Raw genomic sequence first — 70,885 nt, 5'->3', positions numbered from 1 at the left:
GGCCGCCCCACGCGAGGGATTTGGCCTCACGGAGGTTAATTATCCTGTCAGCTGCTCGGAAAACCCACTCTTTTTCTTCCCAGCGGGAACATAGGGCTGATAAACGCGCAGCTCCTCCCGGGACCGGCAGGGGGCGATGCGTCGAGCCTCGGAGCGACCCCTCCCCGCCCCCACCCTTCCCGCCCCGCCCGTCTCCCCGCCCCCACCCCGCAGCCCCGGGTGACCTCGTCCCCGGAGGGTGTCCCGGCGGGAAGTGGACCCCACCCCCGCCCCGGGAGGCGCCGCGCCTTCTGCACGTGACCCCGCAGGTGGCCCTCATCTGACCGCCCCGCGGGCTCGGCCGCACGTGGACGTGGCAGGACGTTCGCGTCCGTAGGTGTGGCCGCAGGTGGAGCCCGCACGGGGGCCTGGACGGCGGCGGGGGCTGCTCGTGCTCCCCCGGGACCTGGGCGCGGCCTCGCACACGCGGGGGCGGGGCGTCCACACCCGCCGCGGGGACAGCAGCCTACGGGGGCCTCGGAGCGACGGCCGAGCTCTGCGCAGCCCCGCGGCTCCGAGGTGCCCCGGGAGGGGAGAGCCGGGCTTCCCCGCAGGCGCTCCACGCCCTCGACCCTGACGGCGGTCGCACCCGCTCGGGCGGCGAGCCCGCTCCTGCGCGGTCTTGCGCAGCTGTCCCTGGAGACCAGGACCGGCCCTGTTCCTATGTGGGCAGAAGAGCCAGACAAGAAGAAAGCGTTTGGAATCTTAAATGACAGGAAGCCCTTAAGCCTCCGGTATTAGTATCTGTGGCTGCAAGCTAGGAGCAGATCTGCTGAGGGGGCCTGCAGAAAATCAGGGGTCTCAGGAGCTGTATGGCCAGGCCACGCAAGATGGCTGTTCTCTTGCTGTCTGCACGTTACCCTGCCCGGCCAGGGCCTGTTTCACCTACCCCTATGCCCAGGACCCAGCTGGTGACGGCTTACCATAAGGGCGGTGAGGGGCCTGCCCCTCCACTGGTTTCCCTGGTAACTAATGAGGCTACCTGATGTAATGCCCTCTATAAAGGGCCCGCTCCCCTTCGCTTTGGGAGCGGAGGCTACCACCATGTCCTGCCTTCAGTTTGCAGGCCACCGTGGGGTGTCGCTCCAGGGCCTTGCCTCAGACGTGTAAGCTATCCATTGAACCATGAATGTCTCTGTTGCTGACTCCGGGCGCACAGGTGTGCATTCAGAGAATTCACACGTGGAAAGGAAAAACATGTCAAGGGGTTCCTTGAAGGGGACGGTGAGGGTGCAGGGAGCATGGTAGTCCTGGGTGAGCACGTACATCAGGTTGGAAGAATTGGGGGATTTTAGGTCCAAAGGGAGCAGCCGCCACTTTTGTGAATAACGATGTAAAAAGACCCTTCTGGGTTCCTGCAAAAAGAGTAAAACCCCCAGGATCCACTCTTCCCCCACAGTTGTTCAATTCCCCTTGCCTTCAGAAGAGAGGAACACTGAAAGATAGACACAGAATGATCCGGTTGCAGGAGCTAATCTTATGGAGGTTACTAGAAAACACGGTGAAGGTGATTCTCAAAAATGATTTGCTCTGCCACTTTGAATAACTTTTATTGCATATTGCCAGTGAAATTTCTGTATGTTATTACCGTCAGGTTTGAGTACATGAGCTGTGCATGAAACAAAAAATTAACATGATTTTTAAATTTTTAATAGAATATCAAATGTATGCATTTATTTTCTTTTAAGATTCTCGTAAATGAAAAACAAGAGCAGAAAACGAATTACTAAATTTTTTTCTCCGAAAAAAAAGCAAGTTGCACAAAAACTTTATTTTTTTGTGATATATTATTGCATTTAATGTCATTTTCTTGAAAACCAAAATTACCAAATTCCTTAATGTTGTATCGAACATGAACAATGCCAGTTCAAGTTAGAGGAAATGTATGCCAACACCAGCTTCTGACAACAGAAATGAGAAGTTAAAGGTTTGTCTGATTTAGGTCAGGTAATCATGGAAACAAAAGAATATTTAAAATAATTCATTTTATCATTATGCACATTGAAGGAAATCATTATAGACAGGAGAGTTGTTTCCCACCGTAAAATGATTTACACCCATTTATTAAGCTAGAAACACCAGCTTGAAAAGGTACTGATATATGCCATCTGTAATACTTTCTCTACAGCAAACAATTGTCTTACAGTTGGAACATGTTGAAGGAAATATTATCTCATAAGCCTTTTTTGTTCTTTGGGTCTCAATCACTAAGAGTTCAAGGGACTTTTGAGAGATTCCTGGTGTCCTGGGTGGCCTGATGAATGCTTTAAAGTCAAACAGTGTATCTGTATTCTGAAAATACTCTTAGCTCCATGCGAATGTTGCTTGGGTTGTGGAGCTCTTATTTCTCCGGCTGGCACCATGACATCTGAAGAACATTTGTTACGAAAGTTTCACACCAATTGTGTTTTGTTCCTTCTTGATTAGCCGCTGTGCTTCCTTTTCCGTTTTCTTCCTTTGTTGTTCTGCTGCTCTCTTTTCTCTGTCTGCTATCTTCTCCTGCCTCAGAACTTCTTTGGCTTGCCGCATCGTCTTCTTCCTATGCGTTGATATTTTCCTGCCGGGTATCCACGTCACCTAATTCAGGAGATTGGTGAATAAAAGGCATATCTTGTGTAGCTGCTAGGCTATTAGAGAAACCTGTGCTACCATCTGGGATTTAATGGTTCTCTCTTCTTAATAATGATTTTCTGAGTTTTCCTTAAAGTTGGTGTCATGTCCTTAAAATACTCAGGTTCCAGTTTCTCTAAAGCATTTTGTTGTGTTGCCACATTCCTATTCCTTCCTTTAATCTTTACACTTGTGGGTGTGTCTGCATCTCAAGAAGTCCACACTTCAACGTCTGTCTGTTTAGCAACTGATGAATAATCACCTGTAGCTGGGAAAGTTATTTAGTCTCCACTTAATTTCCGTCCTCTGCCAGATCTGCATATTAATCTCTTTAGGAATGAGAATACTGTTGCTAGGCAGGTACAAACTTTAAATAACCAAAACTGTGTGATAGCCATGGTGGGAATCGAAACCTGAAATTGACTGATGAGAAAAAAAAAAAATCATACCCACTGTACAGATGCGAAAAATGACAGGAGCGTTTTTCAGTTTACACAGTCTGATGCCATATGCACGGCGTTTGGTGAAACGCTCTCAATTGCTCCAAGTGGGTGCCTAGTGGGCTGGGATTTGGATTTTGGAAAAATCTGCCTGGGAAGGAGCAAGGCCTGCGCCTCCCCCTCTGCACAAAAACTTTAAACACACAAAGAATGTAAACACATACTATACATGTTAATGGATACATACTTAATATGTATCCATGTCGGACTGTGCATCGGAATTATACACACCAGCTCTGGGAGAGTGGTTCCCACCCAGGGAATGAGGAGGAAGAGGGGATGGAAGCAGGTTCTACTTTAAAAAAATTTTTTAATGAAAGTAGCCAAGACATTAATATTTATTAAATCTGGTTAGAAGTTCATGAGATCTAACTTTATGAAACGTGAGTTTCAGGTCAGCATTCACTCTACAGGCATAGTCCAAAATCTCCAAGTCAAGAAGTGAATGGACAATTCCCCAGTCAGTAGGACCCCCAGCATGCTGGCAGAAGTAAATTCTCTCTGAAAAAAATACATCCTCAAAACAGGCCTTCTGCGGGGCGGAAAACAAATTGGGAGATGGGGATTGACATATATACACTATTTTAAAAAATTAATTTAATTTCTGTATTTTGGGCTGGGTCTTTGTTGCTTCATGCGGGCTTTCTCCAGTTGTGGTGAGCGGGGGCTACTTTTCGTTGTGGTGCGCGGGCTCTAGGCATGTGGGCTCCAGTAGTTGTGGCACACGGGCCCAGTTGCTTCATGGCATGTGGGATCTTCCCGGACCAGAGCTCAAACCCATGTCCCCTGCATTTGCAGACGGATTTTTAACCACTGTGCCACCAGGGAAGTCCCAACATATATACACTATTGATACTATGTATAAAATAGGTAACTAATGAGAAACTACTGTATAGGGCAGGGAACTCTACTCAGTGCTCTGCAGTGACCTAAATGGGAAGGAAATCCGAAAAAGAGGGAATATATGCATCCATCTAGCTGGTTCACTGTGCTCTACAGTAGAAACTAACACAACATTGTACAGAAACTATACTCCAATTTAAAAAAAAAACCAGTCCATCTAGTTTTAGCATATAAAGTCCCAGGCAAAATGTGCTCATAATATATTTTATTTTATTTATTTATTTATTTATTTTTTGCGGTATGCGGGCCTCTCACTGTCGTGGCCTCTCCCATTGCGGAGCACAGGCTCCGGACGCGCAGGCTCAGCGGCCATGGCTCACGGGTCTCAGCCGCTCCGCGGCATGTGGGATCTTCCCGGACCGGGGCACGAACCCGCGTCCCCTGCATCGGCAGGCGGACTCTCAACCACTGCGCCACTAGGGAAGCCCTGTATTTTATTTTTTCAAACCTAGGCTTGCTTTCTTGCTTATTATTTTATTTATTTATTTTTGGCTGCGTTGGGTCTTTGTTGCTGCGCGCAGGCTTTTCTCTAGCTGTGGCGAGCGGGGGGCTACTCTTCGTTGTGGTGCGCAGGCTTCTCATTGCAGTGGCTTCTCCTGTTGCGGTGCATGGGCTCTAGGTGCGCGGGCTTCAGTAGTTGTGGCTCATGGGCTCTAGAGCGCAGGCTCAGTAGTTGTGGTGCACGGGCTTAGTTGCTCCGCGGCATGCGGGATCTTCCCAGGGCTCAAATCCGTGCCCCTGCATTGGCAGGCAGATTCTTAACCACTGCGCCACCAGGGAAGCCCTCATAGTATATTTTAAAAGAAAATAAATCAAGATAGAATACCTACATACCACATAAAGAAATGCACAGTAGAGAAAGTAAGGATTTAAAAAACGACTAGAGGGGGAAGAAAAGATTATTTAAAAAAAAAACAAAAAACTAACACTTAGACTGAAGCAGGGTTCTCAGCAGCAGCAATGGAAGCCAGGAAAAGTGCACTAAATACTTCCAAACTACTGAAAGAAGGTAACTGCCAACCTACGATTATATACTTGGGAAATTATCTTTCAAGAACAGAGATATTTTCAAGTAAATGAAACCACCAGCATCCCTCCCTGAAGGACTATGTGAAGGATGTACTTCAGGAAGAAGGAAAATGACCCAAGACAAAGGTCTGGGAGGCAAGGACTAGGACCAAAGAAAATGAAAATGGGTAGAGCTAAAAGCCGAGACCATAAAGAAGCAATAGCGGGGCTGCCCTGGTGGCGCAGTGGTTGAGAGTCGGCCTGCCGATGCAGGGGACACGGGTTCGTGCCCCGGTCTGGGAAGATCCCACGTGCCGCGGGGCGGCTGGGCCCGTGAGCCATGGCCGCTGAGCCTGCGCGTCCGGAGCCTGTGCTCCGCAACGGGAGAGGCCACAACAGTGAGAGGCCCGCGTACCGCAAAAAAAAAAAAAAAAAAGATATAAAGATTTGGGGAGATTGGTGCAAGATGGCAGAGTAGAAGGACGCGCGCTCACTCCCTCTTGTGAGAGCACCAGAATCACAACTAACTGCTGAACTATCATCGACAGGAAGACACTAGAACTCACCAGAAAAGATACCCACATCCAAAGACAAAGGAGAAGCCACAATGAGACGGTAGGAGGGGCGCAATCACAGTAAAATCAAATCCCATAACTGCTGGGTGGGTGACTCACAAACTGGAGAACACTTATACCACAGAAGTCCACCCACTGGACTGAAGGTTCTGAGCCCCACGTCAGGCTTCCCAACCTGGGGGTCTGGCAACAGGAGGAGGAATTCCTAGAGAATCAGACTTTGAAGGTTAGCGGGATTTGACTGCAGGACTTTGACAGGATTGGGGGAAACAGAGACTCCACTCTTGGAGGGCACACACAAAGTAGTGTGTGCATCAGGACCCAGGGGAAGGAGCAGTGACCCCAGGGGAGACTGAACCAGACCTACCTGCTAGTGTTGGTGGAGGGTCTCCTGCAGAGGTGGGGGGTGGCTGTGGCTCACCATGGGGACAAAGACACTGGCAGCAGAAGTTCTGGGAAGTACTCCTTGGCGTGAGCCCTCCCAGAGTCCACCATTAGTCCCACCAAAGGGCCAGGTAGACTCCAGTGCTGGGTCGCCTCAGGCCAAACAATGAACAGGGAGGGAACCCAGCCCCACCCATCAGCAGACAAGCAGATTAAAGTTTTACTGAGCTCTGCCCACCAGAACAACACCAAGCTCTACCTACCACCAGTCCCTCCCATCAGGAAGCTTGCACAAGCCTCTTAGATTGCCTCATCCACCAGAGGGCAGACAGCAGAAGCAAGAAGAACTACAATCCTGCAGCCTGTGGAACAAAAACCACATTCACAGAAAGACAGACAAGATGAAAAGGCAGAGGGCTATGTACCAGATGAAGGAACAAGATAAAACCCCAGAAAAACAACTACATGAAGTGGAGCTAGGAACCCTCCAGGAAAAGAATTCAGAATAACGATAATGAAGATGGTCCAGGACATCGGAAAAAGAATGGAGTCAAAGATCAAGAAGATGCAAGAAATGTTCAACAAAGACCTAGAAGAATTAAAGAACAAACGAACAGAGATGAACAATACAAAAACTGAAATGAAAACTACACTAGAAGGAATCAATAGCAGAATAACTGAGGCAGAAGAACAGATAAGTGACCTGGAAGACAGAATGGTGGAATTCACTGCCATGGAACAGAATAAAGAAAAAAAAAAATGAAAAGAAATGAAGACAGCTTAAGAGACCTCTGGGGCAACATTAAACACCCAACATTCACATTAGAGGGGTCCCAGAAGGAGAAGAGAGAGAGAAAGGACCCAAGAAAATATTTGAAGAGATTATAGTCAAAAACTTCCCTAATATGGGAAAGGAAATAGCCATCCAAGTCCAGGAAGTGCAGAGAGTCCCAGGCAGGATAAACCCAAGGAGAAACATGCTGAGACACATAGTAATCAAATTGACAAAAGTTAAAGACAAAGAAAAATTATTGAAAGCAACAAGGGAAAAACAGCAAATAACATACAAGGGAACTCCCATAAGGTTAACAGCTGATTTCTCAGCAGAAACTCTACAAGCCAGAGGGGAGTGGCATGATATATTGAAAGTGGTGAAAGGGAAGAACCTACAACCAAGATTACTCTACCTGACGAGGATCTCATTCAGATTTGATGCAGAAATCTAAAGCTTTACAGACAAGGAAAAGCTAAGAGAATTCAGCACCACCAAACCAGCTCTACAATAAATGCTAAGGGAACTTCTCTAAGTGAGAAACACAAGAGAAGAAAAGGACCTACAAAAATAAACCCATAGCAATTAAGAAAATGGTAATAGAAACATACATATTGATACTTACCTTAAACATGAATGGATTAAATGCTCCAACCAAAAGACACAGGCTCACTGAATGGATACAAAAACAAGACCCATATATATGCTGTCTACAAGAGACCCACTTCCGACCTAGGGACACATACAAAGTGAGAGGATGGAAAAAGATATTGCATGCAAATGGAAATCAAAAGAAAGCTGGAGTAGCAATACTCATATCAGGTAAAAGAGACTTTAAAATAAAGAATGTTACAAGAAACAAGGAAGGACACTACATAATGATCAAGGGATCAATCCAAGAAGAAGATATAACAATTATATATGCACCCAACATGGGAGCACCTCAATACATAAGGCAACTGCTAACAGCTATAAAAGAGGAAATCAACAGTAACACAATAATAATGGGGGACTTTAACACCTCACTTACACCAATGGACAGATCATCCAGACAGAAAATTAATAAGGAAACACAAGCTTTAAATGACACCACAGACCAGATAGATTTAATTGATATTTATAGGACATTCCATCCAAACAGGAGATTACACTTGCTTCTCAAGTGCACATGGAACATTCTCCAGGATAGATCACATCTTGAGCCACAAATCAAGCCTCGGTAAATTTAAGAAAATTGAAATCATATCAAGCATTTTTTCCAACCACAACACTATGAGATTAAAAATCAATTACAGGGAGAAAAATGTAAAAAACACAAACACATGGAGGCTAAACAATTCATTACTAAATAGTCAAGAGATCACTGAAGAAATCAAAAAATACCTAGAGACAAATTACAATGAAAACACGACGATCCAAAACCTATGGGATGCAGCAAAAGGAGTTCTAAGAGGGAAGTTTATAGCAATACAAGCCTAACTCAAGAAAGAAGAAACATCTCAAATAAACAATCTAGCCTTACACCTAAAGGAACTAGAGAAAGAAGAACAAACAAAACCCAAAGTTAGCAGAAGGAAAGAAATCATAAAGATCAGAGCAGAAATAAATGAAATAGAAACAAAGAAAACAATAGCAAAGATCAATGAAACTAAAAGCTGGTTCTCTGAGAAGATAAACAAACTTGATAAACATTTAGCCAGTCTCATAAAGAAAGAGAGGGAGAGGACTCAAATCAATAAAATTAGAAATGAAAAAGAAGAAGTTACAATGGATACTGCAGAAATACAAAGCATCATAAGAGACTACTACAAGCAACTCTATGCCAATAAAATGGATAACCTGGAAGAAATGGACAAATGTTTAGAAAGGTGTAACCTTCCAAGACTGAACCAGGAAGAAATAGAAAATATGAACAGACAAATCACAAGTAAGGAAATTGAAACTGTAATTAAAAATCTTCCAACAAACAAAAGTCCAGGACCAGACGGCTTCACAGGTGAATTGTATCAAACATTTAGCAAAGAGTTAACACCCATCCTTCTCAAGCTCTTCCAAAAAATTGCAGAGGAAGGAACGCTTCCAAACTCATTCTATGAGGCCACCATCACCTTGATACCAAAACAGAAAAATATACTACAAAAAAAGAAAATTACAGACCAAAATCCCTGATGAATATAGATGCAAAAATCCTCAACAAAATACTAGCAAACAGAATCCAAAAACACATTAAAGGGATCATACACCATGATCAAGTGAGATTCATCCCAGGGATGCAAGGATTCTTCAACATATGCAAATCAATCAATGTGATACACCATATTAACAAATTGAAGAATGAAAACCATATGATCATCTCAATGGATGCAGAAAAAGCTTCTGACAAAATTCAACACCCATTTATGATAAAAAATTTCTCCAGGGCTTCCCTGGTGGCGCAGTGGTTGAGAGTCCGCCTGCCGATGCAGGGGACGCGGGTTCATGCCCCGGTCCGGGAAGATCCCACATGACGCGGAGCGGCCGGGCCCGTGAGCCATGGCCGCTGGGCCTGCGCGTCCGGAGCCTGTGCTCCGCGACGGGAGAGGCCACAGCAGTGGGAGGCCCGCGTACCGCAAAAAAAAAAAAAAAAAAAGGAAGAAAAAAAAAAAAAAAAAAATTTCTCCAGAAAGTGGGCATAGAGGGAACCTACCTCAACATAATAAAGGCCATATATGACAAACCCACAGCAAACGTCATTCTCAATGGTGAAAAACTGAAAGCATTTCCTCTAAGGTCAGGAAAAAGACAAGGGTGTCCACTCTCACCACTATTATTCAACATAGTTTTGGAAGTCCTAGCCATGGTAATCGGAGAAGAAAAAGAAATAAAAGGAATACAAATTGGAAAAGAAGAAGTAAAACTGTCACTGTTTGCAGATGACATCATACTATACATAGAGAATCCTAAAGATGCCACCAGAAAACTACTAGAGCTAATCAATGAATTTGGTAAGGTTGCAGGATAGAAAATTAATGCACAGAAATCTCTTGCATTCCTATACACTAACAACGAAAGATCAGAAAGAGAAATTAAGGAAACAATCCCATTCACCACTGCAACAAAAAGAATAAAATACCTAGGAATAAACCTACTTAAGGAGGTAAAAGACCTGTACTCAGAAAACTATAAGACCCTGATGAAAGAAATCAAAGATGACACAAAGAGATGGAGAGATATACCATGTTCTTGGATTGGAAGAATCAATATTGTGAAAATGACTATACAACTGAAAGCAATCTACAGATTCAATACAATCCCTATCAAATTACCAGTGGTGTTTTTTACAGAACTAGAACAGAAAATTTTAAAATTTGTATGGAGACACAAAAGACCCTGAATAGCCAAGGCAGTCTTGAGGGAAAAAAACGGAGCTGGAGGAATCAGACTCCCTGACTTCAGACTATACTACAAACCTACAGTAATCAAGACAGTATGGTACTGGCACAAAAACAGAAATATAGATCAATGGAACAGCATAGAAAGTCCAGAGATAAACCCACACACCTATGGTCAACTAATCTATGATGGAGTAGGCAAGAATATACAGTGGAGAAAAGACAGTCTCTTCAGTAAGTGGTGCTGGGAAAACTGGACAGCTACATGTAAAAGAATGACATTAGAACCCTCCGTAACATCATACACAAAAATAAACTCAAAATGGATTTGAGACCTAAATGTAAGACCGGACACTATAAAACTCTTAGAGGAAAATATAGGAAGAACACTCTTTGACATAAATCACAGCAAGATCTTTTTTGATCCATCTCCTAGAGTAATGGAAATAAAAACAAAAATAAACAAATGAGACCTAATGAAACTTAAAAGCTTTTGCAAAGCAAAGGAAACTACAATCAAGACGAAAAGGCAGCCCTCAGAATGGGAGAAAATATTTGCAAACAAATCAATGGACAAAGGATTAATCTCCAAAGTACATAAAGAGCTCATGCAGCTCAATATTAAAAGAGTAAACAACCCAATCAAAAAATGGGCAGAAGGGCTTCCCTGGTGGCGCAGTGGTTGAGAGTCCGCCTGCCAATGCATGGGACACGGGTTCGTACCCCAGTCCGGGAAGATCCCACATGCCGTGGAGTGGCTGGGCCTGTGAGCCATGGCCACTGAGCCTGCGCGTCCAGAGCCTGTGCTCCGCAACGGGAGAGGCCCGCGTACCACAAAAAAAAAAAAAAAAAAAAGGGCAGAAGACCTAAATGGACATTTCTCCGAAGAAGACATACAGATGGCCAAGAAGCACATGAAAAGCTGCTCAACATCACTAATGATTAGAGAAATGCAAATCAAAACTACAATGAGGTATCTCCTCACACCAGTTAGAAATGGTGTCATCAGAAAATCTACAAACAACAAATGCTGGAGAGGGTGTGGAGAAGAGGGAACCCTCTTGCACTGTTGGTGGGAATGTAAATTGATACAGCCACTATGGAGAACAGTATGGAGGTTCCTTAAAAAACTAAAAATAGAACTTCCATATGACCCAGCAATCCCACTACTGGGCCTATACCCAGAGAAAACCATAATTCAAAAAGACACATGCACCCCAATGTTCATTGCAGCTCTATTTACAATAGCCAGGTCATGGAAGCAACCTAAATGCCCATAGACAGATCAATGGATAAAGAAGATATGGTACATATATACGATGGAATATTACTCAGCCATAAAAGTGAAAGAAATTGGGTCATTTGCAGAGACGTGGATGGATCTGGAGACCGTCATACAGAGTGAAGAAAGTCAGAAAGAGAAAAACAAATATCGTATATTAATGCATAAATGTGGAACCTAGAAAAATGGTACAGGTGAACCTGTTTGCAGGGCAGAAATATGGACACAGGTGTAGAGAACAAAAGTATGGACATCAAGCAGGAAAGTGGCGGGGGCGTGGTGTGGTGGTGGGATGAATTGGGAGATTGGCATTGACATGTATACACTAATATGTATAAAATAAGTAACTAATAAGAACCTGCTGTATAAAAAAATAAAATAAAATTCAAAAATTAAAGAAAAAGATATAAAGATTTGAATAATAAAATTAACAATGTTGATCAAATGGACACAGAGAGAACTCTGCATACAATAATTAGAGAGCAACGTTCTTGCGTCACATGGAACATTTTATAAAAATGTGATCCCCTTCTAGAATATAAACTAAATCTCAACAAATATCAAAGCATATGTATTACTCAGGTCACTTTCTCTGAGCCAATTACGATGAAGCTAGAAATCAGTCAGAAAAAGCTTACCAAAATTAGGATATTTGAAAACACCTCTGGGAGTTCCCGGTGGTCCAGTAGTTAGGACTCGGTACTGTCACTGCCAGTGGCCCCTGGTTCGGGGAGCTAAGATTCCACAAGCAGTGTGGCTCAGCCAGAAAAAAAAAAAAGAAAACAGTTCTAAGTTACTTCCTAGGTCAAAGACAAAAGCAAGCGTACACTTAGACAATGAAAAAAAAAAAGTATAAACATTGCAAAGGAGCAGATAAAACTACTGTCATTATTTACAGAAGATGATTTCATAACTCAAGGACCTAAAATGGCTGAAAAATTACTGAAAGCAAAAGACATCAGTTAGATGGTGAAATACGGAAGTAACGTACGGAAACTGATAGTTTTTATAAAAGACACCAACAACTAGTTAGAAGGAATAAGGTCGGAGAGGGCAAAGGTGGGAACCAAATGCTTCACATGCATTTTTATGATGTTTTGATTTTTTTTGCCACAAAGTGAACGTACTATCTCATCCAAAAAAAGTTATTCACACGGGTGGATGCTGTAGAACACAGGAAGACCTTCCCAAGGACACTTGGGTGTGGACAGTTTTTAATGACAGGGTGTTGGGCATGTGGGAAGTGCAGACAGTAAAAAGCCTCAGGGACTAAGGGACCCGGGCACCTGAGGGGCACAGCAGAGAAGACGTTTCTAGAACAAAACTTCTGACATCTGTGTCTAGGCTCTGGGATGGGAGGCCCCTGGCGGTGGCTTGTGTGGGGACAGGTGGAGCAGATGAGGGCTCCTCCGGAGGCCCCTGCGTGACCCCGTGGGTGACTTCCATATGTCATAGGTGTGACCCGTTGTCCCTGACCCCGTCCTAATGTGACATCTCTCCTGGGTCTCCCATTTGTGACGTCAACGTTTACAGCTCCCTCTGTGTCTGACCCAGTGTATGACCCTCCCATGTGATGCCTCTATGCACGGGTCACTGTGACCCTTGCCCTCTGGCTTCCAACTGAGTTTGGCTGGTGTGGAGGAAGGAACTAGAAGGTGTGAACATAAATGCAGACCAACCAAAGGGGACCAGCAGAGGCTCTTCATGCCCAGCTGTGTGTGTGTGTGTCGGGGGTGTGTGTGTGTGTGTCAGCCGCTAGCCCTGGAATCTGGCAGAGACTCCAAGGCGGGTTGAGGAGAAGGAAGGATTCACGGCGGGACAGAGGGGAGGCTCAGGGCTGCCCTGCTGGAGGCTGCTGGCCTGGGGGGGCTGGAGGCCGCCTGACCGGAAGTGGGGTGTCCTGTGTGCTTGGTCAGGGGTCATGTCTGCCTTTCTGTGGCTGGTCCTGAGTTGGAAACAGGGACAAAAATTAGGGGAGCTGTCAGTTACTGATGGCAGCTTGGACATTTTGGGTCAATTATTGCAGAAGTGATTATTTAGCTTCTTGGATTATCCCTAGAGATAGGGATCTGCCTCTCACGAGTCTGACATAGGCTGGCTTCTGGGTTGTTTATTGTAGATAAGGGGTTGGCTTTCTGGGCAGGTCGCTGTAGATTGTGGGTCCGAGTTCTATTTTTGTATATAGTCTGAGTACTGTGGCCACTGTCCACGTGTAGATTCAGGCTCTCCCAGCTTGGAGTTTCTGATTCTGCTGTGGGTTCACTCTTGGCCAAAAGAACTCTCGTCACCTGGGGTCTCCCTCTGGGTCCTGTGTGGGTTAATGGGGTGGAGTTTTTAACGGTGCTTTGAGACCGGCGAGGCTTCTCCCGTCCTCCACCCCCACTCAGCCACTCCTTCTGTGTAGTCACCTGTCTGGGGACGATCCTACCCTGGGATCTACGGCAATCAGGGCAATTCAGGTCCTGCACGAAGTTCCGAGGCAGGGAGCGTAGGTCCTTTACAGGGCTGGCGACACGTGCATTTTTGGGGGGTGGGGGGACGTGCCATGCGGCTCGTGAGACCTTAGCTCCCCGGCCAGGGATTGAACCCAGGCCCTCGGCAGTGAAAGACTGCCGAGTGCCCTGGACCGCCAGGGGACTCCCAACATCTGCCGTCCCCTTTGGTGAGGAAAACGGAGCATAGTAGTTTGGAAGTACTGTTAGCGAGTATCAATAGTTTGTCTTTGAGTATTTCCTTATAATTGGCAGTTTTCTTAAAGCCAAATGTTATGGCCAAAAATAGCCTCTCAATGTTTGTTCTGAGATCCAGAAACCTGGAAGGTGGCCTCAGGGGTTTCTGGGCTTCCTGGAACCTTCTGGAAACTAACAGGGAGAGCAGGGTAGAGGTTTCTGGCTCACCTTGGACTCTGCCTCAGCCATGAAAGCAGATTCTCAGAAGTACTTAGGAGAAACATACGCCCCAGGGCGGCTGGTTTTCCACTGAATCAACCTCTATTAAATATTTCCACTTCCAGGTCTGTGGTTAGGGATCACCATCTGTGCTGTCTCTCAGGCTGTGTGTTTTCTAGGCTTTATTGCCCAGCTAAATTGCAAAAGGCCTGTCAGCAGGTAACTACACTCGTTGCTGTCCTCTCCTGGCAAACACACAGATCCAGTTTTACCTCTCTCTCTCTTAGTTTGGAAGGTTCTTTTCTCTTTTATTATAAACGCTACTTTTTGTCATTGTTGTTTTATTTTATCTTATTATAGTTGATTTACAATGTTGTGTTAGTTTCAGCTGTACAGCACAGTGATTTAGTTATACATATATATACACACACACACTATATATATATATATATATATATATATATATATGGTGTGTGTGTGTGTGTGTGTATTCTTTTTCAGATTCTTTCCCCTTATACAAAATGTTGAGTATATGTCATTTTTTTTTTTTTTTTTTTTTTGTGGTACGGGGGCCTCTCACTGTTGCGGCCTCTCCCGTTGCGGAGCACAGGCTCTGGACGCGCAGGCTCAGCGGCCATGGCTCACGGGTCCAGTCGCTCCGCGGCGTGTGGGATCTTCCCGGAACGGGGCAGGAACCTGTGTCCCCTGCATCGGCAGGTGGACTCTCAACCACTGCGCCACCAGGGAAGCCCTATGTCATTGTTTTAACTGGACTTAATTCAGATGTGAAGGGCCGGTGAGCCTGGCTTTATTCCCCTTTGTTTATTAATCAGATAGAAAAACAGGGGGCTCTTTTCTCCCCTGGGTCCTATGCTAAACTTCCGTCTCTGTTCCTGAAAGCCAATTTCAGGACAAGCTTTAGACCTGGAGAGAAAGGTGGAATGCCATCAAATTTATCCTGATATTTATCCTGTTTTAATGATCTCCCCGTGTTTCATTAAGATACCTGTGGGCATCTTTGTCTGTAAACTTCCTAGGGTCAGCGTAGGGTGTTAGATAGGTGATGGAGAAAAGAGGTGAAGGACGGCGAAGGGAGAATTCTACAGGATCTGGTCCCCGACCTGCCCTCATCTTTTTTCCATCCAACCTTCCCCACCCACTGACCCCACGTCAGTCGTTACAAAAGATGATCCTGTACTTGTTAACTAGAGAGGCTCCCATGTTACACGTCAGTTAAAGAACATGGCTCCACTGGGGAACGAAGCAAGTGTTTGATGAGCACTGTGGTGAAGCCTGTGGATTGACTTTGTCTCATTTTCTAGGCTCAGGTACATGCCAGTTTGAAACGAAATGCGGCCCAGGACAGGACTGCTGCTTTCTCCCAGGACCCACTTCGCCCAGGTATGACACAGCTGCCCCTGGTCTTGGGACGGGCCTGTCTAGGTGTTCACAACTAGATTTGCTGTGCTGAGCTCCCACTTAAATAGGGCAATAATGTCTCAGAAACAAATGATAAGGAACACCCAATTTCAAGGTAAACAGCTGAAGCCTGTTTGCTTTTTATTTTAGTTTTAATTTTTGGCTGCGTCGGGTCTTTGTTGCTGTGTGCAGGCTTTCTCTAGTTGCAGCAAGTGGGGTCTACTCTTCGTTGCGGTGCGTGGGCATCTCATTGCGGTGGCTTCTCTTGTTGCGGAGCACGGGCTCTAGGCGCATGGGCTTCAGTAGTGTGGCGCGCGGGCTCAGTAGTTGTGGCACGCGAGCTCTAGAGCGCAGGCTCAGTAGTTGTGGCGCACGGGCTTAGTTGCTCTGCCGCCATGTGGGATCTTCCTGGACCAGGGCTCGAACCTGTGTCCCTTGCACTGGCAGGCGGATTCCCAACCACTGCGCCACCAGGGAAGCCCCAGAAGTTTGTTTGCTTTAACTGCAGACACGGACACACTGCTACAGATCATTAAAAGCTGCAGGTGATCGATTCAGTACCGATGCAAGCATTTAGGGTGTTTTCCTTACTGTTACTCTTCTGAGGCATGCTGAGACTAAATCTAGGTCTGGGTCACTATCCTGCCTGGTACTTAGCAGGCCCTCTGACGGGAAGACTCGCATCTCTCCCCAGTGCTGTGAACGGCCTTGAATCATCTCTTAGGTCATCTTTCTCCTCCACTGGCCTTATTCTCTTTCTGAGATGCTAATTCGATGACTGCTGGCCCCTTGAACATTTCCCCGAAGCCTCTTAACCTAAAGAGCTACCTTCTTTGTTACGTTACTTGGTGGGGCAGAGCCCCTGAGGACCCCAGCTGACCGCCGCGGGATCCAGTCCGTGTCTGTGGGTGAGTGGACAGCACCTGACATAGGATTTCCTTTCATCTCCATGGGAGCAACTGCTTCTTGAATTACCATTCTCCCAGCTAGTGGTGCCTACATGCATCTCCTTTTATACAGAAGAAAAACACCCTTTTAAGGCACTGAGTTCCTTTTTGTCTCCAGCAGGCCCTGGAAACCATGGAGGAATGTGGATAAGAGATGTTGAAAAAAAAGAGGTGATTCAGTCGGATCAGCAGACACGCCAGGAAGAGTGTCTTGAGGTTCATCCAAGGGCTGTGTGGAAATTGTCTGGGAGACAGCTGGTGCTGCGGTGACGGCTTCTGCTCTTTGGGGTCATTGTCATCTTGCTGGTGGGGATTTTAGTGAGAGTCTATGTCAGAATTCAGTGATGTGGCGAGACAGAGAGAGAGAGAGAGAGAGAGGGAGGGAGAGAGAGAGAGGGGGAGAGAGAGAGAGAGAGAGAGAGAGGGAGAGAGAGAGAGAGGGAGAGGGAGAGAGAGAGAGAGAGAGAGAGAGAGAGAGAGGGAGGGAGAGAGAGGGAGGGAGGGAGAGAGAGAGAGGGGGAGAGAGAGTAGGCCAAGGGATGCTTCTGACCTTACCAACAAAAATTCATTGGCCTAAAGGTGGCAGTTCGTTTTCAGTTAACGTTATTCAGCTGTGCCCATGGAGGTCAAGAACTGAGAGTTCCAAGATGTATTTTCTGATGAAGAAAAAGAAGGAAGGTAAAAAATACATTTTAGTCCAAAACAACATCTGGAAGATTACATCCACCACCATGTCAACCGAAGACCTGTGTACTGGATGCATCGATGTATGGCTTTGTATATTTCTTCTGCTTACTGTTTTTTTTTTTAGACAAACCCATATACCAAGGACTTAAGGATTCTTACTATGTGAATTTTTTTTTTTTTTTTTTTTTGCGGTACGCGGGCCTCTCACTGTTGTGGCCTCTCCCGTTGCGGAGCACAGGCTCCGGACGCGCAGGCTCAGCGGCCATGGCTCACGGGCCCAGCTGCTCCGCGGCACGTGGGATCTTCCTGGACCGGGGCACGAACCCGCGTTCCCTGCATCGGCAGGCGGACTCTCAACCACTGCGCCACCAGGGAAGCCCACTATGTGGATTATTTAAAATACATTTTACAATATATCTTCCCTTAGATTATTATTCAGCGGGAAACATTTGTTAATATTCATTTGGTACCAAGGGTAGTAGACATGCTTAAGGAACTTAAAGGGGGAGAAGACAGATTACCAAGAAGAAAGGAGTCAGGGGGCATCAACTAGCATGCTTCCTGTCAAGGGCCTGTCTTAACACGGGTTTGGATTGACATGCTGGCAGGCGCAGGGAGGGATGAAGGACCAGCGCTTTGTTTTTGAGTGGTGGGCATCCCACGGAGAGAAATACAGGCTTCGAAGAGCTAACCCAGGCAAACTGGAGGGAAAAATCAGACCCTTTCTTATTTTGATAGAAGGAAGGGTTGATAAAGTTGGAAGGCAGCAAAAATGAAGAGTGTTCTAGGAGAGGGGAGGATGGGGTCCTGGGCAGGCCCTATTCGTCTTGTTTGGGCCTGTCCTCGTCTTAAAAAAGCTGCAGGCTTTTAGTGGCAGAGACGCGGTATATCCAGAAGGTTTTTGTCCGCCGACCCCTCAAAAAGATGAGGTCTTAATGAATGCGCTCTTCTCCTTGGCCTTGGCAATTATTGGGAAAGTCTTTGGAGCTGTGAAAATCCAATCACTGCTAACTCATCTTGGCGGGTGGGAAGGCGAGTCAACAGCGGCCTTGGATTAAGGGGTCATTCTTGCATGCCGCCTTGCCGGGCTAGCTCCACGCTGTTCGCTTAGCAAGCCTTCCTACCTACTAAGTACGTTGCGTTCTGGGGTGGATACAAACTGCTAGGCGTGCCGAACAGATCATGGAAAAAATGAGAAAAGGCAGCTCCTCTGAGTGAAAAACACCCCAGGGCAGATTTCGGCGGGGGTGGGTGGGTGGAGGTACTCCCTTAAGGCATCTCCACCCTCAGCGCTTCGTTCCCCTTGGGTCAGTTAAGTGGAGGGTCACCTTCCAGGGACCAAGACGAAGGCTGCACCCAAGGTGGCCCTCGCGGTGGGGCCCCAGCAAAGCCCCAGTCCCGGCTTTTCGTTCCCTCTCCACCGGGCACGGGGGCTCGTCCTACTCGCTGCAAATTGCGGGCGGCAGGGAGCGCAACCCCCCGGGGAGTAAATTCTTTGACCCAGCCTGGGGGGAGACAATCCCCCGGAAACCAGCGAAGGCTAACTCGGCGCCCCCTGCACTGTTCCCACCTGCGCCTTCCGCGCCCCCCGACCAAGGCCGCCCCTCCCCCGAGTCCCGTGGGCCACGGAAGGCGGGGCGGGGCCTCCCCACCCCCAATCCCGCCACCGCCCGCCGCCCCGCCCACCCAGCCCCCACCCTATCAGGCTCACCGCCCCCGCCGCCTCCCGCGCATTCCCGGAGCTGGCGCGTCCGCCGCCGACCCCTCCCGCCACGGCATGGAGACCCCCCTCGCCCCTGCGCAGCCCGCCGCCGAGAGCCCCTCGTCCGCCCGCGACGGCGCCCAGTGGCCCGGGACCCCCGGCTGGCGCGAATGCCTGCGGCCTCTGCGGGGCGCGCTGCCGCCCGACGTGGGGCGCGAGACGGCGGAGCTGGCGGCGCTCGCGGGCCCAGTGGTGAGTGCGCGGCCCCGCGCCGTCCTCCCCCCGGTCCCCCGTGGTCCCTCTCCCCGCGGTCCCTCATCCCGTGGTTCCTCTCCTCGCGGTCACCCCGTCCCCCTCGGTCCGGCCGGTGGACCAGCGCCGTCCCGCGCCGTCTCGGGCGGGAGGGTCGGTGGAACGCGTTGGCCTCCGCTTTCCTCCCCCAGTTCCTCGCGCAGCTGCTGATCTTTCTCATCAGCCTCGTCAGCTCGGTATTCTGCGGACACCTGGGCAAGGTCGAGTTGGATGCGGTTACGCTTGCTGTCTCGGTAGGTTTTTACATTCTTCTTTTGCGGGGGGGGGGGGCGCTGACGACTTGGAAAAGCCTGGAATGTGAATTGTGGGATGTCTAACACCTGCACCTTCACACGGTCCGAGCTTGACCCGGGGGTTCCATTACGCTATCGTTAGATTTGGAAGGAGACTGTGTCAACTACTTAGAAAAGGTGTTCTCCGTACTCTCAAACCATGCCACTGACTCTAATTGGTCTGGGGACCAGGTATTGCAAAGAATTCGTAGCAATGAAGCGAACTCTGCTGGTAGAACTAAAAGAACTGCATTTTTTTTTCTATTATGAAGTTAAACCAGATAACATCTAGAACTAGGTTGACTGCTGTTAGTTTGAATTACACAGCTCCTTAAGGTGGTGCTGTTTCAGCCTTGTAATAAAGTGTCTCTCTGCCACCATGGATTGAAATTACACCCCCTTTGAAGTCCCTGCATTTTTGTCGGTGATGTAGTGGAAAGCTGCCTCTCTCCTGCATTTCATCCATGCTTTCAAAGAAGGTGAAAAGCTTCTGCTGGTAATGGCAGACGGTCTTTCCCAGTCTCAGAAAATGCCCCTCCTGTTCCCACCCAGGTGGGTAGAGCGCTAAGATCATGGTGGGGCCACAGAAGTTTTCCTTATGGTTGAGACCACCTTGGTATATGGAATCATACATTTTAGTTACAGGTCTATTATTGGGTGAACCCATTTGGTAGGTTGCCTTTTCATTTTGTTGATGGTTTCCTTTGCTGTGCAGAAGCTTTTCAGTTTCATGTAGTCCCATTTACTTTTGCTTTTCTTGCTTCTGATTTTGGTGTCAGATCCAAAAAATCATGCCCAAGACTTGTTAAAGGAGCTTACCGCCTAAGTCTTCTTCCAGGAGTTTTATGGTTTCAGGTCTTATGTTCAAGTCTTTCACCCATTTTGAGTTGATTTTCTGTATGGTGTGACATAGGGGTCCAGCTTCATTCTTTTGCATGCAGACTCCTTTCCCAGCACCCAGTTTTGGACAACCTATCTGGTACACCATCCTGTAGTTTTCCTTGTTGATGATCTGTATGTGGCCTCTTCTGTGTTCACTGACAACCTCAGGACCTAAGGGCTTGTCTCCTTGGGTGTGTGGGTCCACCTCCCTCCATCTCGCTGGCTTCCAGGACCACCGAATGCACATCAGCCTCCACATCCTGCACATTTCCAGCCCTCCGTGTGCACCCACAGCAGAAGCTTTAAACTTTACACTTCTGCTCACCACCCTTTATCCCTGGAGCCCTGTCAAGTCCGCACACCCTTGCTGCCTGTCCTTTGCCCTCATGGGGGTTTCCCATGCTGGGATCCCTCCGTCCTCGCTCGCTCTGCAGCCCCCGCTTGGTCCCCTCTCAGAATCCAGGGCCAGTCAGTGCCTGATTCCCTCTGCTCTTCCTTCAGCCCTGCCACCTGGATCCCCATCACTCTTCTCCCTCTCTCTTTTTTAAAAATTTATTTATTTATTTATATTTGACTGCACTGATTGGGTCTTGGTTGTTGCGCGCGGGCTTTTCTCTAGTTGCGGTGGGCGGGGGCTACTCTTTGTTGAGGTGCGCGGGCTTCTCATTATGGTGGCTTGTTGCGGAGCACCGGCTCTAGGCGCGCGGGCTCAGTAGTTGTGGCTCATGGGCTTAGCTGCTCTGCGGCATGTGGGATCTTCCCGGACCAGGGCTCGATTCAGTGCCCCCTGCATTGGCAGGCAGATTCTTAACCACTGCGCCACCAGGGAAGTCTCTCATCACTTTTTTCTTTGAGACCAGCCTTCTACCTGGGCTCAGAACCATCCTTTCTCCTCCGGCCCCTTCCCTTTCACTAGTGCTACTGAATTATGATAAAGTACCCAAGTCTCTCCTCGTGCAGCCCCCTCTCTGGCCTCTATCCACTTAACACTCTTTGCCAGAAAGTCTACACTGCGTCTTCATTTTCCTTTTCTCCCCATTGCTAACTGGCCTGTTTCCCCACTGTTCCACTTAACCTACTCTTCCGAAAGTTGCCAGTGACCCCCCCCCCTCCACCGCCCCCAATCTCCAGAGAACTTGCCCTCACTTGGCCGCCTTCCCCCACCTCCCTCCTGGGAACTCTTCGCACCTGCCAGTCCTCCCTGGTTCCCCTTCTGGTAGTTGTGCTGCTTCTTCTGTTCCCCCTCCTCCTCTGTTTGTGGGTGACCATCCTGCCCTGGGAGCACCCTACACACAGCCCGCTGTCTGCATCAGTCAGCAAGCCCTGCTGCCTTAATTTCCCACATTTCTTAAACTCACTTTTTTTCTGTTTCCTGCTACTACACTCTCCCAGCTCGGCTTTCATCCCTCCTGCCAGCCGCAGGGCCTCCCCTCCTCCCGCCCTGACTGCATCCTGCCACCCCCCACCCCATTCTGCAGCCAGAGTCGCACCCCTCCCGGCTTCTGACCTCCGGGCATCTCAGCCCCCTGCTTGCGGTGCCCACTGCTTTCTGTTACCTGCTTGCGAGGTCCGGGTGTGTCTGCCTAGACAGGGCAGGGTCGCCTGCACAAAACTGTCCCTGAGGACTCGCAGGCAGCCCAGAGCCCCCCGCTCCGGGCTGTGCTGGTCTGTCTCTGCCTGCTTTCTTGTGATCGGCCGGCTCCTGTTAACTTCTGCTGAGCCTGGTACCAGCAGAGATGCGGCCCCAGCAGACGTCTCAGAAATGCGTAACTTCGGAGACCCGAGCAGCCGACTCTCAGCCAGGCGTCCCCTGAATGTATGTTTTTCTTCTCAGCTCTGTGCCTTTATGTTTTCCCATCTGTAACATGGCGAGGGTTTAAAGCGTGATGATTGTGTATGCCTGTAGAATCCCACGGTGCCTGTTTTTTCATTTATTTCACCAAAACTATTTTGAAACCTATCTTGGGAGGGGGATTCAGATTTTATGTGTTTTTTGGTGATTCTTTCCCTCTTTCTGTTTTTCCCCTAAGGCACTCAGTGATAAGAGGGTAACGGAAGAGTTCCTAGTTTTTGAAGTAAAAATAAAATAGGAATACACCCAGCGAGGTCCTACTGTACAGCACAGCGGACTATACTCAATACCCTGTGATAAACCATAATGGAAAAGAATCTGAAAGAGAATAGATACACATACACATATATAAAACGGAATCACTTTGCTCTACGCCTGAAATCAACACAACATTGTAAATCAACTGTATTTCAATAAAAACAAAGATTTGGTGTGTGACTAACAAGAAAAAAAAATAATACAGTAGATACAAACCTAAAATTATACAGACAGGCTTGAAAAGTGCATGTGGGAAGGTGGATATGTTCCAAAGTCGGGCATTTCTGTGGATAAGGTCTTAGATAAGGGGGTCTGTGCCTGTCTTCTCGGGCAGTGGGTGGCCAGACTTTTGCTTTTAATCGGCTGTTAAATTGTAACAAATTGCTAGGGAGACAGTAGACTCATTTCAAGAAAACTCTATTTATTTTTTGGCGGTACGCGGGCCTCTCACTGTTGTGGCCTCTCCCGTTGCGGAGCACAGGCTCCAGACGCGCAGGCTCAGCGGCCATGGCTCACGGGCCCAGCCGCTCCGCGGCATGTGGGATCTTCCCGGACCGGGGCACGAACCCGCGTCCCCTGCATCGGCAGGCGGACTCTCAACCACTGTGCCACCAGGGAAGCCCAAAGTGTTTGGTTTTAAAAGAAAAGAATATTTCTATATACCCACCTTGTTCCACAAAGCATTTGAGTTGGTTTATAAAAATACTTTCAAGGCAGATAGAGTTGGGTCCAAGACACACGGATGGAAGACGACGCAAGGTGGGGTGGTGGAGATGGAGACTGGCATCTGAGGGGCTGCACATCTGCTCTGAACTCCCCACCTATGTGGTTCCCCCAAGGGTCCCTGAGCCATCTCTCAGGGAAGAGCAGCTTTTCTCGATGCTGAGTCGTAGGGAGTTTCTCTTGCAGAGTTTCATAAAGTGGACACCCTGATGTGGAAACCCGTGTCCCAGATAACATGCTCTGAGAGATACAGTAGCAGTTCCTGTGCATGTTTTATCACACTGGCTGCTGGGAGGGGAAAGTGTGACTTCAGGGCTGGGTTGGTAAAAGCTCGTTGACTTTAACCAAAGCCGTCTCTGAATAGTAACTTGACCCAGATGGACTTGAAGTTGTAGAGGAAGAATGACACCAAAGTGCATTCATTTACCCAAAAAAGGCTCACGTGTGACACTGTTTTTCAATACAAAAGTCTTGAGAAATTGGCATGCTTCATCTTTCTCTCTTCCTGGAAAGCCCAGGTGTTCTGGGGCTTTTGCCCTGACGCTGTCCTGGGTAGGCTCAGCAGAGAGCATCTTGGGGTGGATGTCCCCTCCTGCTCTGAGGGTGGCCTGTCACCCACTCCTGGGGGCTCAGCCGAGAAGGTCATCCTGGGGCTGCATCACTGCTAAATGTGAGCCCAGGATGGAAACGAGGGTCTTCAGCTCCCCCCACCCAGCTCTGCTGGGCTCTGACCCTTACCTGCAGGTTACCGCTTGTGCCCCTGGTTGTCGGGGGCACTGGGTGGGGTCTGGGCGAGAGGCTGACACGAAAGTTGTGCCGTTCCTCACTGGAGGACCAGAGCCTGCGGCCAGGCTGCCCAGCTTCAGGTCGCCATCTGAGTGATGTAACTTGCTGTGACTCAGATGGCGCATAAAACGGGAGTGGTGATCGCAGCATTGTGTGTGTGACGGGCTTGGGAGGACCCTGCACGTAGTACACGCTCAGTCCAGGTTTGCTGTTGTTATCATTAAATGCACACCGTAGCTCAGGGGTATCACCTTCAGGTGTTAACCACAGCGTTGCTTTTATTAAATACAGAAGTTGTAAGGCGCTGTGGGTTTAGGAGAAACTAGGTTGTTGGCTTCCCTGGTCGGTGCAGGTGACTGTGATCCTTTAGTTAGACTGCGTTCTGTGTGACAGTCGACAAGGACAGATGTGGACACCATGTGATCTGAGACACAGATCACCAGCTGCTCCCGCCTGGTCCCCGGACACTTGCCACACCTGGTCTGCTGTTCCTTGCAGGTTGTGAATGTCGCCGGGATTTCCATTGGAACTGGCCTGGCCTCCGCTTGTGACACACTCATGTCTCAGGTGAGGACCACCCTGCCCCACAGACCTTTCTTTGTCAGTGATCTTTCGTCGTAGAACCAATCTAGGGGACTGAGGTCAGGCTGTGGTTTTGCGGCCTTGTGTCTGTCGGCTACCCCGCTGCTGAGGGCTGTAAATGGAGCGGAGCTGGCTTTACTAACCCTGTCCTCTGGTCCATCTACTCAGGGCTGTTTTCCTTTTTCCGTCCTGTCTGATCCCTCCCACCCTAAAACCGTCCTCCTTCATCCACTGCCCCTCCGTCTCTCCTCTCCTTCAAACTGCTTGAAGGCGTCCCTTGTGGTCCCTGTCTGGACACCGCCCTGGACTCGACACCCATCACTGATTCCGTTCCTGCGTGGCCCCCCCGCCCGATCCTGGTCCTTAACCTGCGCAGCCACCACTCCCTGGTTGCCACGGTTGCGGATCCTGCCAATGGTCCAGCCACCTCTCCGGTGGCTCCTTCTCAGTCTGTGCTGTCTGTTCTTCTTCTTCCTGCCCCTTGGAGCCCCCTGCCCGCACCTGCCTCCCACTGTGGTACGTCCTCCCCCGGCTGCTCTCTCCCCCGCCGCCAGCGGCGGTGAAGACTCACGTCGCCATCTCCTGCCCACATCTCTTCCCAGGGGGCCAGGCTCCATTCTGTCCTCAGACCCAGCTCATCCAGGATCCAGGATTAAGCTCACCAGTGTTTCCCTGTAGAGTTCCCTCTCTCAGGAATACACCACCCGCCGCTCAAGCCAGGAGCCGTCTGCTTCCTCCCCCATCGCCACACGTTAGCAGAACTGTTGACGGCTCTTGACTTGGACGCGTAGTGTTTCTTGACTCTGCTCGTTTCTCTCCATCCTTAGGCCTGTCCTGGGAGTGGGAGCTCTGGGCTGGTGTACGGGCATCACCAGCGCAGGGACAGAGGCCAGTCAAGGCCTTTTCCTCCCGGCTCTGGCTCTTATCTCACCCACCTGATCTATAACCAGAGTGGTTTTCCCTCTAGACTCTGAGCTCCTTAGGGAGAAAGGCTGTGTCCCTTTCAGTGTCTGAAGCCCTGTGGTTCAGCATTGTGCCTGCTGTATAGCAGGTACCTTGGAAATCTGTTGAATGGGTGAGGAGGTGGCAGAGATGGGTGGGTGGGTGGATGGATGGATGGGTGGATGAGTGGATGAGTGGCTGTATGATGAATGAGTGTGTAGATGAATGAATGGGTTGGGTGTATGATGGATGGATGGATTGTGGATGGATGATGGATGGATGAATGGGTGGGTGGGGCGGGGTGGTATATGATGGATGAGTCCTACCTTTAAACCCAAAGCCTGGGAGAATGAGGACAGGGTTACATGCCAAGGAAGGAGCAGTGCTGAGCGAATGTAGTATCTCCTGAGCTGCTGCCCTCGGCTCCCATCGGGTAACGCGTGAGGGTTTCCTGAGATCGTTTTTCCAGGCTGAGCCGAACACGGCTCTGAAGGACTTAATGTAATTTAGGCCAAAGCTAACTCTGGATTGGCATGATATAGGATACGAAATTTTATTTGAAAAGAGTTTTTTGGGTTCCTTTTTTTTTTTTTTTTGCACCATTTCAACATTCCAGTCATTTTCATTTATATATATATACTTTTTAACAAAAAGGCTGTATCTTGTTTCCCCACTTAGCATATAATGGACATCTTTCTGTATTATTAAATGTACTTCCATAGTGGCACATTGTTTCCCAAATTTTAAATAGCTTTTTAAAAAGATTATAAAGGCCAAACACATATAGAAATTTTAGGTTATCTAGAAAAGTATTTTAAAAAGTGGAAAAAAATCACTAAAATTTACCCCCACCCATCCCCCAGTTACCTCTATCAACTTTTTGGTGAGTATCCTACAAATATTTCAATCTGTGTACATTTATGTACCCACACAACTCTAGAATTTACATGTGGGTTTTTTTTTCCCTCCCCTTCAACAGTGTTTGGAGAATGTTCTGTTTCAACGAAGTCAGTGTATACTTTCCCATTTAATATTTGCATAATATTCTGTAATATGTCACTGGTATCTCCATTCTTCCGCTACCGGGTGTTTAATTTAGTCCCATTGTCTCTTTTAATGTGTGAATTGAGGTCGGTCGCTTTTGGTTGAAGAAAGAGAGACAGTCATTCCGTTACTTGCAGAGAGAGGAGGCCTGGGCCGGGGCACTGGGGAGCGGCCTGTCCACCTCCCTGCTCTCTGTGCCCTGGCCTCCCACCTGCCCCTCCGCGGCTCGTGGGGCTCCTCTGCTTGGAGCTGTCCAGTGACCCCTCCCCCTCCCCTCCCTCCCCGACTCTGTTCCAGCCCTGCAGCGCCCCCAGGCTGCTCCCGCTCATTCTCTTGCCGTCAGCCCCTGGGTGAGGGCCCCCCCGCATCACCAGGTCAAGAGCTGTGCTCACCACCACCCCAACACTCCTTCCTCTTCCCCTTCCCGGATTGACTTTTTTTCTATGAGAGCAGGGACTTTGCTCCCTGCTGAGTTAGTTCCCAGGCCTCACGGCTGTCTGGCACGTAGTAGGTGTTGTAGAAGTATCTGCTGAATGAATCCGGAAGGCTCCAGCATGTGCCCAGTTCTTCTCACACTTTTTAAGCTCAGCTCTTTCCTGCCCGCTTCCCTGGAGCAGGGGACCAGTCGTCCCGGGCAGCCAGCTCAGCGGCTGGGGTGGGAGCAGATGGCAGGAAGCACCCGGCAGGGCTGCTGGTGGCGGGCAGGGCACTTCCGGTGGAGGTCTGTTGGCGGGGCAGGCGGCCCAGGCGCTGCACTCTCCATCACTGTATTTGTGTTCCCAAGTCCTTTGGAGCCAAGAACCTAAAACGTGTGGGGATCGTCCTTCAGAGAAGCATCCTTGTCCTGATGCTGTGCTGCTTCCCGTGCTGGGCCCTCCTCCTCAACACCGAGAGCCTCCTCCTGTTCCTGAAGCAAGACCCCGAGGTCTCCAGGTCAGCTGGGTCTCTAGCGTCACAAGCCCAGGGTCACGGTCAGTGGCTGGTTGGTTATCTTGCCTGTGTTGACATTTTCGGTCAGGCACCTGGACTTGAACCCTGTGGAAGGTGGAAGCTGTGACTCTGGCCTGCGGGACCCTGGGCTGGTGGGGACCCCCCGATGCAGATGCACGGGGACCCTGCCCTCCGGGAGACGTGGCCCCACCTGCCCTTCACGGAGTTTCTCCGTTTGGCGTTTTGCTCACGCTTGTTTTTAGTCGGGACTGTTAACCCTCAGTTCTAGCAGGCTCCCCAGTGATGTCAGGGATGCCGGATGCAGGGGGAGACTGTCCTTTCTGGAGATGCAGGCTGTCCTTTTTGGAGACTGTTGGTCGTGCTTCCTTGTGAGGTACAGCTGCAGTCCTGGCTCTTGCAAGAGGCTTCCGAATTTTGCCCAACTTTCAGTTCATTTGGCTGTGTTCCTTCCAGCTTTTCTGCCGAGGATGACCTGAAAAACATCAAGTCCAGCTCCCCTGAGTAAGCAGACATTTAGCAGGCCTGATGTGATGTCGACTTACGTTGCAAAGAAACAGTCACTTACAAGTGTTATTAACTTTCTCCCATATAAATTATTTTTAGTTTTAATTTTTAGAACATACTCTGTGGATTCAGCTTGAAGACAGCATGACCAGCAATTGTTTTAATATTAACTGGAGGCTCTTTTGTTGTCTGTTTTAGGATAGCCCAGATCTATGTGATGATTTTAATCCCTTCTCTTCCGGTAAGTGTCAAGAACATCCTTGCGTTTCGGTACACGAAGCAGCTCGTGAACGCGGGCCTCCCCTCCTTTTGTTCGTTTATTTTATCAATGTGCTATTCATGCAAAAGTTGAAAATTTCTTGGACCTGTCGTCCCCACCCCACTGATCCTCAGAGCTTGTGCCACTTTGATGTCCAAGAGCTTAAATTAAATATAAACACTGATAAGGGGAAGACATTTCCTTCCTTATTCTAGGGTTACTTTTTTTTTAAATTAATTTTTGTTGGGGTATAGTTGCTTTACAATGTTGTGTTAGTTTCTACTGTATAGCAAAGCGAATCAGCCATGTGTATACATATGTCCCCTCTTGTCTGGATTTCCTTCCCGTTTAGGTCACCAAAAAGCATTGAGTTGAGTAGAGTTCCCTAAGCTATACAGTAGGTTCTCATTAGTTATCTATTTCATACACTATTTTATATCAGCAGTGTATAGATGACAATCCCAACTTCCCAATTCATCCCACCCCGTCCTCCACTTTCCCCTCTTGGTGTCCATATGTTTGTTCTCTACGTCTGTGTGTCTATTTCTGTTTTGCAAATAAGATCATCTGTACCATTTTTCTAGATTCCACATATATGCGTTAATATACGGTATTTGTTTTTCTCCTTCTGACTGACTTCACTCTGCATGACGGTCTCTAGGTTAGGGTTACTTTTGATTCCAAATTAATCAGGATGCTTCCTGGGCTCCCCCTGGATTTGGGGAAGGACCGCCAGCTGTTACCCTCGGAGCCATTCAGACGTCAAGGCAGCGAGTGGCTTCTCTCGAGCTGTTTAGAATTCGCTTTTGTCCTCACGGAGTCCGCTGGGAAAATCCAAATAGGTAGCACTTGATTATCCTAGCATTTGGTTAGTGTGAGTCTGAGTCTCTGAATTTGAGGTCACATAACAAGATAAATATCTTACTAAAAACCAGAACCGACGTAAACTGTGGGAATGAGACTTTTTTTTAATCAACAAGAGCTGTTTTTCTATTTTATCTTACAGGCCACATTCCTGTTCCAGCTGCAGGCAAAATATTTACAAAGTCAGGTACAGATTCTTTAATAGTTTTACTCCATAATACTGGAAATGTGTAGTCAATATTTTTTTCCCTAACTCGATGTGGTATTTCTGTTTTATTTATTTATTAACAATAATTTTACTCTGTGCCAGATACTGTTCTAAATGCCTTATAAATACATTAACTTAATTCTAATAACAATGTGAGTAGGCTCTAGCCTTTCCATTTTTAGATAAGAACACTAAGGTATGTAGATGAGGTGACTTGCCCAAGGTCATACAGATTGTAAGCCAAGGAGCTGGGATTTGAACTCAGCCTGGCTCCAAAGTCTGATCTAAAGTTTTCAATATTTAAAAGTCTGTATTTCTGGGGCGGGCTTTTCCCTAGCTTTCCCCAGTTTGGGTTTTAGGCGGACACGCCCAACAGCACGCTGAGAGTCATTTCTCGCAATCTTGCAAGAAAGTAATTATTTTACCCAGCTTCACAGAGGAGGGGAGTTAAGGGCTGAAGAGGGTAGGTTCTGAGTTGGCATTCGCTAGATCTTTTTCTACAAACTATCCTGCCTTAAGGATCTGCTTCGAGTATTTCTCTTTCCAACACGACAGCCCAGTGCTGGGCTAGGCCTGAGGGTTACGGTGGAAGGCGGGCTGCAAGGTGGAATGGGCTGAGTGTCCGAGGCTCTGGACCCTGGGCCGTCCCAGCTCACACTGCCCCTTCCCCCAGGCTCAGTGAGACTCGGGAGCCAGACCGAACCAAACGTGTGGCTCCTCGAAGTGGGGGCCACCTGGGACCTGTCCCCCACAGGGCTGCACCTTCTCCATCCGGGCCGCACCTGCAGTCCCACCGTCGCGCGTCCATCTTGCCCATCCTTAACGCCCCCTTCCTTGCTCTGTGCCCCGACCCTGACTGTGCTTAGACAGAGATGCACTCGAGTGAGAGCACTGAGGCTCCAGCAGAGGCCTTGTTGCGCTGAGGTCCCCAGGGTAGTGGGCTCTGGTCCAAGCTCCAGGCTGAGCGCTGTCACCACCTGCGTGTCCACAGCCTGCTTCCTGGCCCCGCGGGACTGGCCAGAGTACCACGCTGCCAGCCGGGCCGCCGCCCACCCACCCCAACCCCCGGGTAAATATCTTAGGGAATTTTCCATAAAAGTAATGGACAATTTTTTCCGAGGTTCTACCCGAGCTCTGTCTGGGTGGAGTCTTATGGATGGATGTGCCCCGCCCTAGAGAGATGCCCGGCCCCCGTCACATCCTCTAGGCCACGTGGTTTCTGGCTTTGCACCGGCCTCAGACTGACTCTGGCGCCTTTTTTAGGGGAGGAGGACCCAGTGTCCCACGGCCACCACCGCAGCCGTGTGCAGGGCCCCCCGGGGCCTCATGCAGCACAGGGCAGGGTGGGTGCGGGCAGAGTTGAGAGGCGCTCCAGCCCACCGAACTGAGCCTCCATTGCCTGCGTGTCACCGATTGTCTACGAAGCCATTGCACTTTGACAGTGGTCAGCCGTTTAAATGCAGGGGAAAATGCAGAAGTCTTACTTAAAGAAAGTACCAGTGTTGCGTGGGCAGCAGATACAAACGAAGTGAGTAAGAATAAAGGGATGGGCGTTCACGGTACCCCTGCTCCGCCACGGGCATCGCTGGGTACCCTGGATGAGGTGACCTCGTGTGCCCCCAGCCTCGGTCCTGGCGCCTCGCAGGTGGTCTTTCCTTATAGACCTCACGCCGGGACCCGGCTGGCTCTTGGCGTGGGTGTCCCCTCTCTTTTCTCGCTGGGATGCTGTGGCCTGTGCCGCTGTGGCCTGTGCCGCCGTCGTCACGCAGAGGCAGTCACCCACCGGGCTGGTCTGGCTCAGGCGGCACCAGTGGGGGCGACGCCCCGTGGTCCCGACCTCTGCTATTGTTGGTCTTGGGTTACTTCGCGGTCATTTAAAATTGTCTCCTGTTTAACTCTGAACGTTCGTTTCATCACCTGTTCAGGAAAACTTCAGTCTTCCTCCTGCGTTTGCCCTTCACTCTCACATGACTACCACGCTCAGAAGTGACATCAGACGTGGGTTTTTTCCCCCCACACCAAGCAGTCCAGGGCACCAGCTGGGTGTCGTACAGTTTCACTCTGACACTGTGTACCTGGAGATGGCGTCAGATCCCACGGGTTATGGGCTCAGTCCCACGTGCCTGCTCCCCTGACCCCCCCAGACGCTCACTGCAAGTCCAGGTTGTCACCTGTGCTGACCAGTTGGCTATAAATCAGAGGTTCCCACGACCTCCTCTTGGGTTCGATTAATTTACTAGAACTCCTCACAGAACTCGGGATCACTGTTCTCTTACTGTTCACTGGTTTATTATAAAACGACATGATAAAGGATCCAGGTGGGCAGCCGGGTGGAAGAGGTGTGTGGGGCAGGGTATGGGGAGGGGCTTATGCCCGTGTTCACCCACCTGGAAGCTCCCTGAAGCCCGTGCTGTTGGGACTTTACGGAGGTGTCCTCACAAGGGTGTGCTCGTTCATTAGCTCCATTTCCAGCCTGTCCCCCCTCTCGAGAGTGAGGGTGGGGAGCCTGAAAATCGTGGTGACCGGAGCCCATCCTGGGTCGCCTCATTAGAACAAAAGATACTCTTGGTACTCTTATAACTAAGGAATTCATAAGGCTTTCAGGAGCTCCGTGTCAGAGGTGGGGTCAAAGACCAGATATTAGAATAAGAGATGCCCCTGGTGCTCTTAGCCCTGAGGGAATGGCAAGGGTTTAGGAGCTCTGTGCTGGGAACCGGGCGGCAGAGACCGATGTATACGTTTCCTGCTCCTCGCGCCACCCAGCTGACAGGCTGTTGAAAGGGCTCACGTTTCCCTGTGTGCCTGGGGCTCTTAGGGTATCATCCTGCCTCAAGTGGTTACTGGCATTGCAGCGAACATCCTCAACGTGGGCGTGAATGCCCTCCTGCTGTACGCCCTGGACTTCGGAGTGGCGTGAGTAGTGACCCCTCCATTCCCCACGTACTGAGTGCCTTCTGTGTGCCGGCCGGGATGCAGGGGAGGGGGCAGCCCAGTGGGGAATGCCAAGCTGTGTTCATGGGCGGCGGGTGCCCTGGAACCCGGGAGGGAGGAACGTTGGGGCTTAGTCCGGGGAGAGAGGGGAGCTGACACCCACCCGGAGGAGGGTGATCCCGAGCCTGGGCAGACAGGGAGGGGTGACCCCAGCAAAGGCAGGAGGTGGGCAGAGGCCTGTAGGGGTTTTCCCGTTGTCCCTGGGGTGTCAAGGAATGGAGCCAGATTCCGTCTCAAAGAAGCTCGAGCAGGCGGGGGTCACACGGAGTAAGACCTCCCTGGGCGGGTGCCACGAGCTGGTCCCCCCTCACTTGAGGCCCCCAGAGCCTGCTTCCTCCGTGTGGCTGGCGTGGTCTCACCAGCACTCGTGGACTGGGCCCCGGCAGTTTTGAGGTGCTTTAGGGCAGTGAGTTCTTTCTTTTTTTCGGCTTGCTGCACAGCGTGTGGGATCTTAGTTCCCCCACCAGGGCCTGAACCTGGGCCACTGCAGTGAAAGCGCAGAGTCCTAACCACTGGACCGCCAGGGAGTTCCCTAGGGCAGTGTGTTTCTTTATAATGAAAACTGGTTTCGTGGGTCATGACCAGCACTTTGAAAAATTAAATATATTATGAATGAAATAAGATGAAATAGAACATGGCCTGGGGGTGTTTTTCATGAGACATTTGCTTCTATGGCATGTGAGTACTGGATAGTGACGGAAATTTAATTCTTACTGTCGGTTGCAGTAAAAAATATATACAATGGGCATCCCTGGTGGGGCAGTGGTGGAGAGTCCGCCTGCCGATGCAGGGGACACGGGTTCATGCCCCGGTCCGGAAGGATCCCACATGCCACGGAGCAGCTGGACCCGTGAGCCATGGCCGCTGAGCCTGTGCGTCCGGAGCCTGTGCTCCGCGGCGGGAGAGGCCACAACAGTGAGAGGCCCACGTACCGCAAAAAAAAAAAAAAAGTATACACACACACACACACACACACACACACACACGCCGTTAATTGAAGGATTATGCAGAGTTAGAACACAGACCAATCAATGAAAAAACATTTGTAACACCTTCCAGAAAACTGAAAGAGGCTTTGGCCGTGGGGGAGTGAAGAGTCAGGGGCCAAGTTTGAGAAGTGGTGACACTGACCCACACAAGCATCTCAGCAGGCTTCTCTGAAGGTGGAGCTCAGAGACTGTCTTTTAGAAGGTTTTTTTAAACAGATATACAGAGGGCAGTTTGGGAACAGGTGGGTGAGAGGAGAAAAACACAGGGATGGATTAAGAAATGAAAAAATGTGAGAACTGGGCAGGAGAGTGAAATGAAAAAATAGAAGAGAATCAGAGTTCCTGGTCTCTGTGCCAGGACAGGGCACATTCTATTTGTGGGGCTAAAATGTCATCCATTGACGATGCTCTCAGGTTATTTCCCAAGACAAGAGAAATTTGTTATAATCCTGGGAAATAAAACTACTATGACCCTAGACCAGTTGTTGAACACAGTAGCTGTCTGCCATAGCCTTATTTATTTATCATCTATCTGTCTTTTGCTGTGCTGGGTCTCAGTTGTGGCATGCATGTGGGATCTAGTTCCCCGACCAGGGATCGAACCCGGGCCCCCTGCATTGGGAGTCTTACCCACTGGATCACCAGGGAAATCCCTGCTATAGCCTTTGAACTAAGTACGTTTAAGAATTTAATTTGATGGTTTATTTAAGGCTATCAGAACAAGGAAGGGTGATAAGTCTTTATGTCCTTTTACTTTTCTAGTAGCATTGGGTTCTTCCACAAAAATTCAGTCTTGATGAAAGGAAAAGAAGTCTATTATAAGTGGATCTGGTGTTTAAAGAGAAGATAGTCCAGGAGCTATGGGCTCATCTAATAACTGTGAGAGCGAAAGCTTATTATTTGGGAGGAATGTACTCACGGGTGACAATAGCTTTTTCTCCTTCAGAGGATCTGCCTGGGCGAACACCACTTCCCAGTTCTCCCTGTCTGCTCTTCTCTTCCTGTACGTGTGGTGGAAAAAAATCCACGTCCACACCTGGGGAGGTAATGAGGACATTAATTTCTTATGTTATTTATTGTTCAGAAAGATGTGATTCTGGTCTCTGAATTTTTTTTTCCCTCAGACTTTTTTTGTTTTTATCTTTTGGGAAATTTTAAAATTCTATAAAATATTTAAGTTACTGAAAATATAAAAGTTACAGGTTCAACGTGAGTTGTTTTTTTTTTTTTTTTTACATCTACGAAGGCAGCTTTTGTTCATAGAAACCTACTGGTTTGTAAGAATTAATATTAAGTGAGTTAAAATACAAAATCCTAGCTGTTTCTTGCAAATCACTCTGGTCTGTTCAAGTGAAGTTTGATTAATGTCTTATCAAATCACACGAACAGATGGAACTCTTAAACAATCAGCACCACTTTCAACTTGGCTAAAGTCCCTTAAGTATCCTAACATCCATTTGTAAATTTAGTAAAATAGATGGTTTTTTTTTTTTTTTTCTGGTACGCGGGCCTCTCACAGTTGTGGTCTCTCCCGCTGCGGAGCACAGGCTCTGGACGCGCAGGCTCAGCGGCCATGGCTCACGGGCCCAGCTGCTCCGCGGCCTGTGGGATCTTCCCGGACCGGGGCATGAACCCGCGTCCCCTGCATCGGCAGGCGGACTCTCAACCACTGCGCCACCAGGGAAGCCCAATAGATCTGTTTCTGTTCTCTATTTTTTGAATTGTGGTAAAATATATGTAATGTAAAATTTGACATTTTAACCGTTTTAAAATGTACAACTTAGTGCCCTTAAGTACATTCACAGTGTTACGCAACCATCACCACCATCCATTTCTAAAACATTTTTCTCTCTCCAAATAGAAACTCCACCCATTAAGCAGTAACTTCCCATTTTCCCTCTGCCCAGCCCTGGGTAACCTCTAATCTACTTTCTGTCCCTTTCTGTTGATCTTGTACCTGACACTTTGCTGAAGTGATCTGTTCTTTCTAGGAGCTTTCTTGTGGATTCTTTGGGTAGGTATAGGATGGTACCATGTGTGAAGAGAGAATTTTAATTGTTACAGTCTTTTTTTTTTTTTTAAAGAATTGTTTTTTGTGGTTTTTAAAAAATTTTATTTTATTTATTTTATTTTTGGCTGCATTGGGTTTTGGTTGCTGTGTGCAGGCTTCCTCTAGTTGCAGCGAGCGGGGGCTACTCTTCGTTGCAGTGCGCAGGCTTCTCATTGCGGTGGCTTCTCTTGTTGCAGAGCATGGGCTCTAGGCACGCAGGCTTCAGTAGTTGCAGCATGCAGGCTCGGCAGTTGTGGCTCACGGGCTCTAGAGCGCAGGCTCAGTACTTGTGGCGCACGGGCTTAGTTGCTCCGCGGCATGTGGGATCTTCCCGGACCAGGGATCAAACCCGTGTCCCCCTGCATTGGCAGGCGGATTCTTAACCACTGCGCCACCAGGGAAGCCCCTCCTTTCCAGTCTTGACGGAAAGGGACAAGTAAAATTCTTTTTATTACTCTTTAAAATTTAGGTATAGTGAATTTTTGATATTAGTTTCAGGTGTACAGTATAGTGAGAGAAAAATTTTATAGATTATACTCCATTTGTAGTTATTATAAAATATGGGCTATATTCCCTGTGCTGTACAACATATCCTGGTAGCTTATTTATTTTATACACAATAGTTTGTACCCTTAATCCCCTACCTTTATTTTGCCCCTTCCCCTTCTCTCTCCCTACTGATAACCCCTAGTTTGTTCTCTGTATCTGTGCGTCTATTTCTGTTTCATTATATTCACTAGTTTGTTTTATTTCTTAGAAATATAAGTGGTACCATACAGTATTTGTCTTCCTCTGTCTCACTTATTTCATAAAGCATAATACCCTCCAGGTCCATCCATGTTGCTGCCAATGGCATTATTTCATTTTTTATAGCCAAGTAATATTCCATTGTACATACGTACCACATCTTCTTTATCCATTCTTCTGCTGATGGACATTTAGGTTGTTTCCATGTCTTGGCTATTGTGAATAGTGCTGCTTTGAACATTGGGGTGCATATATCTTTTGAATTAGTCTTTTCCTTATTTTTTGGATATATACCCAGGAGTGGGATTGCTGGATCATATATGGCAGTTCTATTTTCAGAATTTTGAGGAACCTCCATACTGTTCTCCACAGTGGCTGCACCAATTTACATTTTCACCAACAGTGCAAGAGGGTTCCTTTTTCTCCACACCCTTGCCAACATTTGTTATCTGTGGTCTTTTTTGATGGCCATTCTGAGCTGTGTGAGGTGATATCTCATTGCAGTTTTAATCTGCATTTCTCTTGATGATTAGTGATGTTGAGCATCTTTTCATGTGCCTGTTGGCCATCTGTACGTCTTTGGAAAAATGTCTATTCAAGTCTTCTGCCTTTTTTTAATCAGATTTTTTTTAATTAAAAAAATTTTTATTATTTATTTTTGGCTGCGTTGGGTCTTCATTGCTCTGCACGGGCTTTCTCTAGTTTCGGCGAGCGGGGGCTCCTCTTCGTTGCCGTGCGCGGGCTTCTCATTGCAGTGGCTTCTCTTGTTTCGGAGCATGGGCTCTAGGCACTCGGGCTTCAGTAGTTGTGGCACACGGGCTCAGTAGTTGTGGCTCGTGGGCTCCAGAGTGCAGGTTCGGTAGTTGTGGCGCACGGGCTTAGTTGCTCCGCAGCATGTGGGATCTTCCTGGACCAGGGCTCGAACCTGCGTTGGCAGGCAGATTCTTAACCACTGCACCAACCAGGGAAGTCCCAGGATTGTTTGTTTTTTGATGTTGAGTTGTATGAGTTCTTTGTATATTTTGGATATTAATCCCTTATTGTATATATGGTTTGCAAATATCTTCTTATTTTGTTTATTTGGGTCCTCTCTCTTTTCTTCTTGGTGAGCCTGGCTAAAGGTTTATCAGTTTTGTTTATCTTTTCAAAAAACCAGCTCTGGGTTTCATTGATCTTTTCTATTGTGTGTTTTTTTAAAATCTCTCTTTCATTTATTTCCTCTCTGATCTTCCTTTCTTCTGCTGACTTTGGGCTTTGTTTTTCTTTTTCTAATTCTTTTAGGTGGGAGGTTAGGTTGTTTATTTGAGATTTTTCTTGTGTCTTGAGGAAGGCCTGTATGGCTATAAACTTCCCTCTGCTTGTGCTGTGTACCATAGATTTTTGCAGTGTTGTGTTTTCATTTTCATTTGTATCAAGTTATTTTCTGATTTCCTCTTTGATTTCTTAATTGACCCATTGGTTTTTTAGTAGCATGTTTTTCAGTCTCCATGTGTTTCTTCTTTTCCCATTTTTCTTTCTAAGTTGTTTTCTAGTTTCATACTATTGTGGTTGGAAAAAAATGCTTGATATATAATTTCTGTCCTCCTACATTTGTTGTTACAAATTGTTGTTACATTTGTTGAGGCTTGTTTTGTGGCTCAGCATGTGATCGATCCTGCAGAATGTCCACTGTGCACTTGAAAAGAATGGGTAACTCTGCTGTTTTTGGTTGCAATGTCCCGTAGATATCTGTTAAGTCCAACTGGTGTATTGTGTCATTTAAGACCACACTGATTTTCTGTCCACTGATGTAAGTGGGGTGTTACTACTACTATTGTATTATTGTCAATTTCTCCCCATATGTCAGTATCCATTTAACAATTCTCCATGCTCCCTTCCCCCAGCTCCTGGCAACCACTGTCTGCCTTTCTGATTCTGTGAGTTTGACTACTCTTGATATCTCACATAAGTAAAATTATACAGTATTTGTCTTTTGTGCCTTTGTCTTATGTGTTAGCATAATGAGCTCGAGGTTCATCCATTTTGTAGCATGTGTCAGAATTTCCTTCCTTTATTAAGTTTGGATAATATTCCATTGTATGTATAGACCACATTTTGCTTATTTATTCATCTGTGAATGGACATTTGGGTTGCTTCTACCTTTTGACTATTGTGAATAATACTGCTATGAACGTGGGTATACAAATATCTCTTTGAGATCCTGCTTTCAATTCTTTTATACATATATATTTTAAGAAATGATTTTGCCGGACCATATGGTAGTTCTGTTTTAAATTTTTTGAGGAACCGCCATACTGTTTTCCCATAGCGGCTGCATCATTTTACATTCCCACCAATAGTGCACAAGGCTTCCAGTTTATCCACATCCTCACCAACACTTGTTATTTTCTATTTGTGTGTTGTTTTAAAGCAGCCGCCTGATGGGTGTGAGATGATACCTTATTGTGTTTTTTTTTGATTTGCATTTTCCTAATGATCAGCGATGTTGAGCGTTTTTTAAAAATGTGCCAGTTGGCTATTTGTATCCTCTTTGGAGAAATGTCTGCTCGAGTCCTTTGCCCATTTTTTTTGTTTCTTTTGTTTGTTTTTTTATTTATTTATTTATCGGCTGTGTTGGGTCTTGGTTGCTGTGCGTGGGCTGTCTCTAGTTGCGGACAGCGGGGGCTACTCTTCGTTGTGGTGCGCGGGCTTCTCATTGTGGTGGTTTCTCTTGTTGCGGAGCGTGGGCTCTAAGTGCACAGGCTCAGCAGTTGTGGCTCATGGGCTCTAGAGTGCAGGCTCAGTAGTTATGACACATGGGCTTAGTTGCTCTGCAGCATGTGGGAACTTCCCAGACCAGGGCTCGAACCCATGTCCCCAGTGTTGGCAGGCGGATTCTTAACCACTGCACCACCAGCCTTTGCCCACTTTTTAATTGTCGCTGCTGCTGAACTGTAGGAATTCTTTCTGTACTCTGGATGTTATGATATCCAGGTATCCTTTTCAGATGGAATATTTACTAGTATCTTCTCCCGTGTGTTGCCCTTTCACTCTGTTGATTGTGTCCTTTAACGCCCAGACATTTTCAATTTTGATGTAGTTCAGTTTATCCAGTTTTACTTCAGTTGCTTGTGAGCACCGTGGAGTTCATCTAATCATTCTGCCACGTGTACGCCCAGTGTTCCGCTTTCCCCTATAGTGTCCATCCATCATATTTTACTTTTCTAGCTCCCCAGTGATTGTATCCTTGATGCCCCCATCATCCCACAAGCACACTGGCCACAGGGATACCTATGTGCATTCTTATGGGACTCTGCACAAGTTTCTCTGCTGTGTGTAACGGGAGTGAAACGTGTGGGTCATAGGGCATATACAGACTTCAGTTTCACTACATTTTGTCAGCCCTGTTCCCACCATCTCAAACTCTGGGCTTGTTGACCTCTTTAAAATATATTGTTTTTCCGGTGAACACCGGGTCCTCCCAGTCTCTGAGCTTTTGGTGGAGGCACGCGTGTGAGATAGAATTGTTGGTGTCAGACTGTGGAAAAGTAGATGCTGTGTTCTTTCCTGTCCTCCAGGTTGGACCAGGGACTGTTTGCAGGAGTGGGGCTCCTTCATCCAGCTGGCCATCCCCAGCATGTTCATGGTGTGCATTGAGTGGTGGACCTTTGAAGTCGGAACCTTCCTTGCAGGTTGGTCAGCACTCCAGTAGAAACGTGTCAGCAGCCTGGTTAATCACGTCTACAGAGCTTTTCAGGAGACCCAAGTTTGCTCCTCCTTCCTCTTGGTTTTATCAGGCCCTCGTGGAAGATTTCAGTACAGGTCTCACTGCCCATCCAACCGTAGGCACACTCTTCAGGTTGGCTGAGGCCTTGTGCTACCCCTACTGCCTTTCATTTTGTAGCTTTGAAAGGGACGATGGCTAAGGTCACGGAGCGGCCTGCCAAGGTCACGGAGCAGAACAAAGCCCGAGTCTAGGTCTCAGGCAGGACTCTGGCCACCGTGGGGCTCAGCCGACTTTTGCTAGGCATTGTGCTGAGATCCTCGGGCATTTACAGAGTGACGGAGTTTGCTGTGTTTTAGCCTCGCTCTGTTTCTTTCCGACCTAGAACAGTTTTGGTCACGGGCTTTCACCTTAGCCATCCACTGCTAGTGAAGGAACAGAGGAAACAGCAGAGACAGAAGGTAATAATACTTGATCTGAAAGTTTCTGTGGACACTGGAATGCGTTAATAGTGCCATCACTTCTCATGGAGTTCCACTGCCCTCTGTCCTTCCCTCCATACTGTGGTCCCCCGTCTCCCTGAAGGATGACCTGCACCCCCCGGGCGCCGCCTGGTTTTCTACTTAAGCCCCGTGTTTTGTTCCCTGGTGAAGTGGGGGCTTCTGGAATGAGCCTGTATCCCATCTTAGCTGCTGCAGTTCTCGGATGCTTCCTGAATGGGGTTCTTCTTGGCACAGACACTGAATTCTGCCATTGGATTATGCTTCTGGGGGCAATCTTGGCTTCTCTGAAATTACAGTAGGTTCTAGTTTCGTAAGGAAAATGTTCACTTTACTCCACTTTTTGAACATTTCAGGATTGATGAGCGTGACAGAGCTTGGAGCCCAGGCCGTCATTTATGTACTGGCTTCTGTGGCCTACATGGTAAGGCGATGCCGTGCTGTCCACTCGGAGAGTTAGACGGTACGAGGGGGGAGCGCAGCTGGAGAAGCAAGTGTGGATTTTGGAGCCAGACACACCGCTGGGTGTGGGTCCTGGCCGTGCTGCTTCCCAGCTGTGTGATGCTGGGCTCGTTACGTAACCTTTCTGAGCTTAACTTTCCCCGTACACACAGTGGGAAAAAATAATACCTACTCGGCAGGTGCAAATTCAGACCAAGCTTATATAAAATACTTAGCACAATGCCTGGCACGGTTATTGGAAATAATGGAGTTTACTGCAAATAACTTGGTGCCGGGATACGGTGGGGCGTAAGGTGCAGACAGTCCCTGTCTCTCGTGGCTGGTGGGCTGGCGTGGAGATGAACAAGCAAATAGATGAATAAGAGCATGATATAGACATATAATATGCACCATAGAAGAAGCAAACAACGAGAAAAAGTCTAAGCTGTATGAACACAGAGACAGACACCTTTTTAGACAGGTGTTGAGGAACGGTCCTCCTGAGTTGCCGTGTAAGCGGGGACTTGAAGGGTGAGAAGGTGCCAGCCCGCGAAGCCCACAGTCAGGGCTGACCACACAGGCCCTGAGATGCAGGGATGCAGGAGAGCCCTTGCATGTTCAGGGACCTGAAAGGAGCCCAGCTGAGGGGTTAGCAAGGAGAGAAGCTTCTTGCCGCTGTGTAGAAGCTGGCTTGGAGGACAGGTGTGGGATGGGAGGTGGGAAGGAGGCCGTTGGAATCGTCGAGGGGAGCCAGTGGAAGGCGGCTGGTGGTGGAGAAGGGGCAGAGAGGCTGAGTTAGTGATGCCGTCGGGCAGAGCGGAAGTGACAGGACCAGGGTTTGGGTGTGGGAGGCTTGGCAGCGCACGGGAAGGATCACAGATGCCTCCAGGGTTTCGGGCTTGAACAAGTGCGTGGCGTCACGCCTTTTACCTCCTGAGGCTTTCTGAATATTCCAGTTCTGCACATATAGGCCCTTTGTTCCTTGTTTTTCAAAAACAGATGCCATCTGGGCGGTAGGATGAGGGGCCATTTTTGTTTCTGTTTACATATGGTTTTTTAGTCTTAAAAGTGAAAGAAGGACTTAGTGGGGGATTGATGTGGTCATGTAGGAGTGAGCCGGGAGGGTGTGTAAGGGCAAACCCCAAGACACAGGAGTCAGCAGCAGCAGGAGACCCCCACCAAGAGCCAGGCCCAGGCAGGTGGGGAAGGGGGGCGACCCCAAGAACAGGTCGTGGAAGAAGCCGGGGAAGAGGGTGGGAAGGGTCCCTTGGATTTAGGGTCATTGGAGACGTTCTGGAGTGATGAAAAGCAGGAGGCAGATGTGGGCACCGACCTTCTCGGGGTGAGGAAGCAGAGGCTGCTGGGAGTCAGTCAGTTCTGTCTAGAGGATTGGCTGTTGATGGGGGAAGGATTCCATCAAGGCACGATTTGGTTTTGCTTCTGTTTTTTTTTAAAGTAATTAATTAATTTATCTTTGCTGCATTGGGTCTTCGTTTTGGTGTGTGGGCTTCTCATTGCAGTGGCTTCTCTTGTGGCGGAGCATGGGCTCTAGGTGCGCCAGCTTCAGTAGTTGTGGCGCACGGGGTTAGTTGCTCCATGGCATGTGGGATCTTCCCGGACCAGGGCTCGGGATTCTTAACCACTGTGCCACCAGGGAAGTCCTTGCTTCTGTTTTTAAATGGTGGCCCTGGAGTTTTTTTTGTTTGTTTGTTTTTTTGTTTGTTTGTTCTTTTGCAGTACGCGGGCCTCTCACCGTTGTGGCCTCTCCCGTTGCGGAGCACAGGCTCAGCGCCCACGGCTCACGGGCACAGCCGCTCCGCGGCATGTGGGATCTTCCTGGACCGGGGCACGAACCCGTGTCCCCTGCATCGGCAGGCAGACTCTCAACCATTGCGCCACCAGGGAAGCCCTGTTTGTTTGTTTTTAGTATTTTTATTTATTTATTTATTTGGCTGTGTTGGGTCTTAATTGCAGCATGCGGGCTCTTCATTGCGGCACGTGGGCTTCTCTCTAGTTGTGGTGTGCGGACTCTAGAGCGTGCGGGCTCAGTAGTTGCAGCACGCGGGCTCTCTAGTTGTGGCATGCGGGCTCCAGAGCATGTGGGCTCTGTAGTTGCAGCAAGCAGGCTTCGTTGCCCTGCACCATTTGGGATCTTAGTCCCCAACCAGGGATCAAACCCAAGTCGCCTGCATCGGAAGGTGGATTCTTAACCACTGGGCCACCGGGGAAGTCCCATGGAGCTTGTTTATAGGTTTGCAGTAAACCGAGGCTATCTACCAATTCTACCTTATCTTCATATCTTCTGTTTTTCTACCTGTTCTATCACAGGCTTCATTTTTCAATGAATTTTTATTTTTAATTGTGGTAAAGTACACATAACGTAAAGTCTACCATCTTAAGTACCATTTTAACTGCCCAATTCAGTAGTGTTAAGCATATTTTGATCTCCAGAACTTTGTCCTCCTGCAAAACTGAAACTCTGCCCATTGAATAATTCCCATTCCTCCTGCCCTCAGCCTCTGGCAACCACCATTCGAGTTTCTGTTTCTTGTCCCAGGCTTCCCTTTGTTAGAGACTGTGAAGCAATAAGTGTTCATTATTTTTATGGGAAAAAAAACAAGTCCCCTTAGTGGTGAACTTAAAATAAAAATGATAAAATACAGAGAAATAATCCACCGAGAGCAAGAGTTAACAGATACAGTAAACAGGAAAGTTAGAGTTTGGAGTTTGAGATGATGGTATAATAATCAGAGAGTAGAAAAGTCGTACGTTCAAAATCATTCAACATAAAAGAAGAAATTGAAACTCAAAGAGCAATATTTGGAAAAGAACCAAGTAGGATTTTAAAAAATTGAAAATATAGCCACAGAAATTTAATACTTCATAGATTAGTTAAAACTGAAAAATCAAATAATGAACTTGAAGATAGATCTGTGGAAATTCCCATCACAAAACAAAGGCATATAAATAGATGGAATTAGATATGCAGACCAATGAAATAGAATAGAGAGTCCAGAAGTAAACCCTCACATATATTGTCAAGTGATTTTTGACAAAAACAAATGTTCCTGGGAAAACTGGATATCCACACGCAAAAGAATGAAGTTGGACCTTACCTAACACCATGTGCAAAGATCAACTCAAAGTGGATCTAAGACTTAAAGCAATAAAACTCTTAGAAGTATATACATAAGGCAAAACCTTCACAACATTGGATTTGGCAATGACTTCTTGGCTATGACAGCAAAGGCACAGGCAACAAAAGAAAAAATAGAGAATTCGACTTTATAAAAATTTTATAATTTTGTGCATCAAAAGACAGTATCGGGCTTCCCTGGTGGCGCAGTGGTTGAGCGTCCGCCTGCCGATGCAGGGGACACGGGTTCGTGCCCCGGTCTGGGAAGATCCCACGTGCCGTGGAGCGGCTGGGCCCGTGAGCCATGGCTGCTGAGCCTGCGCGTCTGGAGCCTGTGCTCTGCAGCGGGAGAGGCCACAACAGTGAGAGGCCCGCGTACCGCAAAAAAAAAAAAAAAAAAAAGGGGGATGGCTATTAATAAAAGATTAAAAAAAAAAAAAAAAGTATCAACAGAGTAAAAAGGCAGCCCACAGAATGGGAGAAAATATTTGCAAATCACCTATGTGATAAAGATTACTAATCAGAATATATAGACAACTCTTAAAACTCAATAACAAAAACCAAAACATCCTGTTGTTAAAATGAGCAAAGGACTTGAATGGGTATTATCGCCAAGGAAGATATACAGATGGCCAATAAGCACATGAAAAGATGCTCAGTATCACCGATCATTAGGAAATGCAAATCAAAACTACAGTGAGATACCTCCTCACACCCATTAGAATGGCTACTCTCGAGAAAAAAGAAAAAAAAGAAAAGAAACAGAAGATAAGTGTCGGCGAGGGTGTAGAAATATTGGAACCCTTATGCAGTGTTGGTTGGAATGTAAAATGATGCAGCCATGGGAAAATAGAAAAACGGTAGTTCCTAAAAAATTAAAAATAGAATCACCATATGACCCAGCAATTCCACTTTTGGATGTATACCCAGAAGAGTTGAAAGGAGGATCTCAAAGAGATATTTTCACACTCATGTTCACAGCAGCCTTATTCACAAGAGCCAAAAGGTGGAAGCAGCCTCAATGTCCTTCCACAGATGAATGGTTAAACAGAATGTGATATATACATACAATGGGGTTATCATTATTGTTAAAAAGGGAAGGAGATTCTGACACATGGAACAGTGTGGATGAACCTTGAGGACATTATGCTAAATGAAATAAGCCATACATAAAAAGACAAATATTGTACAAGTCCACTCATGTGGTGCTTAGACTAGTCAATAGAGACAGCGTAGAAGGGTGGTTGCCAGCGTCTGGGGGAAGGGGGAGTGAGGATTTATTGTTTAATGGGCACAGGGTTTCAGCTTTAGGAGATGAAAAGAGTTCTGGAGATGATGGTGGTGATGGTTGCACAGCATTACGAAAGTATTTTAATACCACTGAAGTGCGTACTTTAAAATGGTTATTAATGGTTAAAAAAAAAATACACCACATAGTAATTACCGGAATAAGAAGGGAAGAAATGGCTAACACGGTAAATTTCACGTTGCGTGTATTTTGCCACAGTAAATACAAGTGAGAAAAAGTAGAACTGGAACACGTGAAAGATGTAGACCCATTATATATCTTCTATCTAGTAGGAATTCCACAGGGAGAGGATAGAGACTGGCGGGGATGCCATATTCAGAGACATTTGATGAGAGACAGAGACCATCAGATAACTGAAGTAACACGAATCTTAATATTCAACAATTATAATGAACATTTTATTGGAGATTCGAGCTTGTGCAATTAGGCAAGAAAAGGAAAATGCGTTGATTTATTAACTAAATGGCTGACATGGCTTTCCTGACCTGTTTGTGGATTTTTCTCCAGCAGACCTCTCCCCTGCGTGGGAAGGATCAGTACAGAGGTGGGATCTGTCACATGACATCTTCACTTAAGGATTTATGCGTGGGGAGCAGGGAGCAGCAGTCCTGACCTCCCCCACTGCCCCACCCCGCCTCCCATCCCCCAAGACGAGAAGGGCTTGGCTCTGAGGCACTCACACCGCCAGTCGCTGTGCAGTGAGTCTGAGACGGAGGGGTGGTCAGCAGTGGGGTCTGGCTGTGCTGTCTGTGACCCTGTCATGAGTCCACAGGACTGCTTATCATTGCCTCCTGGGGCCCCTGTGGGAAGGAGGAGTGGGATGTAGCCTTTTCCTCTTTCTCATCTGGACTTTGGCTTCCTGTTGTCCTTCCCCTCTTCCAGAAGCTCATCAGCTCACTTAGTCTCAGAGTTGTTAATGAGTTTCTTCTCTGTTAAGCATCTCTACTGACATTTTAGTGGCATTTGGGGAAGGAGGGGGTTTAAGCGTGTGAGCTGGCCATTCATCTGGGGCTGAAGCCAATATGTATACTTTGAGCCCACAAGTCTTGTAACTTTTTATATAGTCAGGTCCATTGCTTTTCAAGTTCTTAAACTTAACAATTTTTAATACATATTTTTTTTCAACTTCACTTAGGCTGGTTCTCAAACAGCAACAAAGTAGACGGCTTTCAGGAGGCGGCTGCTTCTAGTAGGAATAGAAGTTAAAGCTGACGTATAAATTATTAAAAGCAGACCTGAGAACTAAATCAGGTTACTACACAACCCGCGTTTCAAAAACAGCCCCCGAGGGCAGCACCGTCATCACGGGAGAACAACCGACATGACCCTGCAAGTCGAATAATGGTCTATTTAAGAAGCAAGCAAGCACATAGCTTCAGATTTCCATAACCAGTAATTAAATAAAGTTTGGGCATCTATGAAGGGCCATAGTTTGATTTAATGGGTAATTAGACATAGGAATGTTGGACACATAACGTATGGTGGAGTCAGATTTCATCAGCTTTTGCGGAATTCCTACAGTGTGCCAGGCTTTGTTCTAAGTGCTTTTTTCACATGATTCGTTTCATTTTTAAGAATGATTTATATATTTAAAGTTCATTAAATCTTGCAAAATGTAGCAAAGTTGAATTGACTCTTGATAGTATATGTTTAGCTAATAAGGGAGGTGCTTTGCCCTCAAATCCAGCATCTTTAGGAGGTTCTACTCTGATGCCTCTGATGGGGGCAGCGGTCAGGGCGGCTGTTACACATCTGTAACAGTGGGCGAGGCCAAGCCACTTGTTTCCAGTCACACGGCAAGGACGTACTGGAACCGGGTCTAGAACCCGGGGCTCTGACTCTGTCCTGGGTTTCCGCGCAGGTAGACTCCAGTGCACTGATACTCTGATTTTCAGACCCTCTGACTCCTCCTCGTGATTTTGTGATCATTCATTTCTAGGTGCCTCTAGGCCTTGGCGTGGCAGCCAGCGTCCGGGTGGGCAGCGCCCTGGGGGCAGGGGATGCCCAGCAGGCACGACACTCCTGTACCACCGCCCTCCTGTGTGCAGGTGAGTGTGGCACTGCTGCTCGCTGGCCGCAGCGGTATCCAAGTTGAGAAATATATATCGTAGTTTCTCTGGGAATTGACTTACGTGTGTAAACGCAGCTGCAACCTTTCTTCTTTATGCTGCCTCCTGTTTACTCAGTTAAATGAAGCACCTAAATGAGACTTTCTGTGATTAGGCACCAGCTAAATACTGTTCCACTTGGTACTAACAGGAATCATTTCAAAGGCAGTTGGTGTCACGTGCGGGCTTCTTTCTTTCTTTTTGCGGTACGTGGGCCTCTCACCGTTGTGGCCTCTCCCGCTGCGGAGCACAGGCTCCGGACGTGCAGGCTCAGCGGCCATGGCTCACGGACCCAGCCGCTCCGCGGCACGTGGGATCCTCCCGGACCGGGGCACGAACCCGTGTCCCCTGCATCTCAACCACTGCGCCACCAGGGAAGCCCATGCAGGCTTATTTCTGACCAGAATCTGTGTGCCCAGCTCTCCAGGTTCCTGGATCACTGACCCTTAGGCAGTTTGAATGTTCTGGAATCTGAGCAGTTAGAGAAGATTCTGATGATGTTGTCATTCTTATCGAACATCTTTTCTATCAGTCTCCCTTAGAAAAAGAAGTTAGAATCATCTGACCTTAGGTGCTCTTTTCCTAGACAGTAAGAAGAAACACTTTAAATTATTACATTTCTTAAATCATTGACACAACTATCTCATGACAAGTCAGTACGAGGATTTATCACTCGGGAGCTTTTCATTTCCTGTTGTTTCTCTGTATTTTCCAGGTGTTTGCGCACTTGTAACCGGTATCTTACTTGCTGCTTTAAAGGATGTGGTAGCCTATGCATTCACCAGTGACAAGTATGTACCATCTTCTAGGAGAACATTTTTAGTTTTATGCTTTCTTTCTTCACTATACTTTTCTGACTCTGAGAGGTGAATAGCATTTTACTCCACAGGAAAATCTGTAGTGCAGCTGGCAGTGAATCGGAACAGGTTTGAATGAAGGAAGCCCATGGAAACCCCCTCCACCCCTCCGATACCCAGTTCATTTATCAAACGCAAGTGGGCTTTCTCTTGTGCTCAGTGTTTTTGCCCAGAGATACCCAGAAAAATAACATGGAAAAAACCTCATCCCCAGAAAGGCACCTCCCTGTCCAGGGCACGCTGGCAGCCAGCACGCCTGAATCATCTGGGCAGTGTTTGCATAAACCACTGACCCAATCTTAGGTTGAATTTTACTGCATTTTCTGTAATGATGCAGTGTTTGTGTAATTATTTATTTATTTATTTATAACATCTTTATTGGGGTATAATTGCTTTACAATGGTGTGTTAGTTTCTGCTTTATAACAAAGTGAATCAGTTATACATATACATATGTTCCCATCTCTCTTCCCTCTTGCGTCTCCCTCCCTCCCACCCTCCCTGTCCCACCCCTCCAGGCGGTCACAAAGCACCGAGCCGATATCCCTGTGCCATGCGGCTCCTTCCCACTAGCTATCTGTGTAATTAGTTAGATGCAATAAAGTGTCTTGAATAAACCAAATCCTTATGAAAAAGCTTCAGTAATTTGCACCAGTTGCCTCAGATTATGCTTATGGAGAAATTCGGTTTTATTACTTTTAAGTGTGCTCTTCTAGTTTCACCCAACCCCACTGGTTTTAGACCAGTGCTTAAATATATTCTTGTAAAATCTTAGGGCTAGGGAGGTGGTCAGATGGAGGCACAGGAACTAGATTTACGCTCCTGTCTTAAACAACTAAAAAACGGGACAAAATCTGTATTTTAAAATATGGCGTTCAGACATTGGACCACAGGCAGCCCAGATGAATCCCCGAGGAGAACCCCGTGATTGCCCCAGCTTACCGTGAGGGAGTTTCCAGGACAAAGCGCAGACAGGGGCCCTGGGAAAGCCCCCCATCTCCTTGGGTTGGGGAAATGGAGTTGGGAGTGGGGAGGCTCTGTGGCGAGTTCCCAGGCAGAGTCCCAGAGCAGGGAGAGCGCCTGGAGGGCACCCAGAGAGCGCCTTGGAGATCTGTGGAAGCTCTCCCTCAAGTTCTTCAGCTGACCGCTGAGCCAACTGTGCGTGTAAGGGTCCCACCTGAGGCCAGGGAGGTGGGGTGAGGGACGGGAAGGAACACCTGAAAGGAGCAGGCAGAACAATCCCTGAAGCTCATAAAGGGTTGGGAAGAGTTTGTGTTCCCACCACGTGGAATGAACAAAACCTCGTAATGCGTGGGATGGCTGGTGGAGTTCTCAGAAGGACCCTGCCTCAGTAGAAGGAAAATTAGCCCTAGAATGAAGCCTGCTCTGGTCCCACCTAATAAAGCTTAAAAGCAGACTCTGAAAGGATCAAATTGTTTTCAAGAAATTTAACTGTATTAGAGCTCAAGAGTACTTAAATTATTACAAGAACATGCAGTGTTCGACAAACTAAAATTCACGATGTCTGCATCTAATTAAAAATTACCAGGTATACAAAGGAGCAAGACATTAAAACACACAGAAACATCAATCAGTTGAAAGCAACCCAGAAATGAAACATATGATAGAATTAGTACACAGGGATAGTAAAAGTTTTAATAACTATGTTTTGTATTTTCAAGAAGATAGAGGAAAACGTGACCATGCTAAAGTAAGACATCGAAGATTTTTTAAAAAACAAATTGAACTTATAGAGCTGAAAGAAAATGTCTGAAATGAAAATATATCGGATGAGAGTAACAGCAGATTAGAAATAGTGTAGGAGAAAAGATTAGTGAACTTGAAGATAGAGCAATAATACATATCCTAAATGAAATGCGGTGAGAAAAAAGACTGGAAAAATAGGAACATCAGTGAGCTGTGATTGGCCTAAAAAGGCTGTAACTAGGGTTCTCAAAACAGAGAGGAGAGGGGACAGGAAAAAAACTTGAAGAAATAATGGCAAATCTTTCTAAATTTGGTAAGATCTTAGAATTAAAGAGATCTAAAAGGGTATTTGATGTAATCACTCATCTTACATCAGGATTCCTCCAAAACATCCTTGCCAGGTTGTCCAACTTACACTTTCATAACCTCAGTGGGTGAGGATCTTGCTACCTCTGAAGGCAGCTTTGAATCTCAGGACACCTTCCTTTTTTTTTTTTTAATTTTAATTTATTTTTGGCTGTGTTGGGTCTTTGTTACTGTGCGTGGGCGTTTTCTAGTTGTGGTGAGCTGGGGCTACTCTTTGTTGCAGTGCATGGGCTTCTCATTGCAGTGGCTTCTCTTGTTGTGGAGCATGGGCTCTAGGTGCGCAGGCTTCAGTAGTTGTGGCTCGCGGGCTCAGGAGTTGCAGCTTATGGGCTCTAGAGTGTGGGCTCAGTAGTTGTGGCGCACGGGCTTAGTTGCTCCACAGCATGTGGGATCTTCCCAGACCAGGGCTTGAACCCATGTCTCCTGCATCGGCAGGTGGTTTCTTAACCACTGGGCCACCAGGTAAGTCCCAGGACACCTTCCTTATTTTGAGCTGAAATGTACCCGTAATTTTCACCCACTTATTCTGGTTCTTGTGCTTGGAGGAATCTAAATCCATTTCTGAGGTAACAACCTGCAGGTATTTGAAGGCATCTCTCATGCTCTCTTCTCCATGGTAACCATCTGAACTTCCTTCAGACATTTCCCATGGAATGTGATTTTGCGTCTCCACTTTGGAATTCATACAAACCTGAAGGCAGTGCTCTTAGCTCCAGTTAGAGCAGAACTATGTCCACTGTACCTCATTCTACCTGATGGACTTCTGGTGAAGCATTAGGTGTTTGGTGGCTGTACCACACTGTCTGTGGAGCTGGTTGCCAGTGTGCCCCTGAGCAGCCCTAGCGTCCACATTCTGCCCCACTGCGGTTATCATCTTGGACCCAAATGCAGATCCTACTTTTGTACCCGTCAATCTTTATTTTCTTATTTTTTGACTCATCTTGACATTTTGGGTTCCTAATTCTGTCAGTGACACTACTTCCTATCCTTTTCAGCTTCTGGCATCTGTACACGTGATACATGCTTGTATATCTCCATTTCCTCCTCCTTTGCCTAAAACTCTGGCATCTTCACTATAGTGTTCTCGCCCCCCAGACCCTAGCAGCATCCCGGCTGGACTCAGTATCTGCGTGGATGAGCCGTCCAGTGCCCCAGTCCTCAGCCCAGTAACCTCTGCTCTCTGCAGGCACACTCTCCCGTGGTCATGCTTGGGGCTTTGTCATTACGTAACTGTTCCAGCTCCAGTCCTCAGTTGGCCACAACGCCAACGCTTCCAACAGCCACGTCTACTTAAGAGGATTCCTCAGCTGCTTGGGCTCTCCAGTCTGTTGACTCCTCTGGTCCTGCACTCTTTCTCAGTCCGTCATGACATTCCTGCCTTTACGCCTTCCCTTATGTAGCGTAGGTGCCATGGCTCATTGTTGGAGGAATTCCTGAATCCCTCCTGTGTGGCTGAACCCTGGCCTGGAGGAACCCAGGTGCACACTGTTGGTGTCCGTAGCACATCACTTTTGGAAAAGTCATGGAAGAGGGCATGTTGGTTCCACTAGGAGCTTATGGCCACAGTTAGACCCTCAGCATCAAAAGCAAGTCCATCTTGCTTTTCTTTGGCCATCTCACTGTCCGTCACTGCAGTCCATATCAGACCTTCTCCACGCTCCTCAAACCACTGACCCCACTGTACCACCCTCAGCCATCACTCTCAGCAAATGACTCGTCTCCCTCTTGAGTATATCTTGTTTGGAGTTTGTTGAGTCTCTTGGATTCATGTCTTTTATCAAATTTGGGAAGTATTCAGCCATTCTTCCTTCAAATATCTTTTCTGTCTTTCTCACCTCTGGCACTCCCATTATGTGTGTGTTGTTATATTTCATGGTGTTCCAACAGGTCTTCATTTCTCTTCGTTCCTTTTTCTTTCCGTTCCTTAGTCTAAATAATTGCAATTTGCTTACCTTAAGGTTCACTGATTCTTCCTTCTGCCTGCTCAGATCTACTGTTGAGGCCCTCTAGTGAATTTCTCATTTTATTTTTTGGATTTTTCAACTCCATGGATTTTATTTTTTATAATTTCTGTCTCTTTATTGATAGTATCTATTTGGCGAGGCATCATTCTCATACTTTCCTTTAGTTCTTTAGACATGGTTTTCCCTAACCCTGAATATATATTTGAAATAGATGATTTAAAAGTCTATTTTAGCGAGTCCAACGTCTGTGCTTCCTCGGAGACAATTTTTATTTATTCCCTTTTTCACCCTGTATGTGGACCATACTTTGTTGTTTCTTTACATGACAATTTTTTTTGAAAACTAGATTTGGGTTTTTTTTTAGTGGACGTCTAGTTGATTTACAATGTTGTGTTCATTTCTGCTGTACAGCAAAATGATTCAGTTATACATATATAAATAGATTCTTTTTCAGATTCTTTTCCCTTACAGGTTATTACAAAATTTGACTATAGGTCCCTGTGCTCTACAGCAGGACCTTGTTTTTTATCCGTCCTATAGTTTGCCTCTGTGAACCCCACACTCCCACTCCACCCCTCCCCCACAGCCACCGCATGTCTGCTCTCTGTGTGAAACCTAGACATTTTAAAATATCATAATGTTGGCAATTCTGGAAGTCATGTTCACCCCGGCCCCTGGGTTCTTGTTGTCGATGCTCTTGTTTGCTTAATGACTTCTAAGAGCTATTTCGGTAAAGGTCTGTACTCTTCGTTGAGTGTGGCCACTGAAGTCTCTGCTGCGTTAGCTTAGAGGTCAGCTAATGACTGGACGGTCTGCATCCCAGACATCTCCCGGTCTTGGCTGACGGGCTCTCTACATGCGTCAGGTTCACCTTCAACACCCAGCCAGGCAGTTTACGGCTTGGCCTTAACTTTCACTTCCTGTTCATGCAGCGTCTCAAGTTCAGCCCCAGGTGAGAGCTTAGGTCCTTCCCGGTCTTTCTTGAGCCTCTGTGCAGCCCTAGGCGTGCGTGTGGCCTTCTAGATCCCCAGTAACATGTCAGAGCTTCCAGAGCGAGCCCTGACACACCCCTCATCCCCAGCCTTTCCTACCAAGCTGGCTGGTTAGTGTGTTGTTTGCCCTGTTTCCACTGCCTCAGGAAGCAGCAACTAGAACATTTGCCTGTACATTTTTTTTAAAAAAAATAAATTTATTTTTGGCTGCGTTGGGTCTTTGTTGTGGTGTGGGGGCTTCTCATTGCGGTGGCTTCTCTTGTTGCGGAGCATGGGCTCTAGGCACGCAGGCTTCGTAGTTGTGGCTCGCGGGCTCTAGAGCGCAGGCTCAGTAGTTGTGGCACACGGGCTTGGCTGTGCCGCGGCATGTGGGATCTTCCCAGACCAGGGCTCGAACCTGTGTCCCCTGCATTGGCAGGCGGATTCTTAACTGCTGTGCCACCGGGGGAGTCCCGCCTGTAAATATTTTTGACAATCTCCTAAAGGTCAACTTTAGCACTGGGCAGTTGGAACCTGATGAAATAAAGACAGCCTTTTGGGGGGTCTTCTAAGGAGCCACCAGACAGGTGGCCTTTTGTGAATTAGTAACTATAATCTGGGAATGAAACTTAAAAAGAGTTGGACTCACTCTTCCTCCTCCAGCCTTGGAAGTATGTGTGGGCTGTTACTTTAAGGTTACTGCTGAGCTGGGAGCAGGGGATGACACCACAGAGCTATCATCACCAAGATTCAGCCACTTCTCTTGAATACGGGCTCCCGAAGTGACTGCAAGCCTTTGGTTAATTTCCATAGTTCTGAAAGTGTCAGCTCTGACAATATTTGCCAGTGTGACAATCTCCTTTTCCCTCCTTCCCTGTTTCTCTGTATGCTTTGTCAATTTTTGTTAAGAACTGGACGTTTTTAATATTGAACTGTGATAACTCTGGAAACCAGGCTCTCCTCCCTCCCCAGGCAGTGCTGTTCTTGCTTTCTGTCATTGCTGGTCTGCAGTTCTCCCATTCGTCTGGTGACTTTTCTAAACCAGTTTTTACAGAGACTGTGTTCCTTGCCATGTGTGGTGCCTGCTATCTCCGCAGTCAGCCAATGGCCCAACAGAGGTTTTTTTTTTTCCTTTCTTCTTCTTCTTTTTTTTTTTTTGGCCACACAGCTTGCAGATCTTAGTTCCCCAACCAGCTATTGAACCTGGGCCACAGCAGTGAAAAGCACCAAGTCCTAACTACTGGACCCCCCGGGAATTCCCAAAGAAGAGTTTCTTAAAAGTTTATGTCTCCTTCAATTACTCAGCAGGCACTGCCTGGGAAGGCACTTCAGCCCGGAGGGGTCAAGACGACGGGCCTGCCTCTCTCCGTCAGTCCCAGAAACTTAATTTTTCTGGAAATCTTTCAGATATTCTTTTTTTCTTCTATAAATTTATTTATTTTTGGCTGCGTTGGGTCTTTGTTGCTGCACGCGGGCTTCTTCTAGCTGTGGCAAGTGGGGGCTACTCTTCGTTGTGGTGCATGGGCTTTGCATTGTGGTGGCTTCTCTTGTTGTGGAGCATGGGCTCTAGGCACGCGGGCTTCAGTAGTTGTGGCACGTGGGCTCAGTAGTTGTGGCACACGGGCTTAGTTGCTCCGTGGCATGTGCGGGCTTCCTGGACCAGGGCTGGAACCCGTGTCCCCTGCACTGGCAGGTGGACTCCCAGCCACTGCGCCACCAGGGAAGCCCCTTTCAGATACTCTTTTTGTCCTCGGCCGTGCTGAGGTGCAGGTGAATCTTTTATTCTGCCTGGCACTTTGTAGGCTTTCAGTCTCAAGCAGTGGATTTTTCTTTAGCTCTAGGAAATTGAGATAAATGATAGTATTTATGGATTAATTTGACATGTGTCTTCTCTGTGGTTTCCTGTGTTTTGGGATATTTCCTCAGATTTACCATTAAAATTTAGTCTCTAGCCATGTCCCTTTCCTTGTCCAGTCTTTAAGTGGAATGTGGTATTTTAGTGTTCATATTTTTCATTTCCAGTTACTTTTCCCAACTGCTTTTTACTTAAATGCCTACTGTTATGAATATTTCTAAGAACAGGAATTATAATTTTTAAGCTTCTCTCTTTGCGTTCTTTCTGTTTCCTTTTGCGTCAGCTCTTCTGCCTGGTCATTTTGGTCTTTTTTTTGCGCTGTTGATTTTCTTCAGTGTTTGGTGCATGTTGGTTTAATGTTTATACTTGTGAAGGAAGGACCACGTTGTCACTTTGACTAGTAGAGACAGTGCAGGGTTAGCCGACGCTGCAGTCCCGGGTCTGCTCCGCGGAGGAGGTCGCTGCTCTGGTGAGAGGGTTGCCTGCGGGCTCTGCCCGAGTTGGTGGCACCTGCTGGCTAACCGTCTTCCCCACAGGCTGAGGGGAGGGAGGCCAGAGCTCTGGGGGGAGCACCGCCGTCTGTTGTGTTTTGCATCCACACTGGCTCCGTGGTGTAGGCCTACGGTCACCGCCACTCTGCTGAGTCATTCTCCAGGGCCCCCAAGCCCCTTGCAAGGCCCCTGAGCCTCACGTGAGGCCCTCGCCAGACAGACCTTCCGGCACAGCCACCAGAGCTCAGGGCATCCCTGAGGAGGCAGATGTTTTCTCTGCCTTGAACACTGGCCTCCAGCTGCATTTCTGAGGAAGACTCCCAGCCACAGGGGAAGATTACCCTTCACAGGCTGAAACCTGCTTTTTCTTCCCAACCCTAACTTTTTTTTTGAATTTACAGCAGGTTCTTATTAGTTATCTATTTTATACATATTAGTGTATATATGTCAATCCCAGTCTCCCAATTTATCACAGCAACCCCCCACCACCACTTTCCCCCCTTGGTGTCCATACGTTTGTTCTCTACATCTGTGTCTATTTCTGCCCTGCAAACCAATTCATCTGTAACCAACCCTCACATTTTTATACTCATCGACAGAACTTTAAGAATTATGCTCTGTTGGGGCAGCCTAGCCCACGTCCCTTTCGACCTAAATTCTAACTGGTGACGTTGAAGTTAGTGAGGTTTTGTCGTGTCCTCGTTTTATCACACAGGAAAGTAGTGTGTGGACTGAGTTGACTGGTTGGTACAGCCAGCAGGTGATTCGTGCCACACTTAACTGTGAGTTTTGGGTCACTGATGCTTTTTCTCCTTTCTCCAACAGAGATATCGTGTCCCTTGTGAGCCAAGTGATGCCCATCTTTGCTCCCTTTCATCTGTTTGATGCACTTGCGGTGAGTATTTGCAGTGATTTTACCTCTGTGTACTATATGCAGCACGATTTTGTGTGTCTATTTTTTTTTTTTTTGCGGTACGCAGGCCTCTCACTGTTGTGGCCTCTCCTGCTGTGGAGCACAGGCTGTGGACGTGCAGGCTCAGCGGCCGTGGCTCACGGGCCCAGCCGCTCCGCGGCATGTGGGATCTTCCTGGACCGGGGCACAAACCCGCGTCCCCTGCATCGGCGGACTCTCAACCACTGCACCACCAGGGAAGCCCATGAACTATTTTTAAATAGAGATTTAAATGCTGTTACTTGGTAGGTTTCTGAATGAAAGCTGCTGTAGTTATTCTTAATGTTAACTTTTTAAAAAATGATTTATTTGGTTGTGTGGGGTCTTAGTTGCAGCTCACAGGCTCCTTAGTTGTGGCATAAGAACTCTTAGTTGCAGCATGCATGTGGGATCTAGTTCCATGACCAGGGATCGAACCCAGGCCCCCTGCATTGGGAGCGCAGAGTCGTATCCACTGTGCCACCAGGGAAGTCCCTTAACATAACTTTAGAAGGCAAATGTTCTCCTTTATCTCTTACGTAAGGTGCGGTCCCTGTCTTGATATAGGGTATGTGACTGTATTCAGAGCTGTGAAATACCAGCTTGTGTTCTGACCTGATGTGATGATGACACCTATAAATGACCGCAGCACTGGTTTTGGTTTTCCTCTCTTTAGGGCACCTCTGGTGGAGTCCTGAGAGGTGCAGGAAAACAAAAGATGGGTGCTTTCCTGAATGCCATTGGTTATTATGTTTTTGGTTTTCCCCTTGGAGCATCTCTGATGTTTGCTGCTAATCACGGGATAATAGGTATGTGTCTGATTCCTCGGTGACTTACGTTACATCTCACTTGTCCTGTTGGGATAAACTGCTTGAGATACAAACCAGTTGTCTGGAAAGTGACCCTGTGGAATAGGAAAAATGATTTTCTCCCTTTGGTATATGAAAACAATTTGTGTATTCGGTATACAAAAACACTGGAAATGTTGACTTGAAAAAAATAAACATGACCCTGCCCTCAGGATGAGAGCAAGATTAAGTAATTACACAATTTTTCTATTTGGGTTAAGTACTGTGAAAGCTGTGATCTCCTATGATGGCTTGGAACAGCTCCCTGAGGTCGTAATGCATTAGCTTAGTCCTGAGACGTGACTGGAATCACCTAGACGAGGTGACCACAGTTTGCTGAAAAACGATTCTTCCTCTGTTGAATGGTCTTGACACCCTTGTTGAAAATCAGTGGACCAGAGACGTGTGGGTTTATTTCTGGACTCTGTTCTGCTTCATTGGTCTCTATGTCCAGCTCATGCCAGTACCGCACTGTTTGGATTACTGTAGCTGTGCGGTAAGTTTTTGTTTTTGTTTTGTTTTTTTTTTTTAAGTTTTTGTTTTTTAAATTTAATTTTATTTATTTTTTTATACAGTAGGTTCTTATTAGTTATCTATTTTATACAAGTTTTTAAAAATTTTTATTGAAGTACAGTTGATTTACAATGTTGTGTTCATTTCTGCTGTACAGCAGTGACTCAGTTATACACATATAGACATTTTTTCATATTCTTTTCCATTATGGTTTATCCCAGGATACTGAACACAGTTCCCTGTGCTCTACAGTAGGGCCTTTTTTATCCATCCTATATATAATAGTTTGCATCTGCTAATCCTGGACTCCCAGTCCATCCCTGCCCTGCATGCCGGGAACCATGAGTCTGTTTCTGTTTCTTGATATGTTCATTTTGTTCCTTTGTGTATTTTAGATTCCTGTGCAGTAAGTTTTGAAATTAGAAAGTGAAATATTCCAAGTTTGTTCTTTTCCAGTTTTTTTGTTTTGCCCATCTAGGGCCCCTTCCAGTTCTGTATGACTATGAGGGTTAGCTTTTCCATTTTTGTAAAAATTTTTTAGCGGGACTGCACTAAACCAGTTAGACTGCTTTGGAGAGAATACTGCCATCTTAAAAATATCAAGTCTTCCAATCCATGAATACAGAACGTCTTTCCATTTATTTGGGTCTTTAATTTCTTGCATCAGTGTTTTGTAGTTTTCATTGTACAAGTCTTTGACCTCCTTGGTCAAATTTATTCCTAGATATTTGATTCTCTTGGATGCTACTGTAAATGGAATTATTTTCTTAATTTCTTTTTCAGATTGTTCTTTGCTGGTGTATTGAAACACGGCTGATTTTTGTGTGTTGATCTTATAAGAATTCATTGATTGGCACTAGCATTTTTGTGTGTTATGAATTCTTTAGAATTTTCTGTATACAGGGTCACATCATATATAAATAGTTTTACTCCTTTTCCAATTGTAATGCCTTTTTAGTTCTTTTTCTTGCCTTATTCTACAATAGGGTTTTAACATTTTTCTATATTCTCCTGCAGTACTTTTATTATTTATTTTTTTAAATTAGTTTTTATTGGAGTATAGTTGATTTACAATGTCGTGTTGGTTTCAGGTGCACAGCAAAGTGAATCAGTTATACATATACATATGTCCACTACTCCCATATGTGTCATTACAGAGCAGTTTTATTTTTAATTAAAAAATAATGTAAAGCTATAGTTTACAGGATGTAAGATCATTTTCATGAAGGGCTTTTGCAGAAATACGCTGTTTATGTAAATTATGCTGCTCAAATTTATGACATCAGATGCGATCTCCTGTTAGCTCCGTTTTACACTTGGAGAAACTAAAGTCTGAACAGGTGAAGTAATGTGTCCCACAGACAGTAGGTGACGAGACAGGATTTGAACCCAGATGCCCCCAGAGCCTTTCTTTTACTGTGATGCATGTCTGAGGGTTATGATTTCCGCATTCATCCTGAAGATTCACTGAGCACCTGTATGTGTTGACCCTGGGTGGTGCTGGAATCTGGGGAATGTAAAGATAAACAGGCTGGATCCCCGTTTGTTGTGAGCTCACCCCAGGCTCTTGGGTTTTATTCCTCTTTGTCCTTTGGCACCCTTTCCATATTGCACTCTTGGGATGTAGGCCTTGCCCGAGGTTCCTCTTGCTGACCTGTCCCAACTCTCCTCCCTGGAAGGCCCAGGGCTCTCAGCTGTCATCTTGGGGCCTGACTTGGAGCCTGAGCTCCTGGCTGCCCGGGTGTTCCTTGTCGGTCACACCATCGCCTCTGGTTTCTGGCCCCTTCCTGGTTCAGTCCCCTGGTCAAGAGCCTGGCCCCAGTCACGCTACCAAGTCTCACCAGCTCCGACTCTGTAATCTCTCTCTTCTTGTAGAAAGTGGGGTTTATCACACTTTCAGGGGAGAGGAGTTGAGAGTGTGTGATGGCTGTGCATTTATCTGAGCGTTCATCATCTCCAGCAAACTCTGCACCCACTCAGGTGCTCTTTGTTACGCTAATTAAGGGGGGTCCCACTCAGCATCCGGTTTCCTGTTGTTGGGGGTCAGTGAGGGGACGTATTTGAGGCAGATTCTGTTTTCCAGACACCTTGTTTTTTCCTCAGGGAAATTCTTCCCTCCTGGGTTTCATCTCAAGATAGGACCAGTAGACCTCTGTCTGCAGAGAATAAATGCACTGTTGCCAAAAGACTCGGGAGCCAACTCTGAATTCCACCTGCCTGGTGGTCTATGGCCTGGAGGCCATCTGTGTTCTTATAAAATGGGTGCTCCTCTGACACCCTCAGCTTTTTAAAAAAAAAAAAAATTATTTGGTTGCGCCGTGTCTTCTTGGTGGCATGCGGACCGTTTAGTTGCGGCATGTGGGATCTGGTTCCCCGACCAGGGATTGAACCCGGGCCCCCTACATTGGGAGCATGGAGTCTTAATCCCTGGACCACCCTCAGCTTTTATGTTCAAATACTGGACGAACATTTTGGAAATGTCAGCCTCTGCTCAGTATAGTTTTTTATCATTTTCCTTGTAAAGCTTTTGCTAATTTCTTGTTAAGGTTATCCCCATTCTATCCTTTTGTGGCCACTGTAGACAAGGCCTTCCCTTCCATCCTGTAATCTAAGTGGTGGTTGTTGGTATATCCGAGGGCTGTTAATTACTGTCTGTGAATTTTGTAGCTTCTTAAAATTCTGAATTCCTCTTATTTGAGTAGTATTCAGTTGGTTCTCACGGGTTTTCCAGGTATACAATCATATCGTGTACAAATAGCTTTATATTCTCCTTATCAGATGTTACACCACTGATTTCTTTTTCCTGCCTAAAGCCTCTAGTAGAACAATAAATTGTCATGGTATTCGTGGAAATGCTTGTCTTGTTCAGGACCTTAGAGATTGTGCTTCTGATGTTTCTCTACTAAATAGCATGCTGGATTGGGGGCTGACATACATAAATACACACAATGTAAACACACATACATCAACAAACGTGTGCATGTCTTCTTAAATCACGTTCAGGAAGTATCCATGGAGTCTGCTTTACTGAAAGTTCCCAACAAAAATGGTTGAGAGTTTTGTCAAATGTAATTGCATGTCATGTGAATAGAAACAGTTCTACTCCTTCCTTTCTAGTGTTTTTGCCTTTTTCTTGTTCCGGCGAGAACTGCTCCAATAGGATTTTAACGTTTTTTTCTATATTCTCCTCTAGTACTTTTTTTTTTAACATCTTTATTAGAGTATAATTGCTTTACAATGATGTGTCAGTTTCTGCTTTATAACAAAGTGAATCAGTCATACATATACATATGTCCCCATATGTCTTCCCTCTTGCGTCTCCCTCCCTCCCACCCTCTCTATCCCACCCCTCTAGGTGGTCACAAAGCACCGAGCTGATCTCCCTGTGCTGTGCGACTGCTTCCCACTAGCTATCTCTTTTACGTTTGGTAGTGTATATATGTCCATGCCATTCTCTCACTTTGTCCCAGCTTACCCTTCCCCCTCCCCATATCCTCAAGTCCATTCTCTAGTAGGTCTGCATTTTTATTCCTGTCTTGACCCTAGGTTCTTCTGACCATTTTCTTTTAGATTACATATATATGCGTTATCATACAGTATTTGTTTTTCTCTTTCTGACTTACTTCACTCTGTATGACAGTCTCTAGGTCCATCCACCTCACTACAAATAACTCAGTTTCGTTCCTTTCTATGGCTGAGTAATATTCCATTGTATATATGTGCCACATCTTCTTCATCCATTCATCTGTCGATGGACACTTAGGTTGCTTCCATGTCCTGGCTACTGTAAATAGAGCTGCAATGAACATTTTGGTACATGACTCTTTTTTGAATTATGGTCTTCTCAGGGTATATGCTCAGTAGTGGGATTGCTGGGTCGTAGTTGCTCCGTGTCATGTGGGATCTTCCTGGACCAGGGCTTGAACTCGTGTCCCCTGCATTGGCAAGTGGATTCTTTAACCATTGTGCCACCAGGGAAGTCCTAAATTTTTATTTCTTAATTTAAAGTTTTTTACCTGAGGTATAGCTGACGTATAATATTATATGTTACAGGTGTACAATACAGGGACTCACAGTTTTTAAAGGTTATCCTCCATTTATAGTTATTATAAAATATCTGCTATATTGCCTGTGTTGTACAATATATCCTTGTGGCTTATTTTATACATAATAGTTTGTACCTCTTAATCGTCTACCTCTATCTTGCCCCTCCCTGCTTCTCTCTCCCCACTGGTACACTAGTTTGTTCTCTGTATCTGTGAGTCTGCTTCTCTTTTGTTATATTCACTAGTTCGTTGTATTTTTTTTAGATTCCACATATAAGTGAGATCATACAGTATTTCTCTTTCTCTGACTTATTTCACTTAGCATAATGCCCTTCAAGTCTATCCATGTTCCTGCAGATGGAAAAATTTCATTTTTTATGGCTCATCTCCAGTGGAATACTTATCTACCATAATCTTCTTTATCCATTCATCTGTTGATAAACAGGTGCTTCCATATCTTGGCAATTGTAAATAATGCTGCTGTGAACATTGGGGTGCATGTACCTTATCGAAATAATGTTTTTGGTTTTTTTGAATATATACCCAGGAGTGGAATTGCTGGATCATAGGATAGTTCTATTTTTAGTTTTCTGAGGAACCTCCATACTGTTCTCCATAGTGGCTGCACCGACTTACATGCCCACCAACAGTGCACGAGGGTTCCCTTTTCTCCACATCCTTGCCAACACTTGTTATTTGTCTTCTTTTTGATGATGGCCATTCTGACAGGTGTGAGATGATATCGTTGTGGTTTTGATTTCTTTTCACTGATGATTAGTGATATTGAGAATATTTTCCTGTGCCTATTGGCCACCTGCATGTCCTCTTTGGAATAATTTCTATTCAGTTCTGCCCATTTTTTAAATTGGGTTTTCTTTTTTGATGTTGAGTTGTATGAGCTATTTATATACATTGGATGCTAACCCTGTATTGATCATATATCATTTACAAACACTTTCTCCCATTCAGTAGGTTTTCTTCACTTTTTGTTGATGTGCAAAAGATTTTCCTTTGCTGTGCAAAAGATTTTACGTTTTATCAGGCATCATTTGTTTATTTTTGCTTTTATTTCCTTTGTTTTAGGAGATGGATCAAAAAAAATTGCTAGGATTTATGTCAAACAGTGTTCTGCCTACGTTTTCCTCTAGGAGTTTCATGATATCTGGTTTTACATTTAGGTCTTTAATCCATTTTGAGTTTATTTTTGTATATGATGTTAGAGAATGTTCTAATTTCATCATTTTACATGTAGCTGTCCAGTTCTCCCAGCACAATTTATTGAAGAGACTGTCTCTTCTCTGTTGTATATTCTTGCCTCTTTGTCATAAATTAATTGACAGTGTGTGGGTTTACTTCTGGGCTCTGTGTTCTCTTCCATTGATCTATGTGTCTGTTTTTGTGCTAGTACGGTACTGTTTGGATTACTGTAGCTTTCTAGTATAGTTTGAAGTCAGGGAATGTGATTCCTCCAGCTCTGTTCTTCTTTCTCAAGATTGTTTTGGCTATTCTTTTGTGTTTTTCCATGCATATTTTAAAGTTATTGGTTCTAGTTCTGGGAAAAATACCATTGGTATTTTGACAGGGATTGCATTGAACCTATAGATTGTGTTGGGTAAGATGGTCATTTAACAATATTAATTATTCCAATCCAAGAACACAGTATATCTTTCCATCTATTTGTGTTGTCTTCAATTTCTTTCATCAGTGTCTTATAGTTTTCCGAGTACAGGTCGTTTACCTGTAGGTTTATCCCTAGATATTTTATTCTTTTTGGTGCAATGGTAAATGGGATTGTTGCCTTAATTTCTCTTGCTGTAGTTCGTTGTTAGTATACAGAAGTGCAATACAATTGTTAGTATAAAGAAACAATCCCATTAATACTTTTAATTAAAAATTAAGTTTTTAGTGCCTGTTGAGATGATCCTATAAATTTTCTCCTTAGATTTCTTACAGTGATAAATGATATTATTTGATTTCTTCATGTTGAACAATCCTGATTATTATGTGCTACTCTTTTAGTGAGCTGCTGGATTCCACTAATATTGTATTTAAGAATTTTGAAATGGTAGTTATAAGACTGGTCAGTAGTTTCACTTCTTTGTGTAATCTTTGTAAAGTTATGACATTGACAGTATTAATATACACTTACTACATAAGGAAAATTTAAAATGTTCCCTTTTTGTATTCCCTGGAACAATTTACGTAGTGTAGGAATATTATTATTATAATGGTTTGGTTAAATTCTATGAAACTGTCATGTCAGGCATTTTGGAGGAGTTTGTTACAGCATTCACAATTTCTTCTCTGAAATCAGTTTGCTTAGACTTTATCTCTTTGGAGGGGGGTCAACTTTGGCAAATTATACATATTTTCAGAAATCTATCCATTTTATCAAGATTCTAACTGTATAGAATTGTGCAGAACAATCTGTCATGTGCTTTTGGGGTAAGTTGTTGTATGTGCGTTCTGCATCTATATCCACATCTGCAATTTCTGTGGATTTCCTTAGTAACGATGAGCTGTGTTTTCTGCAGAAAGTAGTCTGATTCGAGGACTGACCCAATGCTGTAGCATGTATTCAAGTAGCTCCTTTTGTTCTGTGTCAACCAGTACATTTTCACCGTGTAAACAATTTTGAATCTGTCTCCATTGCTCTGTGAAATTTTAATCCCGCAGCTGTCCTGAGAGCCTTCTGTGTCCACACAAACAGAGGTGCTTAGTTTCTTATCCTGACTTTTTGGAAATGTTGTCACGTGATGGCTTAATGAGTAACTGTCCGCAATGTCATGTCTCTCTTGATGGCCAGTTCAGGCTGGGAGCCTGTGGGGTGTTTGATCAGCGTCAAGCAGGATTTCGCCCTTCTCTGTTTGGGACACAGAACTGCCAAGTATTTATTACGGTCTCATCCCTACCAAGCACCGTCGTCGACACCAGGGAAATACCGTTTAACCAAAGAGCCAGAGCCTCTGCCTTATGAGCTGCTGGGGTTTCACAATTCAGCTTTCCTTTAAAAAAGCAAAAAACCTAAAAACCTCTCCTCTACTAGACACTGAGCTCTTTAGAATAGGAACACGTCATATCTCGCTTTTTGTCCATAAAAGTGCTTCTCGCTATTGGACTTATTTAGCAGGTGCTCAGCTTTGTTAAATAACACTTTTAAACTGTTAATTATACATTAACAGCATGGAAATATTGTGAAAATACATAAAAATATAACGATGAAAATTAAAATTACCTCTAGTTCACTCCTCAAATATAAAACCTGAGGTATTTCAATGTATTTTATTCCAGCCTTGTAAAATTATTTTTCTCCCAGTATTTTTTCTGTTATTCACAGAAGTGGGGTTATACTGAGTATGTAATTTCTCCCGATCCCATGTTAAAGACATGGTTTTTAGTAATTCTCTAGTATTTCCTTGTATTTCCTTGTATCGTTTATTTGATGCTTCCCTAATAGTGGACATTTAAATTGCCCCCCTTTTATCTTTTAAGTATTGCTGATTTACAATGTTGTGTTAATTTCTGCTGTAGAGCAAAGTGACATGCATATATATACATTCTTTTTTATGTTCTTTTCCATTATGGTTTATTCTAGGATATTGAATATAGTTCCCTGTGCTATACAGTAGGACATTGCTGTTTATCCATTCTATGTGTAGTACTTTACATCTACCAGCCCCAAACTCCCAATCCATCTCTCCCCCGCCCGCCCCCCCACCTTGGCAACCACAAGTCTGTTCTCTGTGTCCATGAGTCTGTGTGTTTCATGGATGAGTTCATTTGTGTCATATTTTAGATTCCACTTGTAAGTGATATTGTATTTGTCTTTCTCTTTCTGACTGACTTCACTTAGTATGATCATCTCTAGGTCCATCCATGTAGCTGCAAATGGCATTACTTCATTCTTTCTTATGGCTGAGGAGTATTCCATTGTGTGTACGTACCACGTCTTTATCCGTTCCTCTGCTGATGGACATTTAGGTTGTTTCCATGTCTTGGCTGTCGTGAATAGTGCTGCTGTGAACATTGGGGTGCGTGTGTCTTTTTGAATTATAGTTTTGTCTGGGTATATGCCCAGGAGCGGGATTGCTGGATCACGTAGCAACTCTGTTTTTAGTTTTCTGAGGACTCTCCTTACTGTTTTCCATAGTGGCTGCACCAACTTACATTCCCACCAACAGCGTAGGAGGGTTCCCTTTTCCCGCACCCTCACCAGCATTTATTTGTAGACGTTTTAATGATGGCCGTTCTGACCAGTGTGAGGTGGTAGCTCATTGTAGTTTTGATCAGCAATTCTCTAATAATTAGCGATGCTGTAAGTTGCTCCTCTTTTAAATAACATTGTGACGAGCATCCCGGGTGTATGAATTAACGACATTCCCGAGTCTCTCCTTAGGATGGGTTCCTAGGAATGGAATCAGTCCATCAAAGGGTGTAAACTGTCCATCCATCTGCTTCTCAACTCGAGAGGTTATTCCAGTGAAATGGCCGGGAGTCCACGGGAGGCCCAGCCTCAGTGAGCCCTTGCCAACGTGGGGCCCCAGACATGTGAACAGGTTAGCAGACTAATTCCCAGTTTATGCTGGGTTCCAACTCAAGCCTAGACAGCCGGCTTTGTAGTGCAGTTATTCATATGTGAATGGGTATTTTATATCCACTTTGTTACGCAATGATATTTAAGTGATTTAAATAGCTTCTTCTCACAAGGAGACAGGCATTGTTTATAATGTTTCTCAGTCATCTCTTGTACACAGCAGTTGGAGAGATGGTTCTCAGAGTGGGCTTCTAGAAACATCAGGTCTCCCAGGTACATGCACACACCCATCTAAAGCCTTCCAGCGGGTTCCCACTGGAGTTGGAATCAAACCTGGTCAGTGGTAAGCTTGAGTCTGATCCTGGTCCATAATTATCCAAAATTTTAGCGTAAGCTGCGGGTTACGCTATGGATACAGTAGTTACGGGAGAATGTTAATGATGCCAGGAGGGGGACTGCAGAAAATCTGAACGGGATACCTGTTTCCCACCCACAGGTCTCTGGTCCGGATTGACGGCCTGTGTCTTCTTTCAAACCCTCTTCTACTTGGTGTACATCTGGAGGATAAACTGGAACAGAGCGGCAGAGCAGGTAACAGAGGGCGGGTCCTCTTAGAGATGGGCCCTGTTGATCCCAGGGCAGGTAAGGAATCTTTCATGGTGAAAATGGTGAGAAATCCATTGGCAGCACGACGCACTTTGTTTAGTGAAATGCATCCAACGTGAGAGTTGGGGGCAAAAGGAAATCCTGTGTCAGCACGTTTTCCTCTTAATATGGAGTTAATTTAGTATCTACCAAGCAGGGCTCAGCCAGAAAGAAAGAGAATTAGCTAAGACACTATTTTGCTGTTTTGGTGTTGTAGTCTTAGAAAAGCAGTAGTGTTTCCTGATCTGTTGTCTAGTTGTAGGCGTCTTCAAAAGGATCTTTTGGTCCAGGGTTTCCTAAGAAATGCAAATTGCTAAGTGCCTGTGATCAGGGAAGTTCTTGGGGCAGAACCTGTCCTGACCCTCTGGGCGTCTCTGTGTTGAAGTGTGAGCCCCGCTGACTGTGTCCGGGTTTGAGAGGAGATGGGTGGGAGGTCGGCGAGGGGAGGTGTCCTGGACAAAGCCGCGAGGAGGGGCTGAGGTGTGCAAACGGCCACAGTCTGCGTCTTGACCACCCTCGAGGATTCGCAGCCCTTCTGCCTTTCCTTACGGTGACGGTGACGTATCATGTCCTTCCTCCCTTCAGTGTGATCGCTGGAGGGAATGAAGTGTACAGGACGTTAAGTTGGACCCTACACTTCCGCTTAGGTGATTGTACCATTTACCTTTAGACTTTGTTCCTTTTATCAGGATTTAGGAGCAGTAAAGGGCACAGTGCGAAAAACATGTTAAGTTTGCAACTATGGCAACAAGTGGCTTTTTATGCCGTGTTTGCGAGCTGATGTTGGGGTAAGAGCATGGTTTCCAGTGTGGCGTTCTACCGTCACTGGCATCTTCAGGACCAAGCAAGACCGCGCACGATGCTGTCACCTGTGGCGTAGTTCCCAAGGGAGCTTAACCACAGGTTAACAGCAGTGAACTGGCCTCACGTGACGGCAGCTGCTTTACCTCTGTGATGCTTTGTTTAGGCACAGGTTCAAGCCGGGCTGAGAGGGACGACAGAGGCCGTGCCCACCACGACAGGTAAGTTTATGGGGCCCGTTCTCCAGGGTCCTGATTCCCGGTTCTCACGCCCAGAACGCGGTGCGTGAGCTTCTGCTCCCTCGCACAGGGCAGCTCGTCTCTGCCTTTCTAACTGGGAGGCCAACTCTGTGTTCCCCTCTGGAACGTGCTTAATAACCCCACATGTAACAAAACCATTTACAACGTAGGCTCACGTCACCTTCAGGAATGCCCTTTACTCAGACTAGCACGTAAGGAAATATCTCACTCTTCTCTGCAAACAGATCTGTCCATCCTAGACAAAGAGGTAGCCGATGGGGTGATCCTACCTGACGTCATCCGACCTGAGAGCCAGACCACGCAGCTGGTGGAGAACAGCTCGTGTGGGGTGGCCACCATCGGGGAGGTCTTGACGGGGGCCCAGCTGATTTTGTATCGCGGGGCGGCTGTAGTTTTAGCTTTTGCTGTCCTGGTAGCAGGAATTTTAATAAGAGTTTTCACTGACCGTGGCTGAAACGGAATCACCCCAGCCCACAAACAACGACATGCCACACAGGAAGCATGGGAAGTGACCCTGGTCACCGGGACAGTGGTTTCGCTCTCAACTAAGTGTGGAGAGGATACCAGTGATGTGTGCTTAGTTATTCTGAGAGTTTGCACGATCTTTCTTACTGCTTACTGAAGATTAAGAAAAGAGTTATAATTTTAAATGAACTTTTCTCCCAACCGTTAACTCTATCATGGTTTTTAAATCTGTAAATTTGGTTTTCCCGGCTTGAAGTGTTCTTTATGCTGTCAGTAGCTTTTGTCTTCCAGGAAAGCAGGTCTTCTAACATTAACCGCCGGTCACGTTGTCTTTTTGTTTCTCTGTTACGTGTTCAGTCTTGTTGGTGAGTTTGTACGAAGTGCCGTCTAGTCCAGTCCCAGGTAGTGCCGTGTAAGCTTTTTTTTTTTTTTTGCGGTACGCGGGCCTCTCCCGTTGCGGAGCACAGGCTCAGCAGCCATGGCTCACGGGCCCAGCCGCTCCGCGGCATGTGGGATCCTCCCGGACCGGGGCACGAACCCACGTCCCCTGCATCGGCAGGCGGACTCTCAACCACTGCGCCACCAGGGAAGCCCCCGTGTAAGCTTTTATAAAATAAACACTTTAAAATGTGAGCTCGTACTATTTCTACCTATATGATAACTTGTAGCTTATTCTCTCCTGCAGCTCAGCCCCCAGATGCCAGCAGGTGTGGCTGTACCTCTCGATGGAGAGTTTCAGAGCCTTTTATAGGAAACTGGACCAACCCAGATAGGAAATCCTAAAAGGAATGACTGACATTGGGCTTCCCCAACACAAAGCCCACTCGATGACCTGGAGAGCAGTGTTCCCCTGGGCCATCTCCCCTGCTGCCCTGGGGAGGCAAGTGGGCAGAGCTGGTACAGACCAGTCAGAGGAGACAGCGGCTGCAAGGTTCAGGGAGAGCACCAAATACTGTCACCATGCTACAAAATAGGGTGCTGTGGGATGAAACACCCAGGAAAGTTTTGAGGTGAAATTCATATATATAAAATTAACCTTTTAAAGTGTATAATTCAGTAGCATTTTTTGGTTTTTTTTAAATTATTATGCCATCTGGGTGTGAAGTGTCTGTCTGTCATTTTAGTTTGCAGTTCTAATGCACACCAATGACATCATCACTGCATAGGTCTACTGGCCATCTGTGTATCTTTTTTGGAGAATGTGCCCATGTGTACATTGAGTTGTTTGTTGCAAGAGTCTGTAATACACTCTGGATGCTGGGTCCTTATCAGATGGGTGGCTTGCAGTATTCTCCACCCCCAATTCTGTAGCCCATCTTTTCACTTTCTCAATAGTGTCTGCTCTATGAACAAAAAGTTTTTAATTTTGATGAAGCCCAATTTATCTATCTTTTCTGTTGCTTTCATTTTTGTTGTCATATCTAAAAATCCACTGCCACACTGTCAGAAAAAAAATTAAGACTCTTTCCAGTGTGACTTGTTAAGGAGCTTGGAGGTCATCACCTGTCCTCAAAAAACAGAGCAGCACGAGTCATTTCTGTTCTGCCACCGAACGGGGGCGCTTTTCACGCCAACAACCGATTCTCCAAATCCTCCAACCCCAGCAGGATGTGCAGTGATTCCGTTCAACTGTGACACTAACCGTGTGTCAGACCCCATGGGTTAAGGGCTCAGTCCCATGAGACTGCCACCCACACTTCTGACTGACTGTCTATAAACTGGGGTTCTTGTGACCCCTCTCCTTGTTCAGTAGTTTGCTAGAACAGCTTACAGGGACTCGGGAAAACACTTCCCATGGGATTACTTGTTTGTTATAAAGGATACAACTCAGGAAGAGCCACGTGGAAGGGATGCACAGGGTCAAGTACAGGGGTGATGGCGCTCAGGTGGTCTTTCTGATGACCAGCCGCCCTCCTGAAGCTACGCAGGTGCCCCCCGCCATGAGTCACGTCATGAGCATCAAACCCTACACCTGAAACTTCTCTACAAAATAGTCCGTGTGTAAAATGGGCGCACGATCTGCACTGACATCTCTCCAGAGCTGATGTACAAATTGCCAATAAACACATGGCCATTAGACAAATACAAAGGAAAACCCCAGGGAGATACCACTCCACGTGCGCTACGTGGCT

The 70,885-nt window shown here is 46.4% G+C and overlaps 2 protein-coding genes and 1 pseudogene across 2 annotated transcripts; 2 read left to right on the top strand and 1 right to left on the bottom strand.

Moving 5' to 3' along the window:
• Positions 1-2,421: 2,421 nt before the first annotated feature.
• Positions 2,422-3,047, bottom strand: LOC136138851 (receptor-binding cancer antigen expressed on SiSo cells pseudogene; annotated as a pseudogene).
• Positions 3,048-12,410: 9,363 nt separating this feature from the next.
• On the top strand, positions 12,411-17,043 carry LOC136139192 (multidrug and toxin extrusion protein 1-like). The gene is given in 5 exon segments (XM_065898074.1): positions 12,411-12,426; positions 14,458-14,529; positions 14,532-14,551; positions 15,655-15,733; positions 16,820-17,043. Coding segments are annotated over 5 exon segments (411 nt in total).
• A 2,119-nt stretch (positions 17,044-19,162) lies between these two features.
• Positions 19,163-68,742, top strand: LOC136139191 (multidrug and toxin extrusion protein 2-like). The gene is made up of 17 exons (XM_065898073.1): positions 19,163-19,339; positions 19,531-19,632; positions 24,671-24,739; positions 27,525-27,673; positions 28,394-28,436; positions 29,461-29,505; positions 32,342-32,439; positions 34,453-34,550; positions 39,861-39,974; positions 40,863-40,930; positions 47,332-47,440; positions 48,216-48,291; positions 56,536-56,605; positions 57,318-57,450; positions 67,079-67,173; positions 68,195-68,249; positions 68,513-68,742. The coding sequence occupies exons 1-17, from the start codon at positions 19,163-19,165 to the stop codon at positions 68,740-68,742; spliced, it is 1,731 nt and encodes a 576-aa protein (XP_065754145.1).
• Positions 68,743-70,885: the final 2,143 nt, after the last annotated feature.

The sequence above is a fragment of the Phocoena phocoena genome, chromosome 19 (genome assembly GCF_963924675.1).
Source record: "Phocoena phocoena chromosome 19, mPhoPho1.1, whole genome shotgun sequence".
NCBI lineage: Eukaryota > Metazoa > Chordata > Mammalia > Artiodactyla > Phocoenidae > Phocoena > Phocoena phocoena.
Note: the sequence above shows the minus strand (reverse complement) of the source record. Positions and strands in the feature narration are given on the sequence as shown.

What these genes read in the sequence shown, in the direction of transcription:
- LOC136139191 (XM_065898073.1), top strand. Translation starts at nt 19,163, where the DNA reads ATGGAGACCCCCCTCGCCCCTGCGCAGCCCGCCGCCGAGAGCCCCTCG. An exon ending in CCACGTCCACACCTGGGGAG is followed by an intron (nt 34,551 to 39,860) that starts GTAATGAGGACA and finishes CCTGTCCTCCAG; the next exon opens with GTTGGACCAGGGACTGTTTG. An exon ending in TATGCATTCACCAGTGACAA is followed by an intron (nt 48,292 to 56,535) that starts GTATGTACCATC and finishes TTTCTCCAACAG; the next exon opens with AGATATCGTGTCCCTTGTGA.